The 71345-nt window shown below is 49.1% G+C and overlaps 1 protein-coding gene across 1 annotated transcript; it reads left to right on the top strand.

Moving 5' to 3' along the window:
• Nucleotides 1–7628: 7628 nt before the first annotated feature.
• LOC109283285 (mucin-2-like) lies at nucleotides 7629–51274 on the top strand. Its single transcript, XM_059732775.1, has 16 exons — nucleotides 7629–7797; nucleotides 20073–20156; nucleotides 21773–21856; nucleotides 23557–23640; nucleotides 25340–25423; nucleotides 27123–27206; nucleotides 28906–28989; nucleotides 30606–30689; nucleotides 32307–32390; nucleotides 34091–34174; nucleotides 35697–35780; nucleotides 37480–37563; nucleotides 39084–39167; nucleotides 43835–43946; nucleotides 49112–49138; nucleotides 51124–51274. Exons 1-15 carry the CDS (start codon nucleotides 7743–7745, stop codon nucleotides 49122–49124), a joined length of 1188 nt encoding a protein of 395 aa, XP_059588758.1. The 5' UTR covers nucleotides 7629–7742; the 3' UTR covers nucleotides 49125–49138; nucleotides 51124–51274.
• The last annotated feature ends 20071 nt before the right edge of the window (nucleotides 51275–71345 follow it).

The raw sequence follows: 71345 nt of genomic DNA on the forward strand, positions 1-71345 counted from the left end.
AGGTACTTGCTGATTAGCCCCCCATTCTTACCCCAGGGTATCACCTCCTCCCCACTTACGGTGTATGCCATGTCTGCTGTCTAGACCATAGAGACTGCTCCCCTCTGAACAAAATCTACTCTTTTGCTCTGACAATAGTCGTGATCTTTCAAAGCATTCTGCATGCTCTTTCTGCAATGTATATGCCCGCCAGCATTCCCCAAGGACCTCCTTTTTTCACAATAATCATGATGGTTCAAAAAAAGGTGAAGAATCTCTTCCTTCTCCTTTAGGCTTCTCTAAAATATGTGAACATAGATTCACAGATTCACAGATTCATGGAAGTTATAGTTGGAAGGGACCTCAATAGATCATCGAGTCCGACCCCCTGAATAGGCAGGAAAGTGTGCTGGGTTCAGATGACCCCGGCCAAATCCTTATCTAACCTCCTCTTGAAGACCCCCAGGGTAGGGGAGAGCACCACCTCCCTTGGGAGCCCATTCCAGATTTTGGCCTCTCTAACTGTGAAGAAGTTCTTCCTAATGTCTAGTCTAAATCTGCTCTCTGCTAGCTTATGGCCATTATTTCTTGTAACCCCCAGGGGTGCCTTGGTGAGTAGAGCCTCACCAACTCCCTTCTGCATCCCCGTGATGAATTTATAGGCAGCCACAAGGTCACCTCTCAACCTTCTCTTGCGGAGGCTGCAGAGGTCTAGATGCCCCAGTCTCTCCTCGTAGGGCTTGGCCTGCAAGCCCTTAATCATATGAGTGGCCCTTCTCTGGACCCACTCCAGGTTATCCATATCCCTCTTAAAGTGTGGTGCCCAAAACTGCACACAGTACTCCAGCTGTGGTCTGACCAGCCCCCGACAGAGGGTAAGTATCACCTCCTTGGTTCTGTTTGTCATGCATCTGCTGATGCACGATAAAGTGCAGTTAGCTTTGCTGATGACTTGTCAAACTGACGACTCATGTTCATCTTGGAGTCCACTAGGACTCCGAGATCCCTTTCCACTTCTGTACAATCAGTCCTGAGTTTCTTATTCACACACCCCAAATCACTTGTTTTAAAATATGAACCCTTGTGTTTTTACACATGGTTCTCTCAGAGTTTGGTGGTGTGTTTTCGTCTGAGAAACCATGCGGTCTTTTCTTTTCTTTACCGTGTCTTTCTACTCTGTCCTTTTGGCATTCTGATCCTTGGGTGTTTTGTTCATCAGGCTGAGCAGGTCTGTGGTCTGTTGATAGTGCTTTTAGAGGTCTCCACCCTGGGCCCCCTCCCTCTGGTGTTTCTGTGAACTGAGTCTCTGAAGCAGAGCTCTGAAGCACAGCTTCCTTCGTATACAGACTACAAGTCTGAAAGAGGCCCCATACTTTAAAAACTTCTTAGCAAAATGTTGCCCCCACATCCACACAGCCCAAACTAGGTGTAAACAGAGAGTATAAATGTGTTTCAAGGTCATGCTTGAGCCACACATAGTTTCAAAAGCTTGTTTTCAGAAAATGAATGCCAAACACACCCACACACACCCACACACACACACTCCCACCAACCCAGAACCAGAGTTTCAAAAGATTTATTTAAAAAAATAAATGTCTAAGCTACTGTTCACACACATGGTACAAGTCCAAAAGAGACCCTATGCTTTAAAAAAACCTTAGCAAAAAGTTGCGCCCACGTCCACGCAGCTGAAATTGAATGTTAATGGACAGAAGCAGGCTCCATAGAGGTGGAATAGCACATGCTCCCAACACACACACACACACACACCCACCCATACATGTACACAATTTTAAAAACTTGATTTTAAAAAATGTCCTGTTCACTGTAGGGTAAAGACACAAAGGTATACATTTGTTCTGATTTTATATTTTGAAAGAAGGGTTTATGTTTGGGGACAAACAGTTGCAGCTGCTGTTAGGACCTAATGTATGTCTATTAAAACAACCACAAACAACCCCTCTATTTTTAAAATAATTTTTTACCGTGCTGTGGTAAAATTGGTTGTGGCAACTGGGGTTTCCCACTAGATAGGCCCTCTGTAATGAAGATCAAAAATACAAGAAGATAGTGTGCTCAAACAAGAATGGCACGTGCATATATGTACAAAATAAAAATAAGAAATATATACGTGTCTCTGGTCTAAAGCAGAGATACCATCAGGAGAAAAGTGTTTTCATAAGGAAAATTAAAGTGAGACCCTCTATTTGTGGCTCTTCTATACCATCTCTGGATATGCTGATTCGTATTTGTTCAACTTATTTTCCAAATCCGAAGATGTCAGCTGCAGCTTGTTTTAAGTCCTGACTACTGCTGCAAAGGGCAGCTAGCCATTTAAGCTAAATTTTTTTGCTGGCTTATCTTATCTTTCTAATACACTCACCAGACTGATTCGCCACAACTGACAAGGACAGGCCAGTCCTCAACTATGAGAAAGCAGCAGTGAGAATGATCTTTAAATGAGTCTTTACTTCCATTAAAATTTGTAAAATAATTGCTGCTTTTGCTAATTTTATACTATATCCTGGCTAACTCTTGTCCTAAACAGAGTTTTATAATTTCTAATGCCAATTAAACATTCAATATAGAGCACTAGACTAGGAACAGACATTCAAAAAGCCAGAGCCTGAATTGATTCATTTTGCAGGTTAGTCTAACCTGCCTATGTTGAATTGGTTTGTAACAGCACAAACATTCCCTCTGGACTGAGAAAATACAAGCACATGCCAGGAGTTGCAGGGTGGCAGAGCACGCCTCAGCTGCAGGGAAGCTGTGCTGGGAAGCACAGCCAGTCCGGGCTGACCTGGCCAGAGGGAGGTTTAATTCCCCCCTGCCCATCCCACTGGCAGGGACCTGAGCCAGCTCTGCCAGGTGCTCCCCGCTTGCTGCTGCAGTGCTGGGCCACCATGGCCCCTGAGGCAGAGGGGTCAGGAAGGAGGGTTATTCTCCCCTCTACTCCCACTGGCCCTGGGGACCGCAGCCAGGTCTGCCTGCCCCAACCGCAGGAATAAGACCCCTCCTTTCCCCTCTGCCAGAGAGGGTGAGAATAACCCTGTCCCTGCTCTGCTTGCTGCCACCCCTGCCTCCCCAGGTGCCCTGCCAGCTGGCCTCTGGCCCCATCAGGTGGGGGCTGCCTAGGGACCAGGCTTCCTGGGTCAGCTCAGAGGTGCTGGCAGGCCCTGAGCTCGGCAGCTGCCACCACTATGCCCCCTGGCCTGTGCAAAACCTGAGGCTACAGCTGCACAAGAAGCTGTGGGCTGGCCGGGGCAGCAGGCTGTTCTGCCCCCCTCACCTCCAGTTGCTGCCGCCATGGCCGTGCAGCGCCACTCTGCGGGGTGGGAAGCTTCTGCCCCAAACGTGGAGCTCTGGCTGCAGCTCCCAGATGCCTTGAAACGTGGAAAGCACCTGGGTGAAAGGCTCCAGTCTGGTGGCTGCAGCCAGAGCTCCATGCATGGGCCAGAAGCCACTGGGCTGAAGCTCCCCACCCCACCCCTGCCACCTCCCAGAGTGGCTCAGGAGTGGCAGGCATGGGAGGGGGAGTAACCGCTGCAGATGAGGGGGAACAGACCCAGTCCAGCAGGGCTGTTTTTCTCCCCTTGCCTCCAGCTGCAGCTCCTGCAGGACGTGCAGCAGCGCAGGGGCCGGGGGAGCTTCCTTCAGCCCAGCGGCTTCAACCTGTGGGTTGGGGAAAGCTGCTATGGACCACAGTGCCGGGGACGTGGGGCTTGGAGGTCTCTGGTGTAGTCTGCCACAGTTCTGCCCACCCCTCAGCACAGCCCCCCGGCAGGAAGGGGCTCGCACTCCCCGACACTATGACAGGGCCACTGCCCCCATCAAGGGCCTTACTCCCTCCCACTGCAGCAGCTGGGCATGGGTGCAGCCAGATGCTGGCAGGCAGGGCCCTGCAGGGAGGGGGCTGGCAGGGACAGAATTATTCCACTTCCCTCTGGCGCTGCACGGACAGGACATGAGGGGGCTTATTCTACCACTTGGCAGCAGCAGCAATGGTCAGGGCAGGCAGACCTGGCGACAGAAAAATTAAATTTCCATACCACCACTTGTATACATATAAAACATTAAAAAGGGTACCATATTAGCTGTGGCCTTAAAAAATAGGAGTGTATTTTTCCCTCTGATATGCTCATGCAAGCTTTATAATATCTCTGCAGCTTTATGTGTTAGGTTGAAACCAGTTATATGTTTTTGCTTGAGACTATTGAGTTTGCTGATGTGCTTTGATGAGCCATCTGTTGGTTATTTGATCTAGAGCCACTTATTCTTCAATATCAGGGTGGCTTTTGCCTGCATTAGTTAGAATGTGAGTACAATTAGTAGCAGTCACATATAGAAAGAGATGATGGGCACACTGATTTTAGTGATCCTGTTTTGAAGTCAGTCAGGGTGGGATGGGAAGGAAGATAAGTTTTAATTAAGCTTGGCAAACCTGCTTACTCTGAGACTTCTGTAGCTGACCATGAAGCAAAAGCTTTTATGGGGGGGGCCTTCAGAAAGCTGTGAAGTTATTTATTATCCAGAAAAATGCAGTTTCTAGGTTGTCAAGAGTATTTGTGCCTTTGGAGTAAATGTTCCAACATTTCAACTGAAAAAGTGACAGTACTTCAAAAACGCTGCAACAATTGATTGTAACATTTCCACGATGACTTGTTTCAGCATTGTGAAAAGTTTGATTTGTGAGGTCAAACAAAACATTTTGTTGGGACCAGAACTTAAAATGTTTTCATTTAATGATTAAAAAAACCCCAACACAAAAATGCTTATGTTAAGCTAATGTAATCTTAGCTTAAGAGAGGCTCCAGCAACAGTATGTGTAGCAGTCAAATGCACCCTTGCAAGTACCTGTGGTAAGAATTAAAACTCCCTACTTTGGCATTTGTAATCTCAGGGAACAGTTTGAACTGGGCCTAGAAAGACTGTAATCTTCCTTTTCATAAGGCAAGTAGAATATAGATTTTTTGCTCTGTGTAACAGGACACTGGATATGGCCCCTGTTATGGTCTGGACTTGCCTGCTGGACCGGAGCCCTCCTGGATACTTACTGGGAGCAAAAATGCAGGAGAAGCAGAAGGGATGCCCATGAGAAGAGTCCCGCCATCACCAGAACAACAGAACCCCAGAGAGTCCCCATAAGGAAGAGATGGGCTACAGTTTTGGTCAGCAACTAGAACCAACCAAGGTACCAAGACCAATGGTGAACACAAGACTTAGGTCCCTGATCATACCTAGCATGGTGGACTCTGGGTGCACCCAGGCTATGATAAAAGCTGAGTTGGTGCCCCCACAGCAGGGGGAAAAAGATACCATAGCTGGGATGGTATGCATGCATGGTGCTACTTATACCTATCACAGGCAACAACTAAGGCTAGCAGTAATGGGCTAAATGGAAGAGATAGCAGTGGGGCTGGCTCAGAAGTTACTATGTCCCTTGCTTCTGGGGTATGATTGGCTTGGTTTTCATGAGGTATTAGGTCCAGCCTTGGGTCAGAAGATGGCACATGATGGTGACACAACTAATAAAGGAACTCACAAGGAAGGCTTGGCTGGGGAGAAGCCCAACCCTGAAACAGAGGACCTTGATCTCTGTGATGTGGTTGGAGAGGGACGGTTCTGGGATGAGCAAGCCAGGGAACCCACCTTTCACCATGCTTATGACTCTGGAATAGCAAACCAAGATGCAGAGGTCCTATGCCTGGAGCTGATGACTACCTCTCCACATTTTGAGGTAAGAGATGGCATTTTGTATCATATAAAATGATAGTGAATTGAAGGGATGTAGGTCGCACAGGTACTAGTACCACAGAAATAAAGGTAGGCCTTACTGCACGCTGCACATATGCTCTGATGGGGGGACATCTAGGTAGAGATAAAATGGAAGACTGTTTAAAACAGTGGGTATGCTGGCCTGGTATATGTAAGCAGGTAGAACACTTGGCAGAAGCCAAGTGTGCCCAGCATGTCATCTGCCCACAGACACTGTCCTTTGTCAGGTACCGTTAATACCTATGCTAATTGTCCAAAGGCCTTTTGACAGAATGGCTTTGGATGTTGCAGGGCCTTTTCTGAAAAGCACCATGGGATATCAATTTGTGTTGGTTATTCTGCACTATGCCACTAGATATCCTGATGTGATTTCTCTGGGGTCAGTAACTGGCCGCAGAATAGTGGAGGGATTAGTCAAATGGATTTCTGAGGTGGGCATTCTCCAGGAGCTTTTAACAGACCAAGATACAACTGTTATGTCTGGTGTGCTGAAGGGTGTTTGTGAAATGCTAAAGATTAAGCAGTTGTGAACTTTCATATACCACCCACAGACGTACGGCTTGGTGGAACTTTATAATCATACCCGAAAGAATATGATTAGGACCTGCATCCAGAGTGACCCTAGGAAATGGGAGTTATGCCTGCCTCTCCTTTTGTTTGCTATACAGGAGGTCCCACAGGCCTCAATAGGATGCCCCCCATTTGAGCTGGTATATGAGCACCGCCCTACAGGACTCTTAGATATAGTATGTGAGGGCTGGAGGGAGTTGGAACCGGTGCGTGTGCAAGGACCATGACAAAGTTATGATACCATTTAGAATAGGTGCAACAGCATGCCAGGGACAACCTGGAATGAAGTCAAGGAAGGCAGAAGGAACATTATGATAGGCAGACAAAGGAGCGGGGGTTTGATGTGGGTGACCAGGTCTTGGTGCTCTTACCCGACAATACTAGTAAATTAGGTAGCAAGGCCCATTTAAGGTGGTCCAGAAAGTGGGTCCTGTAAATTATAAATCAAACAATAAGGGTGTAAGAAAAGGGTGCAAGTATACCATGTTAACGTGCTAAAAAATTGGGTGGAGCCAGAAGGGTGGCTGATGACTCCAACTCCTGTGACCTTGAAATTGGACTGGCTAGGGGGAGATATAGTATGAAGAGGGAAGTCAACACCCCAGTTATTGGCGAGCAGCTTATGGAGGTTCAAAGGGGTCAAGTGTGACTGTTGATAAGAGATATTGAAGATGTGTTTACTGACAAAGCAGGGAAGGCCCAAAGGATAGAATACAGAATAGTGATGCCTCCAGGTTGTTTAGCGCAGGAGCGCTGGAGGTGGATGCCAAGACATTTATATGGGCCAGTCAAAAATGAGTTAGAAGAGATAGCTAAGAAAGGAATTATTGAAGAGTCTCCCAGCCCATGGCAGAGTCTGTTAGTAATTGTTCCAAAGCCTGATGGGACCACAGAAGTATATATTGAGCCTAAAATCTATGAAATCTAAAACGACATCATTGATTATTGATAACATTTTACCTCCCTCCTTTCTTATTGTTATAACACCAAGGCATGGCGGACAAGAGAAGAGGAGAACAATGGTGACCGAGTAAGAAGGTCAAATGTCGTCAAGGGACAATCTGCTTACACTTTGGCACAGGTTAAAAATAATCACTTCTCTCATTCTTGCTCCTGCTTAAGGGAATTGTGATAATTCTGGGTCTGTTTTTCAAATGCAGACTTGTTTCACAGAGTGGGAAGGGGAAAGTTTCAAAATAGAAACTGGATAAAGCAGCAGAACACAGCCTTGGGTGCCTGTTCCAGGAGGTTGGTGGCAACCTATCAAAAGTTCAGCAGAGGCAGCCCTGGATCCTAGCTGATAATATAACGAGTGAAGAAGCGGAAGTTTTGCTGAGTTGCCCATTGAGCCTGGAAAAGGAGGTCTTTTTTACTAGGCGGAGGGCAGGAGAGAAGTAACCACAGTACTGGAAGGAATGGAAAAGGTAGTGTGTGCGGTAGTGCTGGTGAACTCCTTCCTCCTCTGCAATGGTGAGTAACTTGGGTAGGTGAAGACAAAATGCTTATCAGTTTGAGTATATGGCCATGTTCCTAGCGCAAGGATTTAAACATACACTGTAGGAAAGGGTGCCTTTTGTATGTCATTGGCATGTAACTGGCTTGGTTACACTTCAGATACAAAGGATGTAGAAAGAAGCAGCATTGCATCTCTAGAGGAAAATACAGTTGGTGTTACAGTTTATTCTGATCACCTCAGATAGAGCAAAGAGATGTTTTTGAAACTGTAACAAGCCGCACAGTATGGAGCAGCTGGTCAGAGATAATGTAATCCATTAGAACAAAGCTAGACTATTCAGCCTACTTGGGGAATTTCTGCTCTGGCCTTTTGGCGTCCAATTCCATGTTTATTCCAACACTGGAATATGTTCATTCTTTTGGATTTTAGCCATTTTTCAGAAATGTGGGGATGCACAGTTGTAACTGCAGTGCTAGTTACAACTATCCACATAACTTGCAGTGGGCCAGATTCTGATTTCTTTAATTCTAATTATATTCCATTTATTATGAGCTGTTCTATGAGCTGCCCATTGCAACATGTTCACTTGTCTAGGTCAAAGGATAAGTTATCTACAACTCATTTCTTTGAGTCATTAATTCAACTGGAAATTCCCTTTTGCTGATTGACTACCAAATCTTGAAGATCCATATAACTAAAAATAATTTAAACAGACACTTTGTTAAATATATTGCCAAATCCCTATTTAAAACTTTTACAGGTGTGATGCCTGTCAAGACAAAAAGTTCCCACAGCAAGAGCTCTGTGTAACAGCTGTTTACAGTACCAAGTAGCAATGTATAGCAGCTTAGAACGAGCAAAAAAGAAGAATTCTGTGTCCTTCTGAAAGTATATCCAAACAATGTGGCCAAACACTGCAAGTATGTGTCCTACAAAATTTTGCATCCACAGAGTACAAGACAACAAGAGTTTTACGGTCAAGTTTAACAGAACAACTAGCTTTGTATGTGTTTCTTCACCAGCCTTTCCTTCCTGTAGCCTCTTCCTGCAATATGAAGCTTTTGAAAAAGGCAGAAAAGCAACATTTAAAACAGCTATGCTGGCCAATTAGAGCAAGTAGATAAAAATAAATAGGGGATTAGAGCAGTGCCCATCTAGTTAGAAGCCACTTAATAAATGAGGAAAGTTTTCACATCACAAACCAAACTCTTCGACTCTACCTGATATTGAATATCCTCCCTGCTCTCCTACTTAAAAGAGAGCCTGCAGATTCCGCTACATTAAAGCTGACAGATATATTAAGACATTATTGTGTCAGACTTTCCCTGCTGATGAATGAGGTCTCTAGGGTTTTCAGTCAGAACCTTCAGCCAAAAAAAAATTGATTGAAAAAATTGTTTTTATAATTAGTTATTAATTCATTATTGTAACTACCGATCAATGTTAAATCTGCTTTATGTAATCAAAGGGATGTCTTTCCAGAAGAAAGGAAGTAAAGGGGTTTGTAAAGGTTCTAGCTGATTTTATGAAAAAGAAGATGGGTAGGGTGGGAACCTATAGATTCTTTAAAATATAGCCAGAAAGAACAATGCAACATTCATAAAAATGTTCCTGCCTCTCAGGTTCAAGAGACAAAAAGCATGTTATTGTTCATCAGTTGTGAGTGCGACTGATCTGTTTTCCTTAGTCTGATCGTGTTTAACGTGGGCTGCCTGAGGAGGTCACAGCATCAGTTGTGCTGAACATGCTGAAGAGTTCTTCCATGCAGTGTGAGTCCTGTCATATCCCAACACTTCTGCACTGCTACAGATGCTTTTCTTCTAGCTTCCTTCAATTATATTTGTCATCTCATAGTCCATGTCACTAAAAGATGGGGCGTCCTTTAAGCTGGTTGTCAAGGATGACTGACTGTGCTGGTGGCTTGGCAGATTTCACCTAGCAGTGCTTTCAGCTTCCTTTGGTGTTGTTGATGCTATTCTCACCACTGTGATTTTATTTCCACCCCTTGCCTCTTGCTCCCTGCAGCCATCCTGGACCTGACTGGCACCCATGCGATTGAAGGAGTGTGGAAGAGTTCCACTATCTTACCATGCATCTATGTACCCTCAGACGACTTAAATCAGAAAACAGTCGTTTGGACCATGGAGCGTGATCAGACCCATGTCACTGTTATTCAAAGAAATCTCACTGGTGACCACACTCCACTAACTCAGTATAGAGACAGGGTCATCGTGCGTGGATGACCTCTACCTGACTCAAGAAGTCTATGGGCCAACGAGAGGCAAAGCGCTGCTTGACCTGGTGCTGGCTACTGGGGAGGACCTAGTCGGCGACCTAGTGATCGATGGGAAGCTGGGTGACAGCGACCACGAGCTGATCACCTTCACCATCCGCCGAAAAGCTGGCAAGTCAGTCAGCAACACGGAAGTCCTTGACTTCAGGAAAGCCGACTTTGACAAGCTCAGGAGGCTTATCAGTGAGGCTCTAAGGGACCATGACCACGGAGAGAGGGGAGTTCAAGAAGAGTGGTTGCTCCTCAAGGGAGCGATCCTCAATGCACAAACTAAGTCTATTCCATCTCGGAGGAAAGGCAGCAAGAGGGCACAGCAGCCCCCCTGGCTCTCCAGGGACCTAGCAGACCTCCTGAGGCTAAAAAGAAAGGCCTACAAAGGATGGAGGATGGGAGTCACCTCCAAGGAGGATTATTCTGCACTGGTCCGGTCCTGTAGGGAGCTGACGAGGAAAGCCAAAGCTGCAACTGAACTCCAGCTAGCTTTGAGCATCAAGGACAATAAAAAGTCCTTTTTCAGATATGTGGGGAGCCAGAGGAAAAGCAGGGGCAACGTTGGACCCCTGCTGAACCAGATGGGGCAACTGACAACTGACACCCAGGAAAAAGCCAACCTATTAAATAGGTACTTTGCGTCAGTCTTTCATCAGTCCCATAGGACGCCCATGCCCGCTACAGGGTCGGGAAGTCCGGGTGAGAGTGATCCCCTGCCCTCCATTAATGCTGACTTCATGAAGGAACATCTTGAGAAGCTGGATACCTTCAAGTCAGCCGGCCCTGACAATCTTCACCCCAGGGTACTCAAGGAGCTGGCGAGCATCATAGCCCAGCCTCTAGCGTGGATCTTTGAAAAGTCTTGGCACTCTGGTGTAGTGCCCGAAGACTGGAAGAAGGCCAATGTGGTGCCTATCTTCAAGAAAGGGAGGAAAGTGGATCCGGCTAACTATAGGCCCATCAGCCTGACTTCTACCCCGGGGAAGATCTTAGAAAAGTTTATTAAGGAGGCCATCCTTAATGGACTGGCCAACGCCAACATCTTAAGGGATAGCCAGCACGGGTTTGTTGCGGGTAGGTCTTGCTTGACCAATCTCATTTCCTTCTACGACCAGGTGACCTATCACCTGGACAAGGGAGATGAGATTGATGTCATATATCTTGACTTCAAAAAAGCCTTCGATCTGGTGTCCCATGATCGTCTCTTGGAGAAACTGGCCAATTGTCACCTTGGGTCCTCCACGATCCACTGGCTGGAAAATTGGCTCCGGGGTCGGACCCAGAGGGTAGTAATTGATGGAAGTTACTCATCGTGGTGTCCTGTGACCAGTGGGGTCCCCCAGGGCTCTGTCTTTGGACCCATACTGTTCAACATCTTCATTAATGATGTGGACACTGGAGTCAGAAGCGGACTGGCCAAGTTCGCCGATGACACCAAACTTTGGGGCAAAGCATCCACACCAGAAGACAGGCGGATGATCCAGGCTGACCTGGACAGGCTCAGCAAGTGGGTGGACGAGAATCTGATGGTGTTCAACGCCGATAAATGCAAGGTTCTCCACCTTGGGAAGAAAAACCCGCAGCATCCTTATAGGCTCGGCAGTGCTATGTTGGCTAGCACTATGGAAGAAAGAGACTTGGGGGTCATCATTGACCACAAGATGAACATGAGCCTGCAATACGATGCTGCGGCTAGTAAAGCGACCAAAATGCTGGCTTGCATCCATAGATGCTTCTCAAGTAAATCCCGGGACGTCATTCTCCCCCTGTACTCGGCCTTAGTGAGGCTGCAGCTGGAGTACTGCGTCCAATTTTGGGCTCCACAATTCAAAAAGGATGTGGAGAAGCTTGAGAGAGTCCAGAGAAGAGCCATGCACATGATCAGAGGTCAGGGAAGCAGATCCTACGATGACAGGCTGAGAGCCCTGGGGCTCTTTAGCCTGGAAAAGCGCAGGCTCAGGGGTGATCTGATGGCCACCTACAAGTTTATCAGAGGTGACTACCAGTATCTGGGGGAACGTTTGTTCACCAGAGCGCCCCAAGTGATGACGAGGTTGAATGGTCACAAACTACTACAAGATCGTTTCAGGCTGGACATAAGGTAGAATTTCTTTACTGTCCGAGCCCCCAAGGTCTGGAACAGCCTGCCGCCGGAGGTGGTTCAAGTGCCTTCATTGAACACCTTCAAGAAGAAACTGGAAGCTTATCTTGCTGGGATCCTATGACCCCAGCTGACTTCCTGCCCTTTGGGCGGGGGGCTGGACTCGATGATCTTCTGAGGTCCCTTCCAGCCCTAATGTCTATGAAATCTATGAAATCTATGAAAAAGAAATCCCAGGCAACGTCTCTTCCAGAAGAAAGGATGTAAAGGGGCCTTTAAAGGTTGTAGTTAACTTTATGAAAAAGAAGATGGGGGTGGGGAGGTGGGGAACCTATAGGTTCCTTAAAATACAGTCAGGAAGAATAATGCAACATTCACAAAACTTCCCTGCTTCTTGGGTTCAAGAGGCAAAGAGCATGTCATTGTCCATTAGTTCCCAGTGTGACTGATATGTTTTCCTTAGTCTGGTCTTGTTTAACTTGGGCTGGCTGAAGAGGTCACAGTGCCAGTTGTCCTGAACATGCTGCAGAGTTCTTCCATGCAGTGTACATCCTGTCATATCTTGACTCTTCTGCACTGCTCCAGATGCTTTCCTCCTAGCTTCCTTCAATTATATTTGTCATTTCCTAGTCTATGCCACTAAAAGATGTGGCGTCTTTTAAGCTGCTTGTCTGACAGTGCTGGTGGCTTGGTGGGCTTCACCTGATGGTGCTTTCGGCATCCTTTGGCGTTGATGATATTCTCATCACCGTGATTTTATTTCCACCCCTTGCCTCTTGCTCCCTGCAGCCATCCTGGACCTGACTGGCACCCATGAGATTGAAGGAGTGTGGAAGAGTTCTACTATCTTACCATGCATCTATGTACCCTCAGACGACTTAAATCAGAAAACAGTCATTTGGACCATGGAGCGTGATCAGACCCGCGTCGCTGTCATTCAAAGAGATCTCAATGGTGACCACACTTCGCTAACTCGGTATAGAGGCAGGGTCACCATCCAAAAAGAAATCCTAGGCAATGTTTCCCTCCAGATTAAGAATCTTGAAATCCCAGACAGCGGGCGCTACACTTGCGAAGTCACCTGGAGAGCCCAGGATGACAGCCTGACAACAAAGGAGGTGACAACTACACTTCGAGTTGTTAAAGGTAAATATAGCGGTAAAACTTAAATGCCTTGTGAATGAGATGTGGTATTTAGTAAGAGAGCTGGCTGCACAGAAAAAATAGAGGACTATTTCTTTCACTCTGACTCGCCACATCCACAGGGTTAGGGGCAGCGTTTTATGGAGTCTCAGGGCTCTTCTTTATTGCACAAGTTCTGTCTTCTTCCAAATGGGCTTGTCTACATGTGCAAATAATCTGGGAGCAGTTTACTCTAGACTAAACTACTCAAGAGTAAACTCTCCAGGGCACATGTCTACACATGTAGGGATAAGGGAGTAGATTTGTTGTTCTTAGCAGCAGACTGTAGGCCTGTGTGAGGTGGCAGTGATCCGATCCAGCTTTGGATCCAGCCACTTCGGATGGCCATGATCCAATCTGGAGCTCTGGACCAGGTTTCTGCCCCAACCTGGCCAAAGTGGCTCCAAAGCTTTGTAGCTGCCTCGGAGATCCGGCCATAGGGTATACTGGGAGAATCAATGGAATATCTATAACTTTGTTGTTTTCTGTCTGATTTGGGTGAAACTTGCAGAGATGGTAGCCACTGCTGAGAGCATGAAACCTGCAAAGCTTCAAGAAGATAGGTGCAGGGGTTTGGGATATTTTGAAATTCGCAAATTTTTGAAAGCCAAATTCATGTCATGTCAATGTGTTACACCACATTGGGGTCAAAACTGCCAGGATGGTAGCTCTTACTGAGGCCACAAATCCTACCAAGTTTCAAGGAGATCAACGCAGGGGTTTGGGGGGGAACTGCGCCTCAAGATGTGAACAAGCAAAACTGGTGCCATGGGTGACACTGCGTGTTAAGGCGCAGCGGGGTGCCAGCTGCAGGGATGGTGGCCCCTGCTGTGACACCTGCCAGCTGTCGAGGAGATCGGTGCAGGGGGGCTCTGGGGCACTGCACCCCTAGCTGCTGATGGACAAAACTGGTGCCAAGACTGTGATTGCTTTTATTGGGTCTTTGCTCTCCTTAGCCTGGTTTTGTAGGTGCTAATTGATGCTCGTTAAGTCGTTATGAAGTAGCTAGTTCCTGTGTATTGAGCCAGTCCCTGAGTCCCTGGTCCCTGAGTGAATCATGAGTGATTGGTATCTGGTAACACAGCACCTTAGCAGCCAGGCCTGCAGCAGTGTCTCCCCTCCCTGCCCCAGGATAGACAGTCAGTCCCACAGCACCCATGGCACGAGTTTTGCTTGTCCACAGCTTGAGGCGCAATTCCCCCCCAAACCCCTGCACCGATCTCCTTGAAACATGGCAGGCTTTGTGGCCTCGGTAAGAGCTACCAGCCCTGCGGTTTTGACCCCCCTGTGTTGTAACACATAGACGTGACAGAGTTTTGCTTTCAATAATTTGGGGTGCAGGTGCCCAAAACCCCAATACCGATCGTGTTGAAACTTGGCAGGCTTTATGCTCTCTGCAGAGTCTGCCATCCCTGAAAATGTCATCCACATCGGACAAAAAACAACAAAGTTAGAGATATGTTATTGTTTCCCCATTATACCCTATGGCCGGATCTCCGAGGCGGCTCCGAAGCTCTTCGGGAAGCCGATCGAGGCAGCGCTTCGACCCGGACGTGCTGTCTTGGACCCCGAAGCGTCCGAAGCTCCTCAGGATCCGAAGCTCTGCCCAAGCCTCGCACAGCCCTAGCGGACTGGTCCCGCTCCCTGAGGTCCTGCAAGTGGCCCCTGTGGCAGCCAGGGGGAGCTCTAGGTTCCTCCTGAGTGCTAGCCCAGGGGCCAGCAAACAGCTGTCTCTTGGCAGGGCTGTGACGTTGCTCTCTGTCCCCAGGAGCTGCCTGCTGCCAGAGCCTGGATGGAAACAAGGTCCCTTTGCCCTGGCAGGAGGGAGCTCCCAGCCCCCACTCCATGATCACAAGGCCAGAGTGGGAGATCCTTATCTGCCAGGGTCAGCACTGTGGTTGTAGGGCCGGCACCCAGCCTAAGCTTCAAGCTTACAGGACCCAGGCTAGGAGATTCATATCCCAGCACCAACTCAGAGGTCATGGGCCTGAAGCTGGAGATCCCTGTCTTCCAGCATTGGTCCCATGACCGCAGAGCTGGAGCTAGGATATAAGGATCTCCCAGCGCTGGCCCCATGAGTGCAGGGCTCAAGCTGGGAGATGAGGATCTCCTGGCCCAGGTCCTGCAACCATGGGGCTCAGGCTGTGGGAAAAGGATCTCCCAGCCCTGGCCATACTACCATGGGACTTGGTCTGGGAGAATAGGATCTCTCAGCCCTGACTCTGTGATTGCAGAGAGGTGGCTGGGAGCTCCCTGCTACTGGTGCAGGGGAACATTGTCCCTCCTGGTCTCTGGTGGCAGAGTCCACCCTGGCAGCAGGCAACTCCCAGGGTAGGAAGTAATCTCCTGCCCTCTGCTGCCTGGCTAACCAGTGCACATTTGCTCCTGATCTGTTGTCTACACATGCACTACTATGCAGTTACTAATCACGAGTAAATTTGCTATTTGCACTCGTAGGTAGCAAATATACTTGCAATTAGAGCCAATTACTGTGCAATAAGTGTCTGCACGTGTGGACATGGATGCTAACTGCACAGTAATTAGCTCTATAGTGCACTAACTGGTCTCCTGTAGACACACCCAATTAGGAGGAAATAATTTAGGGAATGAATTTCATGTCTGTGACAGTGCAGGGTCCAGTCCAAAGCTCTGGGGATATGCCTTTACATAGGCAGAAGGAGAAATTGGGGAGGGTGGGGGAGCTAAGCATGTTGCAGCGCTCCCTCCCAGCAGGAAAGTCTGTGGGTGAAGGGGTGGGGAGAGGGTAAAGGACCATGGTGGGGGGAGGGAGTGGTTCTGGGACCAGGCAGGGATTTGGAGGGAGTGAAGCCGAGTTTGGCCCGGGATTGGGATTGGGATCGGGATCAGGGCTGGGGCCCGCTGTGACCATGCAGCTACCCCTTCCCCTGGGCTTGGGGTCGTTGCCCAGTGCCTGCACCCCCTGCGCAAATGAATCCTCCACCCCCTGCCCCGCGCTAACCCCAGCTGCCTCCCCGCACGAGCTCCAGCCCTGGCCCCACACTGCTCAGGGGGGCCTGAAGCAGAGCCCCCGGGACTCCTGTGCCTGCCCCACCCCACTCCCAGCCATCCCCAGGAAAAGGCCAACACAACCTTGGCCCCAGCCCACAGTGGCAGCCTGCCTTGCCCCACACAGATCCCAGGTACACACCCCCATGACTCCTGGGGTGCGTATAGCAGCAGGAGCTGTGCCCCCTGGACAAGTCATTCATGGCTCAGTCCCGTGCCCCACTGGCTGTGCAGCACCTGCCCCCCTCAGCCCCAGCCCGAGCCCCAGCCCAAGCCCCAGCCCCACTCCCTCCTCACCCCTGCTGCAGTTGCTGGAAGCCCTTGCTTGGGCTGCCTTGTGGCCCTACCGCTGCCCTGTGTTTGGTGGGGCTCAGCCCCATTAGTCCACCCTCTTCTGCCTCCTATATGGCTATGGCCACCCACCCAACTCTGGGACTGCTAGAACGCAGTGCTACTTAGGATAGCCTTTGAAGCTATCTTAATGTGTGTCCAGTGACCTAATGTTTTGATAGGAAGTATCTGGAGATGCTGGGATACAGCATTGCTCCACCTATACTCTCCAAGACAGGGGTAGGCAATTATTTTGGCTGGAGAGCCACTTAATGAGTTTTGGTGAGCTGCTGTGGGCTGCAGTGGTAGCCCCACTCCTTGACAGGTGCCCCACCCCCTGGTAGCCATCTTGGGACTGGAAGCCCTGCCCTCTAGCCCCTGTCCTTTGCCACCCTGCTCTTAACCCTGGAAGTACTCCTTTTAGGGGAGGGTTTACCATCTTGGAACCAGAAAAAAACAAATCATATACTAAAAATCAAACACCTACTAGAATGTATTTCAATTTTAGTTCACAAAATATTTTATGAACTGATTTATGTGTGGTTGTGTAGTATAGAGAGAGATGTTTACATAATAGTTCAAAAATGAAGTCTTAACTATTGTATGTGGTGGGGTGTGTGGGGTGTGATGTGTGGGTGTGTATGTATGGTGGGGTATGGGTTGTGTACATGGGTGAGTGGGTGCATGTGTAAAGTTTGTGAGGGGGTGTGGCTGTGTGGGGGGGTATAGGGTATTTTGTGGGTGGTAGGTGTGTGTGGGGAGGGTTGTGGGGTGTGAGGGAGGGTGGGAGAGTGTGGAGACCCCCCCACATATCCCTGCCACAGTGCACAGCCCCTGCCGGCAGCAGCTGCAGAAAGCAGCGGGCCCTCAAGGTGCTTGTGGCCTGCACAGGCACAGCCACCACAACTCCCTGTCACTTCCAATGGTGTCCCATGAGCTGCACATGGTGGCAGAGGATGAAGCCAGGACGCCAGCTCCATCACTCAGGGCTTCCCCCCACCTGGTACATGAATCTGGGGAGCTTCATGTGAGCCCCGCACAATAGAGGTGGGCATCTGTGAGAGCCATGAGCACTCCTGGGCCCTGCCTCCTGCTGCAGCTGTTACAAACTCCAATGGGCACTGTGATCCATAGGGGGTGAGCATGTGAGGGGTCCCCACACCTCACACCGCACAAACCTTACACACCCATACCCACACCCTGCCCACCTGAACTCCATATTTCCACCACCCTGCTGAGTGCATGCCTCAGGCTATAGGCTGCTACCAGCCCCATGCTCCCACCCAGCCGCAGCTTTGCTACCTGGTGCCTGGAGCAAGTAGTGCAGCAGTGACACGAGGAGGAGGCGCTGGTGGCTGGGGAAATTGAGCAGGTCCCCTGGCAGCTGCAGCAATGGCAGCAGTGGCCCCATCAAGAAGTTGAACACCCCGGCTGGGGCTGGAGCCCTCCCAAATAGGAGGGTGCACAGGCTGGGTGGGGTACAATTAATTGCTGGGTGCCTAATTGGATGAAATTGCCTGGCAGGTAGGGCTGCATGAAGCTTTAGGTGGTGATTTGATTTGGAGGAGATTTCGCCCAATTCAGTAACCAAATCTCCGATTCCGAATCAAATCAGAGGATCAATTTAAAGGTCCGAATTAATTTGAAGCTCTCCAAATCTTTGGCAAATATTTGGAGAGCTTCAATGATTCAGGCATTCCTCAGTGGCTGCAGCAGGGATAGCCACTCTGAGTGTGTAAGTCCTAGGGGCAGGAAAGGGGGGCTCGGAGAGGGGGAAGGGGACAATGGAGGGGACCCCTGCCAGCCCCCTGACCCCTGCTCGCTTTCCCAGCCTCCCCAACCCACGCCCACTCCCAGAGCCCACCCCTCGCTGTACTGCCTGCCCCAGCTCAGTACTTTAAAAAAAAGCCCTGGTGCTCACCAGGTGCTGCTGGGTGTGGGGCGATCCTCACTGCCTCCATCTGCCCCACACTCCATGGGCGGCTCTGCACAAGATCCTCGACCCACCCCCTGCTCCACCGGCCCCCCCCAGGGCTGCCCTGCCTACAGGGGTTCTGGCCCTTTAAGAAACAAAAAAAAACAAGACAAAAAGCCCCAGTTCCTTGTGCACCATCATGGATTTGGGGGCTCCTGCAGAGCCCACCACGTGGCGCGGGGCAGCAGGGATCAAACCCGTCAGGAGGAGCACTGAGACCTGAGGTATCTTCAGGGATTTTTTTTCCTTAAAGAGCCAGAACGGGCTTGTGCAGGGCAACCATGAGAGGACTGGGGAAGCAGGAAAGGGGTTTCAGGGGCTCAAACAGAGCCCCCCCATGCAGCATGGGGCAGTGAGGAGCAGTGGGGCGTTCCCCCTACCCAGCAGAACCAGCTGAGCCAGGGGTATTTTTTCCCCCAAGTGCTGGGACCTGGGACGAGTTTGAAGACATCAAAGGTCGCATTGAAATGCTGAGGACTGACTGAGAAGCAGGCTGCAGGCTAGAAGGGAAATACTATATTCACCATGGTTGGTTGTGGACGATGCACCAGAGGAAAAGGACTTCAAGGCGGGACTGTGATAAGTCCCCTGTAACAGCTGGGCATCTGGTTCGTGGGGCAGGTAGTCTGCAGGAAGTGACCTTTGCAGCTGTCTGTGACTCCAGCTGCCACCGCTTTCTGAGAGAGAGCTCTCCGAACACCCAACAGGGTCCTACCTAGGGGAGTCATGGTTTTGCTGAGCTGCATAGAGTTGGCCTGAAGTTCTGGAGGCCCGTGAATCCTGCTCCTGTAGCTCCTATGGCTTGGGGCAGATTGTAGTGTGGGTAGCCTTGTGGTGCTGCTTCCTGAAGTGAAACACCCAAAGGGGAGGGGAGGGAGGCCCAGTGGGAGAGGTGAAGTGAGTGCAGCTCCTCTCCAGCTTTGAGTGGCAGCAAGTGGGAAGCTTAGGTGGCCTCCAGCTTCTCTGCTCTTAGAGATAAATATAGATAAATGGAGAAGACTGAGGGACTAACAGTCAACACGGAAGTGTCATGTTGTTGCCTGCTTGTGGGCTCTTGCTGGGAGACACTTTTGGCCCTGCATATTTCCGCATCTTCACTCTGTGCCCGTGCACAGCAGGGCCACAGAATGGCAAGCCCCTTCCCACCGCCAGCCCACGTCTTTTAGTGCAACCCTGACTTGTGGTCAGTTAAAAGGGAAGCTGGCTTGGGCTCTTGCTGTAGAGCTGGATCTACCCAAGACCCAGCCCTTGCCTTTTCTGTGTCTGGGTTCATGACGTTACGGGCCATTTACATATTCCCCGAGCAGGCTTTTCATTTCCCTGACCTGTAACCTGTTATGTCTTTAAAGAAGTAGGAGCTGCTAAAAATGCATGGATCCTTCTCTTCTAGGTCTCATAGACTCCACGACCACAACCCTCAGGCCTGATCCCACGGTACCCCATACAACCATAGCCACTTCTCCAAAAGCTGGAGGTAGGGATGAGCAGGGATTACAACTGCCTGGGTGGGATGACAAGGCGAGGGTAAGCTCACAATGTGAGGATGAAAAGCATCTGGTAAATGAGAAGTATGTTTGGATCTTGAGGTCACAATCATCGAAGATAAAATTTCAAATGTTGCCAAGGGCATACAGGATTGCTGGCAGTATAGAGTCCGAGGGCTGAAAATCGTGGCCAGCATAACCAGAGGGCCCACAATTTGTACTGTTTGTGCCTGAGAGCATTGTGGTAAGGCATGGATCCTGGGATGCAGGAGTGTCAGGAGAGGATGGGCCAATTGGTCCTGGATAAATTCTAGGTTTAAGTCCCCTGGTTGCTTTGCAGCCGTAAACGCGAGCCACAAGACAGGTGTTATCAGAACCACCCCAGCACGCACTCGGAGCACCTTCAAAGCTACTAGGGCAGACGGGTTGGTAACCCTGTCAGTTAAGTGAGCAGCACTGTCTCTCCAGGGTCTGTTGCAGGGGCCTGTGCAGTAATGGGACAATGTCCTTGAGTCCTAGCACCTCAGACTGAGGCCGGGCCCTGCACCCAACTGCACCTGACTATAAATAGCATGAGGCCTGCTGCAGGCTGACAGGCTAGGGATGAAAAGAGCCTAATAGCCGAGAAGTTTGGTTTGGGTCCTGACTTCACAGTCATGGAAGACACGAGTTTGGAGAGCCTCAAAGGCACGTTGGACTGCTGAGGGCTGCCTAGGAAGCAGTGTGCAGGCTGGAGAGGAAGTGCCTGTTCATGAATGATGCATGGGAGGGAATGTAGTTGAAGAGGGGACTGGGATAAGTCCCCTGTGACAGCTGGGCATCTGGTTCGTGGGGCAGGTAGTCTGCAGGAAGTGACCTTTGCAGCTGTCTGTGACTCCAGCTGCCACCGCTTTCTGAGAGAGAGCTCTCCGAACACCCAACAGGGTCCTACCTAGGGGAGTCATGGTTTTGCTGAGCTGCATAGAGTTGGCCTGAAGTTCTGGAGGCCCGTGAATCCTGCTCCTGTAGCTCCTATGGCTTGGGGCAGATTGTAGTGTGGGTAGCCTTGTGGTGCTGCTTCCTGAAGTGAAACACCCAAAGGGGAGGGGAGGGAGGCCCAGTGGGAGAGGTGAAGTGAGTGCAGCTCCTCTCCAGCTTTGAGTGGCAGCAAGTGGGAAGCTTAGGTGGCCTCCAGCTTCTCTGCTCTTAGAGATAAATATAGATAAATGGAGAAGACTGAGGGACTAACAGTCAACACGGAAGTGTCATGTTGTTGCCTGCTTGTGGGCTCTTGCTGGGAGACACTTTTGGCCCTGCATATTTCCGCATCTTCACTCTGTGCCCGTGCACAGCAGGGCCACAGAATGGCAAGCCCCTTCCCACCGCCAGCCCACGTCTTTTAGTGCAACCCTGACTTGTGGTCAGTTAAAAGGGAAGCTGGCTTGGGCTCTTGCTGTAGAGCTGGATCTACCCAAGACCCAGCCCTTGCCTTTTCTGTGTCTGGGTTCATGACGTTACAGGCCATTTACATATTCCCCGAGCAGACTTTTCATTTCCCTGACTTGTAACCTGTTATGTCTTTAAAGAAGTAGGAGCTGCTAAAAATGCATGGATCCTTCTCTTCTAGGTCTCATAGACTCCACGACCACAACCCTCAGGACTGATCCCACGGTACCCGATACAACCATAGCCACTACTCCAAAAGCTGGAGGTAGGGATGAGCAGGGATTACAACTGCCTGGGTGGGATGACAAGGCGAGGGTAAGCTCACAATGTGAGGATGAAAAGCGTCTGGTAAATGAGAAGTATGGTTTGGATCTTGAGGTCACAATCATCGAAGATAAAATTTCAAATGTTGCCAAGGGCATACAGGATTGCTGGCAGTGTAGAGTCCGAGGGCTGAAAACCGTGGCCAGCATAACCAGAGGGCCCACAATTTGTACTGTTTGTGCCTGAGAGCATTGTGGTAAGGCATGGATCCTGGGATGCAGGAGTGTCAGGAGAGGATGGGCCAATTGGTCCTGGATAAATTCTAGGTTTAAGTCCCCTGGTTGCTTTGCAGCCGTAAACGCGAGCCACAAGACAGGTGTTATCAGAACCACCCCAGCACGCACTCGGAGCACCTTCAAAGCTACTAGGGCAGACGGGTTGGTAACCCTGTCAGTTAAGTGAGCAGCACTGTCTCTCCAGGGTCTGTTGCAGGGGCCTGTGCAGTAATGGGACAATGTCCTTGAGTCCTAGCACCTCAGACTGAGGCCGGGCCCTGCACCCAACTGCACCTGACTATAAATAGCATGAGGCCTGCTGCAGGCTGACAGGCTAGGGATGAAAAGAGCCTAATAGCCGAGAAGTTTGGTTTGGGTCCTGACTTCACAGTCATGGAAGACACGAGTTTGGAGAGCCTCAAAGGCACGTTGGACTGCTGAGGGCTGCCTAGGAAGCAGTGTGCAGGCTGGAGAGGAAGTGCCTGTTCATGAATGATGCATGGGAGGGAATGTAGTTGAAGAGGGGACTGGGATAAGTCCCCTGTGACAGCTGGGCATCTGGTTCGTGGGGCAGGTAGTCTGCAGGAAGTGACCTTTGCAGCTGTCTGTGACTCCAGCTGCCACCGCTTTCTGAGAGAGAGCTCTCCGAACACCCAACAGGGTCCTACCTAGGGGAGTCATGGTTTTGCTGAGCTGCATAGAGTTGGCCTGAAGTTCTGGAGGCCCGTGAATCCTGCTCCTGTAGCTCCTATGGCTTGGGGCAGATTGTAGTGTGGGTAGCCTTGTGGTGCTGCTTCCTGAAGTGAAACACCCAAAGGGGAGGGGAGGGAGGCCCAGTGGGAGAGGTGAAGTGAGTGCAGCTCCTCTCCAGCTTTGAGTGGCAGCAAGTGGGAAGCTTAGGTGGCCTCCAGCTTCTCTGCTCTTAGAGACATGTGACTGATGCTTGAACTCGCAGAGCTGAGCACGATGTTTGATGATTAAGATACGCTGGAAGCGTCGGGAAAAAACAACAGGGCTATAGATAAATGGAGAAGACTGAGGGACTAACAGTCAACACGGAAGTGTCATGTTGTTGCCTGCTTGTGGGCTCTTGCTGGGAGACACTTTTGGCCCTGCATATTTCCGCATCTTCACTCTGTGCCCGTGCACAGCAGGGCCACAGAATGGCAAGCCCCTTCCCACCGCCAGCCCACGTCTTTTAGTGCAACCCTGACTTGTGGTCAGTTAAAAGGGAAGCTGGCTTGGGCTCTTGCTGTAGAGCTGGATCTACCCAAGACCCAGCCCTTGCCTTTTCTGTGTCTGGGTTCATGACGTTACGGGCCATTTACATATTCCCCGAGCAGGCTTTTCATTTCCCTGACCTGTAACCTGTTATGTCTTTAAAGAAGTAGGAGCTGCTAAAAATGCATGGATCCTTCTCTTCTAGGTCTCATAGACTCCACGACCACAACCCTCAGGCCTGATCCCACGGTACCCCATACAACCATAGCCACTTCTCCAAAAGCTGGAGGTAGGGATGAGCAGGGATTACAACTGCCTGGGTGGGATGACAAGGCGAGGGTAAGCTCACAATGTGAGGATGAAAAGCATCTGGTAAATGAGAAGTATGTTTGGATCTTGAGGTCACAATCATCGAAGATAAAATTTCAAATGTTGCCAAGGGCATACAGGATTGCTGGCAGTATAGAGTCCGAGGGCTGAAAATCGTGGCCAGCATAACCAGAGGGCCCACAATTTGTACTGTTTGTGCCTGAGAGCATTGTGGTAAGGCATGGATCCTGGGATGCAGGAGTGTCAGGAGAGGATGGGCCAATTGGTCCTGGATAAATTCTAGGTTTAAGTCCCCTGGTTGCTTTGCAGCCGTAAACGCGAGCCACAAGACAGGTGTTATCAGAACCACCCCAGCACGCACTCGGAGCACCTTCAAAGCTACTAGGGCAGACGGGTTGGTAACCCTGTCAGTTAAGTGAGCAGCACTGTCTCTCCAGGGTCTGTTGCAGGGGCCTGTGCAGTAATGGGACAATGTCCTTGAGTCCTAGCACCTCAGACTGAGGCCGGGCCCTGCACCCAACTGCACCTGACTATAAATAGCATGAGGCCTGCTGCAGGCTGACAGGCTAGGGATGAAAAGAGCCTAATAGCCGAGAAGTTTGGTTTGGGTCCTGACTTCACAGTCATGGAAGACACGAGTTTGGAGAGCCTCAAAGGCACGTTGGACTGCTGAGGGCTGCCTAGGAAGCAGTGTGCAGGCTGGAGAGGAAGTGCCTGTTCATGAATGATGCATGGGAGGGAATGTAGTTGAAGAGGGGACTGGGATAAGTCCCCTGTGACAGCTGGGCATCTGGTTCGTGGGGCAGGTAGTCTGCAGGAAGTGACCTTTGCAGCTGTCTGTGACTCCAGCTGCCACCGCTTTCTGAGAGAGAGCTCTCCGAACACCCAACAGGGTCCTACCTAGGGGAGTCATGGTTTTGCTGAGCTGCATAGAGTTGGCCTGAAGTTCTGGAGGCCCGTGAATCCTGCTCCTGTAGCTCCTATGGCTTGGGGCAGATTGTAGTGTGGGTAGCCTTGTGGTGCTGCTTCCTGAAGTGAAACACCCAAAGGGGAGGGGAGGGAGGCCCAGTGGGAGAGGTGAAGTGAGTGCAGCTCCTCTCCAGCTTTGAGTGGCAGCAAGTGGGAAGCTTAGGTGGCCTCCAGCTTCTCTGCTCTTAGAGACATGTGACTGATGCTTGAACTCGCAGAGCTGAGCACGATGTTTGATGATTAAGATACGCTGGAAGCGTCGGGAAAAAACAACAGGGCTATAGATAAATGGAGAAGACTGAGGGACTAACAGTCAACACGGAAGTGTCATGTTGTTGCCTGCTTGTGGGCTCTTGCTGGGAGACACTTTTGGCCCTGCATATTTCCGCATCTTCACTCTGTGCCCGTGCACAGCAGGGCCACAGAATGGCAAGCCCCTTCCCACCGCCAGCCCACGTCTTTTAGTGCAACCCTGACTTGTGGTCAGTTAAAAGGGAAGCTGGCTTGGGCTCTTGCTGTAGAGCTGGATCTACCCAAGACCCAGCCCTTGCCTTTTCTGTGTCTGGGTTCATGACGTTACGGGCCATTTACATATTCCCCGAGCAGGCTTTTCATTTCCCTGACCTGTAACCTGTTATGTCTTTAAAGAAGTAGGAGCTGCTAAAAATGCATGGATCCTTCTCTTCTAGGTCTCATAGACTCCACGACCACAACCCTCAGGCCTGATCCCACGGTACCCCATACAACCATAGCCACTTCTCCAAAAGCTGGAGGTAGGGATGAGCAGGGATTACAACTGCCTGGGTGGGATGACAAGGCGAGGGTAAGCTCACAATGTGAGGATGAAAAGCATCTGGTAAATGAGAAGTATGTTTGGATCTTGAGGTCACAATCATCGAAGATAAAATTTCAAATGTTGCCAAGGGCATACAGGATTGCTGGCAGTGTAGAGTCCGAGGGCTGAAAACCGTGGCCAGCATAACCAGAGGGCCCACAATTTGTACTGTTTGTGCCTGAGAGCATTGTGGTAAGGCATGGATCCTGGGATGCAGGAGTGTCAGGAGAGGATGGGCCAATTGGTCCTGGATAAATTCTAGGTTTAAGTCCCCTGGTTGCTTTGCAGCCGTAAACGCGAGCCACAAGACAGGTGTTATCAGAACCACCCCAGCACGCACTCGGAGCACCTTCAAAGCTACTAGGGCAGACGGGTTGGTAACCCTGTCAGTTAAGTGAGCAGCACTGTCTCTCCAGGGTCTGTTGCAGGGGCCTGTGCAGTAATGGGACAATGTCCTTGAGTCCTAGCACCTCAGACTGAGGCCGGGCCCTGCACCCAACTGCACCTGACTATAAATAGCATGAGGCCTGCTGCAGGCTGACAGGCTAGGGATGAAAAGAGCCTAATAGCCGAGAAGTTTGGTTTGGGTCCTGACTTCACAGTCATGGAAGACACGAGTTTGGAGAGCCTCAAAGGCACGTTGGACTGCTGAGGGCTGCCTAGGAAGCAGTGTGCAGGCTGGAGAGGAAGTGCCTGTTCATGAATGATGCATGGGAGGGAATGTAGTTGAAGAGGGGACTGGGATAAGTCCCCTGTGACAGCTGGGCATCTGGTTCGTGGGGCAGGTAGTCTGCAGGAAGTGACCTTTGCAGCTGTCTGTGACTCCAGCTGCCACCGCTTTCTGAGAGAGAGCTCTCCGAACACCCAACAGGGTCCTACCTAGGGGAGTCATGGTTTTGCTGAGCTGCATAGAGTTGGCCTGAAGTTCTGGAGGCCCGTGAATCCTGCTCCTGTAGCTCCTATGGCTTGGGGCAGATTGTAGTGTGGGTAGCCTTGTGGTGCTGCTTCCTGAAGTGAAACACCCAAAGGGGAGGGGAGGGAGGCCCAGTGGGAGAGGTGAAGTGAGTGCAGCTCCTCTCCAGCTTTGAGTGGCAGCAAGTGGGAAGCTTAGGTGGCCTCCAGCTTCTCTGCTCTTAGAGACATGTGACTGATGCTTGAACTCGCAGAGCTGAGCACGATGTTTGATGATTAAGATACGCTGGAAGCGTCGGGAAAAAACAACAGGGCTATAGATAAATGGAGAAGACTGAGGGACTAACAGTCAACACGGAAGTGTCATGTTGTTGCCTGCTTGTGGGCTCTTGCTGGGAGACACTTTTGGCCCTGCATATTTCCGCATCTTCACTCTGTGCCCGTGCACAGCAGGGCCACAGAATGGCAAGCCCCTTCCCACCGCCAGCCCACGTCTTTTAGTGCAACCCTGACTTGTGGTCAGTTAAAAGGGAAGCTGGCTTGGGCTCTTGCTGTAGAGCTGGATCTACCCAAGACCCAGCCCTTGCCTTTTCTGTGTCTGGGTTCATGACGTTACGGGCCATTTACATATTCCCCGAGCAGGCTTTTCATTTCCCTGACCTGTAACCTGTTATGTCTTTAAAGAAGTAGGAGCTGCTAAAAATGCATGGATCCTTCTCTTCTAGGTCTCATAGACTCCACGACCACAACCCTCAGGCCTGATCCCACGGTACCCCATACAACCATAGCCACTTCTCCAAAAGCTGGAGGTAGGGATGAGCAGGGATTACAACTGCCTGGGTGGGATGACAAGGCGAGGGTAAGCTCACAATGTGAGGATGAAAAGCATCTGGTAAATGAGAAGTATGTTTGGATCTTGAGGTCACAATCATCGAAGATAAAATTTCAAATGTTGCCAAGGGCATACAGGATTGCTGGCAGTATAGAGTCCGAGGGCTGAAAATCGTGGCCAGCATAACCAGAGGGCCCACAATTTGTACTGTTTGTGCCTGAGAGCATTGTGGTAAGGCATGGATCCTGGGATGCAGGAGTGTCAGGAGAGGATGGGCCAATTGGTCCTGGATAAATTCTAGGTTTAAGTCCCCTGGTTGCTTTGCAGCCGTAAACGCGAGCCACAAGACAGGTGTTATCAGAACCACCCCAGCACGCACTCGGAGCACCTTCAAAGCTACTAGGGCAGACGGGTTGGTAACCCTGTCAGTTAAGTGAGCAGCACTGTCTCTCCAGGGTCTGTTGCAGGGGCCTGTGCAGTAATGGGACAATGTCCTTGAGTCCTAGCACCTCAGACTGAGGCCGGGCCCTGCACCCAACTGCACCTGACTATAAATAGCATGAGGCCTGCTGCAGGCTGACAGGCTAGGGATGAAAAGAGCCTAATAGCCGAGAAGTTTGGTTTGGGTCCTGACTTCACAGTCATGGAAGACACGAGTTTGGAGAGCCTCAAAGGCACGTTGGACTGCTGAGGGCTGCCTAGGAAGCAGTGTGCAGGCTGGAGAGGAAGTGCCTGTTCATGAATGATGCATGGGAGGGAATGTAGTTGAAGAGGGGACTGGGATAAGTCCCCTGTGACAGCTGGGCATCTGGTTCGTGGGGCAGGTAGTCTGCAGGAAGTGACCTTTGCAGCTGTCTGTGACTCCAGCTGCCACCGCTTTCTGAGAGAGAGCTCTCCGAACACCCAACAGGGTCCTACCTAGGGGAGTCATGGTTTTGCTGAGCTGCATAGAGTTGGCCTGAAGTTCTGGAGGCCCGTGAATCCTGCTCCTGTAGCTCCTATGGCTTGGGGCAGATTGTAGTGTGGGTAGCCTTGTGGTGCTGCTTCCTGAAGTGAAACACCCAAAGGGGAGGGGAGGGAGGCCCAGTGGGAGAGGTGAAGTGAGTGCAGCTCCTCTCCAGCTTTGAGTGGCAGCAAGTGGGAAGCTTAGGTGGCCTCCAGCTTCTCTGCTCTTAGAGACATGTGACTGATGCTTGAACTCGCAGAGCTGAGCACGATGTTTGATGATTAAGATACGCTGGAAGCGTCGGGAAAAAACAACAGGGCTATAGATAAATGGAGAAGACTGAGGGACTAACAGTCAACACGGAAGTGTCATGTTGTTGCCTGCTTGTGGGCTCTTGCTGGGAGACACTTTTGGCCCTGCATATTTCCGCATCTTCACTCTGTGCCCGTGCACAGCAGGGCCACAGAATGGCAAGCCCCTTCCCACCGCCAGCCCACGTCTTTTAGTGCAACCCTGACTTGTGGTCAGTTAAAAGGGAAGCTGGCTTGGGCTCTTGCTGTAGAGCTGGATCTACCCAAGACCCAGCCCTTGCCTTTTCTGTGTCTGGGTTCATGACGTTACGGGCCATTTACATATTCCCCGAGCAGGCTTTTCATTTCCCTGACCTGTAACCTGTTATGTCTTTAAAGAAGTAGGAGCTGCTAAAAATGCATGGATCCTTCTCTTCTAGGTCTCATAGACTCCACGACCACAACCCTCAGGCCTGATCCCACGGTACCCCATACAACCATAGCCACTTCTCCAAAAGCTGGAGGTAGGGATGAGCAGGGATTACAACTGCCTGGGTGGGATGACAAGGCGAGGGTAAGCTCACAATGTGAGGATGAAAAGCATCTGGTAAATGAGAAGTATGTTTGGATCTTGAGGTCACAATCATCGAAGATAAAATTTCAAATGTTGCCAAGGGCATACAGGATTGCTGGCAGTATAGAGTCCGAGGGCTGAAAATCGTGGCCAGCATAACCAGAGGGCCCACAATTTGTACTGTTTGTGCCTGAGAGCATTGTGGTAAGGCATGGATCCTGGGATGCAGGAGTGTCAGGAGAGGATGGGCCAATTGGTCCTGGATAAATTCTAGGTTTAAGTCCCCTGGTTGCTTTGCAGCCGTAAACGCGAGCCACAAGACAGGTGTTATCAGAACCACCCCAGCACGCACTCGGAGCACCTTCAAAGCTACTAGGGCAGACGGGTTGGTAACCCTGTCAGTTAAGTGAGCAGCACTGTCTCTCCAGGGTCTGTTGCAGGGGCCTGTGCAGTAATGGGACAATGTCCTTGAGTCCTAGCACCTCAGACTGAGGCCGGGCCCTGCACCCAACTGCACCTGACTATAAATAGCATGAGGCCTGCTGCAGGCTGACAGGCTAGGGATGAAAAGAGCCTAATAGCCGAGAAGTTTGGTTTGGGTCCTGACTTCACAGTCATGGAAGACACGAGTTTGGAGAGCCTCAAAGGCACGTTGGACTGCTGAGGGCTGCCTAGGAAGCAGTGTGCAGGCTGGAGAGGAAGTGCCTGTTCATGAATGATGCATGGGAGGGAATGTAGTTGAAGAGGGGACTGGGATAAGTCCCCTGTGACAGCTGGGCATCTGGTTCGTGGGGCAGGTAGTCTGCAGGAAGTGACCTTTGCAGCTGTCTGTGACTCCAGCTGCCACCGCTTTCTGAGAGAGAGCTCTCCGAACACCCAACAGGGTCCTACCTAGGGGAGTCATGGTTTTGCTGAGCTGCATAGAGTTGGCCTGAAGTTCTGGAGGCCCGTGAATCCTGCTCCTGTAGCTCCTATGGCTTGGGGCAGATTGTAGTGTGGGTAGCCTTGTGGTGCTGCTTCCTGAAGTGAAACACCCAAAGGGGAGGGGAGGGAGGCCCAGTGGGAGAGGTGAAGTGAGTGCAGCTCCTCTCCAGCTTTGAGTGGCAGCAAGTGGGAAGCTTAGGTGGCCTCCAGCTTCTCTGCTCTTAGAGATAAATATAGATAAATGGAGAAGACTGAGGGACTAACAGTCAACACGGAAGTGTCATGTTGTTGCCTGCTTGTGGGCTCTTGCTGGGAGACACTTTTGGCCCTGCATATTTCCGCATCTTCACTCTGTGCCCGTGCACAGCAGGGCCACAGAATGGCAAGCCCCTTCCCACCGCCAGCCCACGTCTTTTAGTGCAACCCTGACTTGTGGTCAGTTAAAAGGGAAGCTGGCTTGGGCTCTTGCTGTAGAGCTGGATCTACCCAAGACCCAGCCCTTGCCTTTTCTGTGTCTGGGTTCATGACGTTACAGGCCATTTACATATTCCCCGAGCAGACTTTTCATTTCCCTGACTTGTAACCTGTTATGTCTTTAAAGAAGTAGGAGCTGCTAAAAATGCATGGATCCTTCTCTTCTAGGTCTCATAGACTCCACGACCACAACCCTCAGGACTGATCCCACGGTACCCGATACAACCATAGCCACTACTCCAAAAGCTGGAGGTAGGGATGAGCAGGGATTACAACTGCCTGGGTGGGATGACAAGGCGAGGGTAAGCTCACAATGTGAGGATGAAAAGCGTCTGGTAAATGAGAAGTATGGTTTGGATCTTGAGGTCACAATCATCGAAGATAAAATTTCAAATGTTGCCAAGGGCATACAGGATTGCTGGCAGTGTAGAGTCCGAGGGCTGAAAACCGTGGCCAGCATAACCAGAGGGCCCACAATTTGTACTGTTTGTGCCTGAGAGCATTGTGGTAAGGCATGGATCCTGGGATGCAGGAGTGTCAGGAGAGGATGGGCCAATTGGTCCTGGATAAATTCTAGGTTTAAGTCCCCTGGTTGCTTTGCAGCCGTAAACGCGAGCCACAAGACAGGTGTTATCAGAACCACCCCAGCACGCACTCGGAGCACCTTCAAAGCTACTAGGGCAGACGGGTTGGTAACCCTGTCAGTTAAGTGAGCAGCACTGTCTCTCCAGGGTCTGTTGCAGGGGCCTGTGCAGTAATGGGACAATGTCCTTGAGTCCTAGCACCTCAGACTGAGGCCGGGCCCTGCACCCAACTGCACCTGACTATAAATAGCATGAGGCCTGCTGCAGGCTGACAGGCTAGGGATGAAAAGAGCCTAATAGCCGAGAAGTTTGGTTTGGGTCCTGACTTCACAGTCATGGAAGACACGAGTTTGGAGAGCCTCAAAGGCACGTTGGACTGCTGAGGGCTGCCTAGGAAGCAGTGTGCAGGCTGGAGAGGAAGTGCCTGTTCATGAATGATGCATGGGAGGGAATGTAGTTGAAGAGGGGACTGGGATAAGTCCCCTGTGACAGCTGGGCATCTGGTTCGTGGGGCAGGTAGTCTGCAGGAAGTGACCTTTGCAGCTGTCTGTGACTCCAGCTGCCACCGCTTTCTGAGAGAGAGCTCTCCGAACACCCAACAGGGTCCTACCTAGGGGAGTCATGGTTTTGCTGAGCTGCATAGAGTTGGCCTGAAGTTCTGGAGGCCCGTGAATCCTGCTCCTGTAGCTCCTATGGCTTGGGGCAGATTGTAGTGTGGGTAGCCTTGTGGTGCTGCTTCCTGAAGTGAAACACCCAAAGGGGAGGGGAGGGAGGCCCAGTGGGAGAGGTGAAGTGAGTGCAGCTCCTCTCCAGCTTTGAGTGGCAGCAAGTGGGAAGCTTAGGTGGCCTCCAGCTTCTCTGCTCTTAGAGATAAATATAGATAAATGGAGAAGACTGAGGGACTAACAGTCAACACGGAAGTGTCATGTTGTTGCCTGCTTGTGGGCACTTGCTGGGAGACACTTTTGGCCCTGCATATTTCCGCATCTTCACTCTGTGCCCGTGCACAGCAGGGCCACAGAATGGCAAGCCCCTTCCCACCGCCAGCCCACGTCTTTTAGTGCAACCCTGACTTGTGGTCAGTTAAAAGGGAAGCTGGCTTGGGCTCTTGCTGTAGAGCTGGATCTACCCAAGACCCAGCCCTTGCCTTTTCTGTGTCTGGGTTCATGACGTTACAGGCCATTTACATATTCCCCGAGCAGACTTTTCATTTCCCTGACTTGTAACCTGTTATGTCTTTAAAGAAGTAGGAGCTGCTAAAAATGCATGGATCCTTCTCTTCTAGGTCTCATAGACTCCACGACCACAACCCTCAGGACTGATCCCACGGTACCCCATACAACCATAGCCACTACTCCAAAAGCTGGAGGTAGGGATGAGCAGGGATTACAACTGCCTGGGTGGGATGACAAGGCGAGGGTAAGCTCACAATGTGAGGATGAAAAGCGTCTGGTAAATGAGAAGTATGGTTTGGATCTTGAGGTCACAATCATCGAAGATAAAATTTCAAATGTTGCCAAGGGCATACAGGATTGCTGGCAGTGTAGAGTCCGAGGGCTGAAAACCGTGGCCAGCATAACCAGAGGGCCCACAATTTGTACTGTTTGTGCCTGAGAGCATTGTGGTAAGGCATGGATCCTGGGATGCAGGAGTGTCAGGAGAGGATGGGCCAATTGGTCCTGGATAAATTCTAGGTTTAAGTCCCCTGGTTGCTTTGCAGCCGTAAACGCGAGCCACAAGACAGGTGTTATCAGAACCACCCCAGCACGCACTCGGAGCACCTTCAAAGCTACTAGGGCAGACGGGTTGGTAACCCTGTCAGTTAAGTGAGCAGCACTGTCTCTCCAGGGTCTGTTGCAGGGGCCTGTGCAGTAATGGGACAATGTCCTTGAGTCCTAGCACCTCAGACTGAGGCCGGGCCCTGCACCCAACTGCACCTGACTATAAATAGCATGAGGCCTGCTGCAGGCTGACAGGCTAGGGATGAAAAGAGCCTAAAAGCCGAGAAGTTTGGTTTGGGTCCTGACTTCACAGTCATGGAAGACACGAGTTTGGAGAGCCTCAATGGCACGTTGGACTGCTGAGGGCTGCCTAGGAAGCAGTGTGCAGGCTGGAGAGGAAGTGCCTGTTCGTGAATGATGCATGGGAGGGAAAGTAGTTGAAGAGGGGACTGGGATAAGTCCCCTGTGACAGCTGGGCATCTGGTTCGTGGGGCAGGTAGTCTGCAGGAAGTGACCTTTGCAGCTGTCTGTGACTCCAGCTGCCACCGCTTTCTGAGAGAGAGCTCTCCGAACACCCAACAGGGTCCTACCTAGGAGAGTCATGGTTTTGCTGAGCTGCATAGAGTTGGCCTGAAGTTCTGGAGGCCCGTGAATCCTGCTCCTGTAGCTCCTATGGCTTGGGGCAGATTGTAGTGTGGGTAGCCTTGTGGTGCTGCTTCCTGAAGTGAAACACCCAAAGGGGAGGGGAGGGAGGCCCAGTGGGAGAGGTGAAGTGAGTGCAGCTCCTCTCCAGCTTTGAGTGGCAGCAAGTGGGAAGCTTAGGTGGCCTCCAGCTTCTCTGCTCTTAGAGACATGTGACTGATGCTTGAACTCGCAGAGCTGAGCACGATGTTTGATGATTAAGATACGCTGGAAGCGTCGGGAAAAAACAACAGGGCTATAGATAAATGGAGAAGACTGAGGGACTAACAGTCAACACGGAAGTGTCATGTTGTTGCCTGCTTGTGGGCTCTTGCTGGGAGACACTTTTGGCCCTGCATATTTCCGCATCTTCACTCTGTGCCCGTGCACAGCAGGGCCACAGAATGGCAAGCCCCTTCCCACCGCCAGCCCACGTCTTTTAGTGCAACCCTGACTTGTGGTCAGTTAAAAGGGAAGCTGGCTTGGGCTCTTGCTGTAGAGCTGGATCTACCCAAGACCCAGCCCTTGCCTTTTCTGTGTCTGGGTTCATGACGTTACGGGCCATTTACATATTCCCCGAGCAGGCTTTTCATTTCCCTGACCTGTAACCTGTTATGTCTTTAAAGAAGTAGGAGCTGCTAAAAATGCATGGATCCTTCTCTTCTAGGTCTCATAGACTCCACGACCACAACCCTCAGGACTGATCCCACGGTACCCCATACAACCATAGCCACTTCTCCAAAAGCTGGAGGTAGGGATGAGCAGGGATTACAACTGCCTGGGTGGGATGACAAGGCGAGGGTAAGCTCACAATGTGAGGATGAAAAGCATCTGGTAAATGAGAAGTATGTTTGGATCTTGAGGTCACAATCATCGAAGATAAAATTTCAAATGTTGCCAAGGGCATACAGGATTGCTGGCAGTGTAGAGTCCGAGGGCTGAAAACCGTGGCCAGCATAACCAGAGGGCCCACAATTTGTACTGTTTGTGCCTGAGAGCATTGTGGTAAGGCATGGATCCTGGGATGCAGGAGTGTCAGGAGAGGATGGGCCCATTGGTCCTGGATAAATTCTAGGTTTAAGTCCCCTGGTTGCTTTGCGGCCGTAAACGCGAGCCACAAGACAGGTGTTATCAGAACCACCCCAGCACGCACTCGGAGCACCTTCAAAGCTACTAGGGCAGACGGGTTGGTAACCCTGTCAGTTAAGTGAGCAGCACTGTCTCTCCAGGGTCTGTTGCAGGGGCCTGTGCAGTAATGGGACAATGTCCTTGAGTCCTAGCACCTCAGAGTGAGGCCAGGCCCTGCACCCAACCGCACCTGACTATAAATAGCGCGAGGCCTGCTGCAGGCTGACAGGCTAGGGATGACAAGAGCCTGATAGTCGAGAAGTTTGGTTTGGGTCCTGACTTCACAGTCATGGAAGACACGAGTTTGGAGAGCCTCAAAGGCACGTTGGACTGCTGAGTGCTGCCTAGGAAGCAGTGTGCAGGCTGGAGAGGAAGTGCCTGTTTGTGAATGATGCATGGGAGGGAAAGTAGTTGAAGAGGGGACTGGGATAAGTCCCCTGTTACAGCTGGGCATCTGGTTCATGGAGCAGGTAGTCTGTAGGAAGGGACCTTTGCAGCTGTCTGTGACTCCAGCTGCAACCGCTTTGCTCAGAGAGAGCTCTTCCACACCAAAGAGGGACCTACCTAGGGGAGTCATGGTTTTCTTGACCTGCATAGAGTTGGCCTGAAGTTATTGAGAACCATGAATCCTGCTCCTGTAGCGCCTACGGCTTGGGACAGTTTGTCTTGTGGGTAGCCCTGTAGTGCTGCTTCCTGAAGTGAAACACCCAGAGAGTAGGGAGGAAACAAAAGGACTATATGTAAATGGGCAAGGCTGAGGGGCTAACAGTCAACACGGTAGTGTCACGTTGTTACCTGCTTGTGGGCACTTGCTGGGAGACTCTTTTGGCCCTGCATATTTCCGCATCTTCACTCTGTGCCCGTGCACAGCAGGGCCACAGAATGGCAAGCCCCTTCCCACCGCCAGCCCACGTCTTTTAGTGCAACCCTGACTTGTCGTGAGTTAAAAGGGAAGCTGGCTTTGGCTCTTGCTGTAGAGCTGGATCTACCCAAGACCCAGCCCTTGCCTTTTCTGTGTCTGGGTTCATGATGTTACGGGCCGTTTACATATTCCCCCAGCAGACTTTTCATTTCCCTGACTTGTAACCTGGTCTGTCTTTAAAGTAGTAGGAGGTGCTAAAAATGCATGGATCCTTCTCTTCTAGGTCTCAAAGAATCCACGACCACAACCCTCAGGACTGATCCCACGGTACCCCGTACAACCATAGCCACTTCTCAGAAAGCTGGAGGTAGGGATGAGCAGGGATGACAACGCCTGGGTGGGATGACAAGGCAAGGGTAGGCTCACGAGGTGGGGATGACAAGCGTCTGGTAAATGAGCAGTTTGGTTTGGATCTTGAGGTCACAGTCATCGAAGATACTATTTCAAAGATATCCAAGGACACACATTACTGCTGGCAGTCCTGAGTCTGAGGGCTGAAGACCATGGCCAGCATAACCAGAGGGCCCACAATTTGTACTGTTTGTGCCTGAGAGCTGTGTGGTAAGGCATGGATCCTGGATTGCAGGAGTGTCAGGAGAGGATGGACCCATTTTTCCTGGATTAACTCCAGTCTTATGTCCCCTGGTTGCTTTGCAGCCGTAAACTTGAGCCACAAGAGAGCTTTTGTCAGCACCAGCCCAGGGAGCACGCAGAGCACCTTCAAAGCTACTAGGGCAGACGGTTTGATAACTCTGTCAGTTAAGTGAGCAGCACTGTCTCTCCAGGGTCTGTTGCAGGGGCCTGTGCAGTAATGGGACAATGTCCTTGAGTCCTAGCACCTCAGAGTGAGGCCGGGCCCTGCACCCAACCGCACCTGACTATAAATAGCGCGAGGCCTGCTGCAGGCTGACAGGCTAGGGATGACAACAGCCTAATAGCTGAGAAGTTTGGTTTGGGTCCTGACATCCCAATCATGAAAGACATGTGTTTGGAGAGCCCCAAGGCACGTTGGACTGCTGAGGGCTGCCTGGGAAGCAGTGTGCAGGCTGGAGAGGAAGTGCCTGTTTGTGAATGATGCACAGGAGGGAAATGAGTTGAAGAGGGGACTGTGATAAGTCCCCTGTGACAGCAGGGCATGTGGTTCGTGGGGCAGGTAGTCTGTAGGAAGTGACATTTGCTGCAGTATATGACTCCAGCTGCCACCGCTTTGCTTAGAGATAGATCTTCTAACACCCAGCTGGGTCCTACCTAGGGGAGTCATGGTTTTGCTGAGCTGCATAGAGTTGGCCTGAAGTTGTAGTGGACCATGAATCCTGCTCCTGTAGCTCCTACGGCTTGGGGCAGATTGTAGTGTGGGTAGCCCTGTAGTGCAGCTTCCTGAAGTGAAACTCCCAAAGGGGAGGGGAGGGAGGCCCAGTGGGAGAGGTGAAGTGAGTGCAGCTCCTCTCCAGCTTTGAGTGGTAGCAAGTGGGAAGCTTAGGTGGCCTCCAGCTTCTCTGCTCTTAGAGGCATGCGACTGATGCTTGAACTCGCAGAGCTGAGCACGATGTTTGATGAATACAATATGCTGGAAGTTTCGGGGAAAAACAAAAGGGCTATGGGTAAATGGGCAAAACTGAGGGGCTAACGGTCAGCACAGAAGTGTCATGTTGTTTACTGCTTGTGGGCTCTTGCTGGGAGACAATTTTGTCCCCGCAGATTTCCGCATCTTCACTCTGTGCCCGTGCACAGCAGGGCCACAGAATGGCAAGCCCCTTCCCACCGCCAGCCCACGTCTTTTAGTGCAACCCTGACTTGTGGTTAGTTAAAAGGGAAGCTGGCTTGGGCTCTTGCTGTAGAGCTGGATCTACCCAAGACCCAGCCCTTGCCTTTTCTGTGTCTGGGTTCATGACGTTACGGGCCATTTACATATTCCCCCAGCAGACTTTTCATTTCCCTGACTTGTAACCTGTTATGTCTTTAAAGAAGTAGGAGCTGCTAAAAATGCATGGATCCTTCTCTTCTAGGTCTCAAAGAATCCACGACCACAACCCTCAGGCCTGATCCCATGGTACCCCGTACAACCATAGCCGCTTCTCCAAAAGCTGGAGGTAGGGATGAGCAGGGATGACAACGCCTGGGTGGGATGACAAGGCGAGGGTAGGCTCACAATGTGAGGATGAAAAGCGTCTGGTAAATGAGCAGTTTGGTTTAGATCTTGAGGTCACAATCATCAAAGATACTATTTCAAATGTTGCCAAGGGCATACAGGATTGCTGGCAGTATTGAGTCTGAGGGCTGAAAACCGTGGCCAGCATAACCAGAGGGCCCACAATTTGTACTGTTTGTGCCTGAGAGCATTGTGGTAAGGCATGGATCCTGGGATGCAGGAGTGTCAGGAGAGGATGGGCCCGTTGGTCCTGGATAAACTCTAGGGTTAAGTCCCCTGGTTGCTTTGCAGCCGTAAACGTGAATCACAAGAGAGCTGTTATCAGAACCACCCCAGCACGCACTCGGAGCACCTTCAAAGCTACTAGGGCAGACGGGTTGGTAACCCTGTCAGTTAAGTGAGCAGCACTGTCTCTCCAGGGTCTGTTGCAGGGGCCTGTGCAGTAATGGGACAATGTCCTTGAGTCCTAGCACCTCAGACTGAGGCCGGGCCCTGCACCCAACCGCACCTGACTATAAATAGCGCGAGGCCTGCTGCAGGCTGACAGGCTAGGGATGACAACAGCCTGATAGTCGAGAAGCTTGGTTTGGGTCCTGACTTCACAGTAATGGAAGACACGAGTTTGGAGAGCCCCAAAGGCATGTTGGTCTGTTGAGGGCTGCCTGGGAAGCAGTGTGCAGGCTGGAGAGGAAGTTACTGTTCGTGAATGATGCACAGGAGGGAAAGGAGTTGAAGGGGGGACTGGAATAAGTCCCCTGTGACAGCTGGGCATCTGGTTCGTGGGCAGGTAGTCTGTAGGAAGTGACCTTTGCGGCTGTCTATGACTCCTGCTGCCACCGCTTTGCTCAGAGAGAGCTCTTCCACACCAAAGAGGGTCCTACCTAGGGGAGTCATGGTTTTCTTGACCTGCATAGAGCTGGCCTGAAGTTATTGAGAACCGTGAATCCTGCTCCTGTAGCGCCTACGGCTTGGGACAGTTTGTCTTGTGGGTAGCCCTGTAGTGCTGCTTCCTGAGGTGAAACACCCAGAGAGTAGGGAGGAAACAAAAGGACTATATGTAAATGGGCAAGGCTGAGGGGCTAACAGTCAACACGGTAGTGTCACGTTGTTGCCTGCTTGTGCGCTTTTGCTGGGAGACAATTTGGCCCTGCATTTTTCCGCATCTTCACTCTGTGCCCGTGCACAGCAGGGCCACAGAATGGCAAGCCCCTTCCCACCGCCAGCCCACGTCTTTTAGTGCAACCCTGACTTGTGGTCAGTTAAAAGGGAAGCTGGCTTGGGCTCTTGCTGTAGAGCTGGATCTACCCAAGACCCAGCCCTTGCCTTTTCTGTGTCTGGGTTCATGACATTACGGGCCATTTACATATTCCCCCAGCAGACTTTTCATTTCCCTGACTTGTAACCTGGTCTGTCCTTAAAGAAGTAGGAGCTGCTAAAAATGCATGGATCCTTCTCTTCTAGATCTCAAAGAACGCACAACTAGATCACCCAAGATTGAGACCATGGCATACAGTACAACCATACCTGATCTGGAAGAATATGAAGGTAGGGATGGGTAGGGACTACAACCGCCTGGGTGGGATGACAAGGTGAGGGTAGGCTCACAAGGTTGGAATGACAAGCCTCTGGTAAATGAGCAGTTTGGTTTGGGTCCTGATGTCAGAATCATCGAAGATGCTATTTCAAAGCTAGCCAAGGGCATACAGGACTGGCCGGTATAGCCAGAGGACTCGCGATTTGTCCTGTTTTTTCCTGAGAGCTGTGTGGTAAGGCATGGATCTTGGGATGCAGGAGTGTCAGGAGAGGATGAGCCCGTTGGTCCTGGATTAACTCCAGGGTTAAGTCCACTGGTTCCTTTGCAGCCGTAAAGATGAGCCGTAAGATAGCTGTTGTCAGAACCAGCCCAGTAAGCTCTCAAGAGTGCCTTCAAAGCTTCAAGGTCAGACAGGTTTGTAACCCTGTCAGTTAAGTGATCAGCACTGTCTCTCCAGGGTCTGTTCCAGGAGCCTGTCCAGTAATGGGACAATGTCCTTGAGTCCCAGCATCTCATACTGAGGCTGGGGATTGCAGCCAACCGCACCTGAGTAGAAATTGTGCAAGGCCTGCTGCAGGCTGACAGGCTAGGGATGACAACAGCCTGATAGTCGAGAAGTTTTGTTTGGGTCCTGACATCCCAGTCGTGGAAGACACGAGTTTGGAGATGCACAAAGGCACATTGGATGCTGAGGGCTGATTGGGAAGCAATCTGCAGGCTGGACAGGAAATGTTATTTTTGTTTTGGTTTTTATGGATGTTGCACAGGAGGAAAAGGGCTTAAAGTTTTGACTGTGATGTCACCTGTGCTTCTCGTTCATGGGGCTGGTAGTCTATAGGAATTGAACCTTGCAGCTGTCTATGACTCCAGCTGCCATTGCTTTGCTCAGAGGCAGCTTTTCTAATACCCAAAGTTGGTCCTGCCTAGAGGAGCCATAAATTTCTTCAGCTTCATATAGTTTCATCTTTTCACAGTTTCATGGTTGGTAGGGTCAGAAGGGACCTGATCAGATCATCAAGTCTGACCCCCTGCCATGGCAAGAAAGAGTCCTGGTGTCAAACGACCCCGGCAAGGTATTCATCTAGCCTCCGCTTAAAGACCCCCAGGGTAGGAGCCAGCACCACTTGCCTTGGAAGTTGGTTCCAGATACTAGCCACCCTGACAGCGAAGTAGCGTCTCTGATGTCTAGCCTGAATCTACCCTCTGCCAGCTTGTGACCATTATTTCTAGTCACTCCTGGTAGCCTTCAGGGAACAGGGACTCCCCCAATGCCTGCTGGCCCCCCCGACTCGTTTGTGAATGGCCACTAGGTCTCCCCTCAGCCTTCTGTTGTGGAGGCTGAACAGGTTCAGGTCCCTCAGCCTCTCCTTGTAGGGCCTGTCCTGCTGCCCCCTGATCATGCGGGTGGCTCTCCTCTGCACCCTCTCCATGTTGTCCACATCTCTCCTGAAGTGCAGTGCCCAGAACTGGATGCAGTACTCCAACCATGGCCTGACCAGTGTCGCATAGAGGGGGAGGATCACCTCCTTTGACCTGCTTGAGATGCATCTGTGGATGCATGACAAGGTGCGGTTGGCCTTACTTACCGCATCCCCACACTGTCGGCCTATGTTCATTTTGGCATCTATAATGACACCAAGATCCTTTTCTGCCTCTGCACTGACGAGAAGGGAGTTCTCCAGCCTGTAGGTATGCTGCTGGTTCTTCCTCCCCAGGTGCAGTACCTTCCATTTGTCAGTGTTGAAACCCATCCTGTTCTCATCCACCCACCCCTGTAACCTGTCTAGGTCTGATGGCAGTTTATTCCTCCCTACTAGCTTGCCCACTTCTCCCCACATCTTAATGTCGTCTGTGAATTCAAACAGGGTGCTTTTTACCCCCTCATCCAAGTCACTGATGAAGATGTTGAACAGTGCAGGTCCGAGGACTGAGCCCTGCTGGACCCCACTGCCCACGTCCCTCCAGGTCGAATAAGACCCATCCACCACCACCCTCTGGGTGCAGCCCTCCAGACAACTAATGACCCATTTGACTGTGTAGGTCTCAACAACACAGTCCCCTAGTTTTTTAATGAGAATGGGGTGAGACACAGTGTCAAAGACCTTCCTAAAGTCCAGAAAGACTACATCCACTGCTACCCCTGCATCTAAGGATTTTGTGACCTAATCATAGAAGGCCACCAGGTTGGTCTGACAGGACCTGCCTCTAATGAACCCGTGTTGGTTGCCCCTAACTATAATCTCCCCTGCTATCCCCTCGTGGACATGCGCCAGGATAGTTCTCTCAAAAAGCTTACCCAGGATTGAGGTAAGACTGACTGGCCTATAGTTTCCTGGGTCCTCCTGATATAGCTGACCTGATGTAATGGAGGACCATCTATCCTGCTCCTGTATCTCCTATGTTAGTAGAAGGAATGGCACAGTGTAAGTGAGTCATAGCTGAAGGTCCTGTCTCTCTGTCAGGTAAGTCAACAGCTCTGGCTCTACATGGTTTGTTTTAGGGCCCTATCAACAAACTGGATGATGTCCCTGAGTCCTATAACTACTCCACAGAATGGAATCATGGTTCCCTCTGCTGCTGAATTAAGGTCTTTGGAACTGATCAGCTCATCTAATTTCTTCCTGATTTTCAGATCTGACCACAACAGTACTGGATCCCAATAGTGACCTGGGAGATTCAGGAAGGAGCAGCACAACTGCAGATAAAGGGGAAAGATTATGAGGGGCTAACAAACGTGTCCAGAGTCAGGATGGACTTTTCATCCTAACAGCTGGCAGGGGCTCCTGGTGCAAAGAAACAATCTCTTGGTATCTTATCTCAGAACTTCAGATTTGGAGATGCTGTGTGTATTGATATGCCAGTAATGTGCCCTGCCACTTCCCTCCCCCAGCATCTTATCCATGTTGCCATGTCCTGAGTCTAACATTCATTTGGAGTTTCTCATTCAAACCCGGTCAATGAAAGAAAAGCCATCTAATGTCAGCCTCATAAAGTATTGCCCTGAAACAGTAGCTTTCACTTGAACACATGTTTGTTCAAAATCCTTTTGAATCATAATGGCTCTCTGGTAGAAAAGGGATTAAATGAGTTTTCTTGGATGAATGTCATGTAGTTTGAGGGTTTGATAGAAACAGTTTGTGTGTCTGTGCTCTCAGCACAGAACCCACCCTCTCAATCAACCTGGGCTTCATTTAGACAAAGATGATGCCCATGACCTACCGTATTTACTCAAACCTATGAGTAGGTCAATTGTTTACCCAGTCAGCATGGGGGTGGGGGGAAAGCTCGATGTCTTACAATCACATACAGGGGCAAGTCCGTAAATACATTGTCTATAGTTAAACTGCTGCCCAAAGCAGCATGTGCTCAGCAATAGAACTAACTATGAAGTTGATTAACTGCAGCCAATGCTGAGCATGATTATAAAACATGACTCTCATTGGACAAACAAACTACTGGGAACCCTTTTTTTTATGACATCCTATGTGCAAGCCTAGGCCTGGAAGTCTTAGAGTTCAGATGCCTCCTAGTCTTGTCTGCTCCTCAGCCTTTTGGCTAGGGGAAATGAGTTACGTTTGATCTTTGCCAAATGACTGAGATGCTGATGGGAACCTGCCATTTGGTGCAGGGTGGGGGTGAGGGGAGGTATGTTTGAAATGCCATGTCTCAGGTCAAATCAGCCAAATCAGTTCCAAATTCTGTTGACTGAGCAGAGCTCAGTCATTCAAGTCTTTGTGCTACCTGAGGGGCTACCTGAGGGGCTGATTAGCACATGAATCCTTTGTGGGAGGCATATCTAGAGTGTGCATATGTATTAAGCACTGCTGAGCTATGGGGTCACCATGGCTTGAAATTCTGTTGTCTCTGCTGGGGCTCAGCCTAATGAACTATATGGTAAATCATGAGAATTTTGACTTTGGATTAGTATCATGCATAGTCTGTACTCTATAAAAGAAAGTAAAAGTGTTGATTAAAAGTATGTTTGTGGAGTACCCAGGTTTTTTAACTTGCATCAGTTAAAAAAAAAAAAAAAAAGATAAAATGCACCCATTCATCTGTCAGTGATTTCATACCTGCTCCTTACTTCCACATGTTCAGGAGGAACAGGCTCTCACAGTAGAGGGCAGGGAAGGGGCTTCAGGGAGAAGAAGCTGGGGTGGCAGACAGCAAGGACATGTGTCCCATCCTCCCTCCCCTTTTTCCCCAAGTATATTTTCTCTGCTGTAGCACTGGGAAAGGAACAAATTCAAGCCAAATCTCCAATTATTAGATTCTATTCCTGCACAATTATAACAAATGTATACACTTTCCATATCTAGAATCTAAATATTGAGGGAGTAATTTTATAGTCAAGGTCATCTTATATTTGAGTAAATACAGTACATGGGCCACCATGTCCCAGGCAGATCTATACCTGGGAACTCCAGCCAAGAGATAGTAGATTGGCTGAACCATCACAGCTGCTCCGAGTCATTGTCATCCTGGTGGATGGTTCTGTGTGAGGAGAGGAGGAGAAGGGACATTAACATGGACCAAATGCCTGCCTTTATGTTGAAACAAAATGTATTCAAATGGCTGTGCCAACCTCAGCCTCACCCCCTGTTCCCAAGGGAAAATGTCCACCATCGTGACTGTAGCTGCTGGTAATCTGCTCATGACCTGTGCTTTGTTAATCTAGGTGCCCGTAGGATTGGCCTGCCCCTCTATCTCTTTATCCTGATCCCTGTATTCTGTGTCGCTGTGGTCATATCTGTCATCTTCACCATCATCTTTTGCAGAAGAAAAAACAGGTAAGGTGAGTGGGGCATGCTGGGGAGATCTGGGCTACTCTGTGTGAGCAGGCTGGCTTTATACTCCCGCACTCCTGGGGAGTGGTGAGCACTCCACAGAATGCAAGTGGTTCATGTGCCAACAGCTCCCCAGCAACTTGGAGATCTGCTTAAAAAAACTCAAGATGCCTGATCAAAGCACCTTCATTAAAGTGTGTGTGAATGTCTTGTGGCAAGGTGCCTCTGGTGAAAGATAAGTTATTGTGTGAGAGGGAGACTGATCCTTTTAGATCCATGTGAGTGCACTCTCCCTCCTCCCGGAGCGGTGTCCTCCCAGCAGGGCAATAATCAACCTGGAGGTCTTAAACTATTTCTCCCTTCCTTGTATGGAGCTCCAAATTAAACATGCTGCTAAAATACCACAAATAGGACATACGAAAGGCAGTGGCAATCACTTCTTTATACTGAACACTAGGCGGCAAGCATGCTCTATGCAGCATTGTCAGGTTAACCCTAATTCCATTTTACCAGATTTCTGGTAATTACTGGGCACGTCTACATGTTGCCCTATGGCAATGTTGTTACTATGCCGTGCTTTAGCACTTCCTTTTGGAAGTACTAAAGCATGAAGCAGAACCACCTATACTACGCTGTATGCTCAGCACACAGTTATTTTTAGCAGCTACTTTGCGTAGCGGCACGTTATAACGGGGGAGTGCACTGTTACAGCGAAGTAGCTACTGGTCATGTATAGACACCCATGGATTCTATGTTGCTGTAGCATGTTACTAAGGCAATGTAGCAACACATGAAGATGTACCCACTGAGTCTCCATTGCTTTGCCACCTGCCTCGTTCCAGTGGTATGAATATACTTCTTTCATTGTGTGCCCCAGAGACATTTTGTAGATCACTAACACAGTTCCCTTCTTTAAGCAGTGGCTTCCAGTTGGCATTGTGGGAAACTGGCTGACCTGCTCAACCGGGCTTTAAACTAAGCCCACAGGGGGTTGTGGGGATTACCGCCACTGCAAGCCCACTGGGCAACCTTTCTAAATCCAGCAGGCTAAGGCACTTAAGGGAACCCATCCTTACCCTAGCCCTGGATCGATCAGTGGGAAAGGCAAGAGCCCCCAATGGGACACTTGCCTGCCTGTACACCAGTGCCAGGAGCTTGGGGAATAAACCGGAGGAACTGGTCCTACTGCTAAACAAGAATGAGTACGACTTCATAGGGATAACGGAGACCTGGTGAGACTCCATCTATGACTGGGCCACAGGTGTAGATGGCTATACCCTGTACAGGCGAAATTGTGTTGACAAAAGGGGTGGGAGTGTAGCTCTCTATGTGAAGGACAGCTACACATCCCTGCAAATTGACATTGGCACCCAGGAAGGACAACTGGAGTCCCTCTGGGTTAAAATATGTAGGGAACGTGGCACAGGGAAAATCATAGTAGGAGTCTACTACAGATCTCCTAACCAGAAACAAGAGCACGACCAGGAATTCACCAGGGAACTGGCTGAGGGTGCATGGTCGTCATGGGAGACTTTAACTACCTGGACATCTCATGGGAAGAACACTTGGCCAAATCCGATTGGTCACAAAGCTTCCTCATGTGCGTGGATGAGCACTACCTGACAAAAGAAATCTATGGACTGACAAGAGGTATAGCATTGCTGGATCTGGTACTGGCCAAGGGGGTTGACCTAGTCAGTGGCCTAAGAATCAATGGGAAGCTGAGTGATAGTGACCACGAGATGATCACCTTTACTATCCATCGCAAAGCTGGCAAGTCAGTCAGCAATATAGAAGTCCTCAACTTCAGGAAAGCTGACTTTGACAAGCTCAGGAGGCTCGTTGTCGAGGCCCTAAGGGACCACGACTCAACAGGAAGAGGAGTCCAAGAGGAGTGGTTGCTCCTCAAGGGAGCAATCCTGACAGCATAAGGGATGGCCATCCCATCTTGGAGGAAGGGGAGCAAAAGGGCACAGCAGCCCCCTTGGCTCAGCAGGGAACTTGAGGACCTCCTACACCTCCAAAGAGAGACTTATAAAGGCTGGAAGGCTGGAATTATCACTAAGGAGGAGTTTTCAGCACTGGTCCATACTTCCAGGGAGCGGATCAGGAAAGCCAAGGCAGCAACCAAGCTCCATCTGCCTTCACATATCAAGGATAACAAAAAGTCCTTTTTCAAATATGTAGGAAGTCAGAAAAAAATTAGGGGTAACATTGAACCCCTGCTGAACCAAGTGGGACAGCAGATAACCGACACCCAGGAAAAGGCCAATCTGCTTAATGGGTACTTCATGTTGCTCTTTCATCAGTCCAATGGGACTGCCCTGCCTAGCAAGACGTGGGATGGCCAGGGTGAGGGTGTATTTATACCCAGCATCGGTGTTGATATAGTAAAGGATCACCTTGAGAGGCTGGACACCTTCAAGTCAGCTGGACCTGACAGATTACACCCTAGGGTACTCAAGGAACTGGCAGGTGTCATAGCCCAACCATTGGCAAAAATATTCGAAAACTCATGGTGCTTAAGTGAAGTACCTGAAGACTGGAAGAAGGCCAATGTGGTACGCATCTTCAAGAAAGGGCATAAAGTAGATCATGGGAGTTACAGCCCAATCTGCTGGACCTCAGTCCCCGGTAAAATTCTGGAGAAAATTATCAAAACCCTTCTAAATAAGCTGGCTGAAGGCAGCATCCTGAGTGACAGCCAGAATGAGTTTGTTGTGGGTAGGTCTTGCCTGACCATTCTCATCTCCTTCTATGACCAGGTGACTTATCACCTGGACAAGGGAAAAGAGATTGATGTCATATATCTGGACTTTAAAAAAGTATTTGATCTGGTGTCCCACGACCTCCTCATGGAAAAATTGGCCAACTGTGGCCTTGGCTACACCACAGTCTGACGGCTGGGAAACTGACTCCAAGGTCGGACCCAGAGAATAGTGTTCGATGGTAACAAATCATTATGGTACGCCATGACCAGTGTCATCCCCCAAGGCTCTGTCCTTAAACCGGTTCTCTTCAACAGCTTTATCAATGATGTGGACATTGGTGTCAGAAGCGGACTGGCTAAGTTCGCCAATGACACTAAACTTTGGGGCATAGCATCCACACCTGAGGACAGGCTAGTGATCCAGGCTGACTTGGATAAACTTAGTAAGTGGGCTGATACAAACCTGATGATGTTTAAAACCGATAAATGCAAGGTATTATACCTCAGGGGAAAAAAAAAACCACAGCATACTTATAGGCTTGGCAGTGCTACACTTGCTAGCAACAGTGCTGAAAGAGCCCTGGGGGTCATGACTGACCACAAGATGATCATGAGCCACCAATGCAATGTCTCAGCTGGTAAAGCAAACCAAACTCTGGCTTGCATCCATAGATGCTTCTCAAGTAAATCTCAGGATGTCATCCTCCCACTGTACTTGGCCTTGGTGAGGCCACAGCTAGTGTACTGCATTCAGTTCTGGGCTCTGCAATTCAAGAAGGATGTCGAGAAGCTTGAGAGAGTCCATAGGAGAGCCACGCATGTGATCAGAGGGCAAGAGAACAGGCCTTATGAAGTGAGGCTGAGCGCCATGGGACTCTTCAGCCTGGAAAATCACAGGCTCAGGGGGGACCTGTTGGCTGCCTATAAGGGGTACATAAGGGGTGTACATAAGGATCTGGGAGAATGCCTGTTCACCAGAGCGCCCCAAGGAAAATTAGGACCAACGGTCATGAACTCCTCCAAGACCATTTGAGGCTGGACATAAGAAAAAATGTCTTTACTGTCCGAGCCCTCAAGAGCTGGAATAGACTCTCTCCAGAAGTGGTGCAGGCACCTACTCTGGACTCATTCAAGAAACATTTGGATGTTTATCTTGCTGGGGTCCTTTGACCCTAGCCGACTTCCTGCCCCTGGGGCAGGGGGCTGGACTTGATGATCTTTGAGGTCCCTTCCAGCCCTAATGTCTATGAATCTATGAACTGTTCCTTTAAGCAGCTTTGTACATGAGCCAGTTGCAGGCTGTTTCATTATCCAGAGGCTTGTAGTATGCAGTGCTGATCAGTTAGAGATCTCTCAGATTCCAATGTCCTGAATAACACAGAGATCTCCTTAGCACCGTTCCCATTGAGTGATTCACAGGTGAGCCCAGCTCAGCAGGGGTACTTCTGGCAAAGTGTATGGGACTTTCATATCATTTCTATGATATGATTCTATGATTTGATGGACCTTGAGTGTCTTAATAAAGCCATTCCCTCCTTCTGGGAGACAAAGTGGCTATGAGCAGGGCAGGTTGAATCTTGGCACCAGTAGCCTTACCTAGTGTTTCATGGATTTGAAGGCCAGAAAGAGTCCGTTATGATTAACATCTTAATTTAGCCTGATTTCAGGCTGATACCTGGTTGGGAATTTTCTAATGAAATCAGAACTGAATCTCTCTGCAGAATGTCCATGCCATTCTTCAACAAGAAAGGTTTCTCAGGTCCAGGATGAGATCCTGGTCAAAACGTAAGGAAGAGAGAGAGCAGCCCCCAGAATGCAAAGTGGAACAGCTCCAATAGGAGGGAGTCAGTGAGCCTCACTTAATTTTCACAACAATAAACGGATATATTGCTGGCTTGGATTTCATTCTGCTTTCAAACAACAAATGCATCTAAGTCATAGACATTTGCTCCGAAGAAACTACTAACTTTCATTTTGAATTAAATATTAAGTGTTAACAGAGAGAATTTCAGTGTTTCCTTGTTGGCTGACACAATACAACCAGTCCCAAGAAAAAGATTTCAAGGTTGAGTTTGGTAAAGGGTAGCTCAATGCCAGACACTTCTGATGGAGAACCAAACATTAAAAAATGTAAGTTGCAGGGTGTGGCACTGTAATGGTCTGAGCACAAAGCTGGGTTACTAATCCCAGCACAACTGTAAATTTTGTTAATTTACTTAGCTACTTTGTGCTTTGGCTTGCCCATCTGTAGTACGGATATGACAGTTCTTGCCTACTTTACCATGTCCTTCAGTGGAGTCATTAATTAACATCAGTACAGTGCTATGTCAGTGCCAACTATTATTATTTTGGCTTCTTTTAGTGCTCATTTTATTCAAAATTAAAAAAAACCCCTCTTTGTTTCTGTTAGGAGGAAATACAAAATATTGACATTTGTCTTTTGACTCTTCTTTTTTAGGTCAGGCCTCTAATGTCACATAGCGAGGTATGATTCTTCATTTATTATGCTGAAAAGACTGGTCTGCTTATGATATTGAAATGTGGCAGAAAAACTATTTCCTAAGGGTGGAAAATTGTTTGTGGGGGAAAGAGTTTGAATACCTTAATGATGCATCTGATTGGCAGCAATAAGGGTTAGGGTTCTCAATCTTTTTAGACTTGAGGCACCTCTTGTTCACCTCAAGGCACCCCTCAGGAAATGCTAGGTCTTAGTTTTTACTGTTTTTTTGGCTACAGAAAGAAACAGAGCAATTCACTGTTGCAAAGATCTCAAAAAGGCCACCACAGGTCAGAATGTTTTTAACACCATGGGTTCCTGTGTGAAATCTCTGGATCTATTACTTACACACCTAACCATGCTAACATTGTGTATCCCTGTGGCATTTTTGAAAGGATCTCAAAGCACCTCAAAGCATCCTGGTTGAGAATCATTGGTACTGGGGTTAATAACAGTAGTGTTCTTGAATTATATCTTACAATAACAAAACTGAAGATGGAAAAGCATTGTTCTCTACTTTGTTTCCAGCGTTTTGTCCAGAATCCAAAAAAGAGGAATTTCCTTCTCTTTCCCTCAGACAAAATTCCAGTGAAATGAGTCTTGCATTTTCTGACATTGCTCCAAAGCTGTCTCTTGCTGAATTTCCTTATTCTGAGTATAACATCCTGGAATGTCATAATGCTGCATTTGAATCCAAATTCTCTACTTTTCCTTTTTCAAATTCACCTGTGCACAAAATAGAAATGCGAATGTGAAGATCCTGAGAGAGACCTAATTATCCAACTCCTTATCTTAACAGAGTTTATATTACAATGTGCTATTTGGCTGATAAAGTTGGTACGTGGTATGTTAAAGGAAGACCAATTTCTTAGAAATTTCATGTTGAGTTGCACTTCTGAAATATATCACACACAGAATTGTGTGAGCTGCATTTGGGCTATTGATTTCCAGTTACATGCTTTATTTTCCAAAAGTCCTCTTTTTTTTTTTTTTCGGTAGCATAATTCAATCAACACTGAAACCAGAGAACCAGAATTTGGTCTCACCTCCTATAAAGCCAGAATTGCTTCAGGTGTGGCTGAGAATAGGATCTGGCCCAGGATTTTGCAGCTGGGCAATGTTGAGTCTCTTCTGGTTCCTTCTTCTCATTAATGTCTGCTACTACTCATTAATGAAGTACAATGACCATGAAATGATACACATCCACCAAATCCCCCTCTGTCCCAGTGGGCATGTCTACATGTGTATTTACGCCATCTTAAATTTGCTGGAATTTAAACAGGAATAGGCCAGCATCTACACGTGCAGGTGTTAAAGCACATTAACACTGTGTGGGGACTAACCTGGGACTAAAGTTAGTCCCAAGTCACTCCGTACATACAGTGTTACTGCGCAGTAAGACATCTAATCAGGTGTAACTAATCAGGTGTAAATTTGATACCTGCATGATGCTGGTATCAAATTTATGCTCAGGTCAGCATAATTCACCATATTTATTGTGCGGTATGGGAGTGCACATGTAGACATGTGCCTGTACTGCGCAGTAATTTTAGTTATTATGCAGTAAATGTACAGGTGTAGATGAGCCCAGTGAGTATGAGACCTTTGGGAATGTAAAGGATCTGATTATGAACTAGAGGATCTTCATTACAGAGCGAATAGTTCTCTGAAGGTATCAGTTTGAAGACTAGGCTTCAGATATTGTATTCTAGCAGGTCCTTCATCAGGGAAACCCCTGCTTTCTGCCCACCTTTCCTCTAATAAATATGGTAACTTCAGAAATTTATTTACTCAAGGAAAACTGCATCTCTCTCTGGTTCTCCATCAAATGAACTCTGAGGAAACTTGCAGAGAAAGTTCCTTGTCTCAATTTTCTGGTGTAAAATGTGCAGAAATGATTTAAGAGTTGATAAGAAAGTTCTCTTTTCCTTGAGCCAAATATCCTGCTAAATAATTGAATTCTCTTTTATTAGCAAGAGACAAGTTGAAGAAAGAAGTTGAAAGCAAGGTAAAAACAAGAATCACTTTGCACTGAAGACCCCAGAAGAAGATGGTTGAACTCCATGTAAATACATTGCATTGTAATCCATACCTTGTCTCATTACAAGAGATCCTGTTTTTGTGCTATTGTAATGTTTGTCTGCTTTTTAAGTCCAGTTACATTAATCTAATATGGGATTTGCTCCTGGTGAGAGCCTTCTCCTTGCCACAGATTATCTGCTATTTTAAATTAAGCTTTTTTTTTTAAGTCTGTGGCTGAGACTGTTCAGATCTGCCAAGGCCATTTTTTTTTTCAGTCCTAGATTTGCTCTTAGGTTTTAATAAGCAACATTTTTTCATAAGGAAATATCTATCTTTTACACTTTTTAACATGCCAACCACTGCTCCTTGCCATGCATCTTGAGTTTTCCATTGTGCCTCAAGCTAGCTTCCTATGGATGTTTGTGAGACATCTCATCTCATGTCACTTGCACAGAATACGCATCCGGGTCACTTGTCCTCATTCAGTGGAAATTCTGCCAGTCCAGGCAGAGCTGTGAGAAATTCAGCAAGAGCCTTTGCTTGAACCAAGAACATAGTTTCCCGAGGGCCTTGTATCTCCCTCTCCTTCTGTTGTTACAAAGACCGATATCAGTCTTGGTTCTCTTAGAACAAAGCAGAAGGAGCTGCATGTTGATTTTCATTAAATTAAATATAGCCTCAAGTCTTCTATCTTCTGTGCATAACAGCCTCTCATTCAGATTTCACTCATGTGTTGATTCTGCCTGCTGAAGGGTGCTTTTTATAGTCAGATTTGAAGACCTTGGTCCCTGCTTGATAACATCCATCCCAAAGCCCCTTCCTAAGGATTATATGTTGATATTTTCTCTTGTAGAGGTAATACATTGAGTACATTTTGTGTAGCCTCAAAATTCTGCTAAATGAATTATTCCAGTACTCTTGTACCTGTTTCATCTTTCATATTTTGGATCTTTTAAACTGTTGCTTTAGGCCAGGGGTAGGCAAAGTCTGACCGATGGGCCAGATCAGGCCTATGGCAGACTCCATTTCCCAGCAGCCTCTCCCTGTATTGCTGCGGCTGGTTTCCACGGAGACCCCAGCAATAGTGGGGCTGTGACAGCGCAGAGCCAGGGTTTCCATGGAGACCAGCCCTGGCGGCACTGACAGCTGGGCAGGGAGCTGCTCCAGGGCTGGGATCTTGTGGCGGTGACAGTGTGGTCCTGGGTCAAGGAGAGCTGTGATCCGCTGCCTGCACATCCTGGGCCAGGGGCATTCAGGCAGCGGATCACGGCTCTGCCCCAGCTCTGGACCATGTTGTCACCACTGCAAGATCCCAGCCCTGGCCCCAGAGCAGCTCCCTGCCCAGTTGTGTGCCCTACCAGTGCTGTTAGGGCCAGTCTCCATGGAAACCCTGGCCCTGCACTGTCACACCACCACCACTGCTGGGGTCTCCATGGAAATTGGTCGTAGCAACACCAGTTTCCAGCACCAGGGGTGCTGGGAAATGGAGTCTTGTCGCCAGCCAGATCCACCATTTTGCCCACCCGTTTTAGACACATGCAAGGCCCCATTTTTAGGAAGAACTGAATGGTCCAAAACTCTCCTTGGGCTTTAAAAACTTGATTTTTTTTTTCTGGTTCTGAAAGCTTTTCCTTTTCAATGCCTCAATTTGGCCAGGAAGAGTACAACAGCACAGACCAGAGTCTCCCAGTACCATTTAAAACCATTTCCAAACCACACCAGGCAGGACATACCTGACCTTGTGACCCTTCCAATCTGAACAAAAGTGATCTGACCAGTTGCATTTCTTACTACTGATTTTTTTCTGAGGTTATCCCATTGTGAATTTAACTTATTACATTACCAGTGCCAAGTTTATCTTACCATAAGATGTCTCAGACGAAGCTCCTCTCGTGTTTGTTTTTCTCTAGGTTTCATTTCTCTTTCTTAGGAACGTGCTTAAAAAGCTGGAACTAAAAAGCCAGGATTAAAAATAGACACAGAAAATGCTGATGGTGTTTTATTAGTTTATGAGGTCTTGTATAAACTTCCTGGAACCAGCTTTGGACAGAGCAAGGGTGGAAACACAAGCTGGCGTCATTAAATTCCAGGTTTATAAAAAAACAGTGCTATGTTTGTCAGATCTTTGATTATTATGCATGTTTGAGGAGGAATATCAAGCCCACCTGATTGCAAGGAAAATCATTAACATCTCTAGAGCAGGGACAGGCAAAATACGGGCCACAGATTGGATCCAGCCCACCATGCAATTTTATCCAGCCTACGGGTACCTACCAATTAATTGTACCCTGCCAGCCCATGCACCTCACTCCCACCTTTATGTGCAAAAGGGCCCAGCCTAGCCAGCGCACAACTTCCAGGCAGGGCTACTACTGCAGCTGCCAGGGGACCTGCTTGGCTTCCCCAGTGTCCAGCGGCTCCTCCTCATTGCCTTGCTGCAGCACTCTGAGCAGCAGGTAGGGAAGCAGTCTGGTGGAGGAGAGCATCTGGGCAGGGGCAGGGTGCATGGGGGTGGGGCTGGTGGGAGCATAGAGCCCACATCCAGGGGAGTTGGTGGGAACATGGAACTCAGGTGAGCAGGGTATGGATGTGAGGGAGGGTGGGGGTGTGTGAACACCCCCTGACACACTCTCCCCACATGGCACACAGCTCCACCAGCGACAGCAGCAGGCCCTTGGGGTGCTCATGGCCTGTGCAGATTGCACATGCGTGGTGTGCATGTCCAGCCAATTCCAGGAGCTGCATGTGGCTGCAGGGAGCACAGCCAGGCTGGTCTGCCTCTATCAGGCAGCTGCCAGCACTCGCGCACCACTGTGGGGAAGCCCCACGCAATGGAGTTGGGTACCTTCCCTGCTCCCTGCCAACATGTGCAGCTGCCAGGAAGTAGGAGATGGGGCTTCCCACCACTTCTGGCCATGCAATAGAGGCAGGATGGCCTGGCTGTGCTCCTTGCCACCACGTGCAGCTCCTGGAAGTGGCTGGAGATGCATGCTACCAGGCAGCAGTACCTGCATGGACCACAAGCACCCCAAGGGCCTGCCACCTACTGCTTCTGCAGCCAGCAGCAGGGGCTGTGTGCCATGGAGGTATGCGGGGAGGTCCACACATCCTCCCACCCTCCCTCACACCCCACAAACCCCACGCATCCACACCCTGCCCCACAACACCCCCACATATACACATACCTCCACAACATACTGTACACCCCCCCACACAGCCACACCCCCTCACAAACCCCACACACACACACCCAACCACACACACACACAATATACAAAAGTAAGATTTTATTTTGTCTCATTATGCAATCACCTTTATATACACCATGCAAACACAAATCATGACAAAAATATTTGTCATGCTAGGTGAAAGCTAGCTGCTTTCAAGTTGGCAAAGCCAGATGTGATACACCCTTGGGTACTGAAGGAATTGACTGAGGTTATTTTGGAGCCATTGACTATCCTCTTTGAAAACTCATGGAGGTTGGGTGAAGATCTGGAGGACTGGGAAAGGGTAAATTTAGTGCCTACCTTTAAGAAGGGGAAAAAGGAGAATCCAGGGGACTACAGACCAATCAGCCTGACCAGTATACCTGGAAAGATCATGGAGCCAGGTCCCAAAAGAATCCTTGGTGAAGCACCTGAGGGAGAACAAGGTGATCAGGAACAGCCAGCATGAATTCACTAAGAAATTCATCCCTTACCAACCTGCTTTCCTTCTGTGATAAGGTGACAGGCTCTGTGAATGGGAGGAAAACAGTGGATGTGATATGCCTTGACTTTAGCAAGGCTTTTGACACTGTCTTTAACAACATTCTCATTAAGAAGCTAAGGAAATACAGACTAGACAAAAGTACTGTAAGGTGGATGCATAACTGGTTGAATAATCACACTCAACAAGTAGTCATTGATGGCTCAATGTCTAGATGGAAGGGGGAAACATTAAGTGGGGATCCCCAGGGATCTATCCTGGGTCTCGTATTGTTTAATATCTTCATTAACGATTTGGATGATGGGATTGAGTGTATGCTTAGCAAATTTGTGGATGACACCAAGTTGGATGGAGTTGTAGATGATTCAGAGAGTAAGGCTGGGATCCAGAGTGACTTGAATAGACTGGAGAAATGGTCCACAGTCAATTGCAAGAGATTCAATGAGGACAAGTAACAAGTCCTGCACTTGGGACAGAATAGTTGCATGCACAAATACAGATTGGTGGAATGATTGGCTAGGCTGCAATACTGCAGAGAAGGACCTGGGGATAGACCATAAGCTGAATATGAACCAACAGTGTGTTCTTGATGCAAAAAAAGGCAACAGCATCCTGGGTTGTATTTACAGGAGTGTCACTTGCAGATCAAGATAAGTGATTCTTCTGCTCTATTCTTCACCAGTAAGACCTTATCTGTGTCCAGTTTTGAGACCCATACTTCAAGAAAGACATGGACAGTTTGGAAAGAGTCCAGCACAGGGCAAGAAAAATGATCAGGGGCCTGGGAAGTGAGACATAAGGAAGGGTTGAAAGAATTAGGGCTATTTAGTCTGGAGAAGAGGAGACTGGCAGGGGGGAGGGATTTGATAATAGTCATCAAATACCTAAAGGCAATTATAAAGAGGATGGAGATGGGATTTTCTCTGTGTCTGTAGGGGACAGGACTAGGAGCAATGGCCTCAAGCTGCAGGACGGGAAATTTAAGTTGGAGATTAGGAAGAGGCTTCTGACTATCAGGGTGGTCACATGCTGGAACAGCTGTCTAGAATAACTGTGGACTCTCCATCCTTGGAAGTTTTCAAGTGTAGGTTAGACAAACACTTGGTTGGGATGGTTTAGTCAGGGATAATCAGAGGTGGATAATTAGTGCAGCTGCACCCTTTTTTGGGCTGGATCACAAACATAAAAATGCTTTAAAGTCCTCAAAGCATGTGAGAACCCCAGCCACTCTTCCCCTCTGCTTTCAAAAGAGCATCTCCTTCCCCTTGCCTTTCTCCCCTCCCCTGCCTGCCAGTGCTTCTTCTGCCACTCTCCTGGGAGAAGAGGAAGCTCTAAAGTCACTCTTGCCAACTCCTGCTTTGCTGCATGGGTGCTAGGCTCAGCTAGGAACAGTGACTGCAGTGACTGGGGGGGCAGAGGTTCCAGATGCAAGGAGGGACCCTCCCCACTAGGGCTGTGCAAAATTTTGCCGGCTGTTTCATTTTGATGCTGTTTCTACTTGTTTCGAGCTTCAAACAGTGAAATCAAAACAAAACGAAGGGCTTCGAAACCACCTCAAAACAAAATGAGGGCAGTTGAAACGTTTCAAAAGTTTTGAAATGTTTCAGGTTTTGAAGCTGAAGCTGAGCTTGCCTGCAGGGAAACAGAAAGTAAGGAGAGGGAGGAGGAAGCGGGGGGAACAACTGCTCTGATATTGACTGTGACAGTCTGGCTGCCTGAGATGCTGCTGGTGCTACTGTGCTGCTTACTAAGTTATTACCTGTTGTCGTTTAGAGTGGTGGACTGGACTGAGGCTGTAGGGGAGTAGAAGACCTCATTGGGGCACACTACCATGTTGTGTAGAGGCCCCGGCACCAGTGAAGATGTACCTTAACACACACACACACACACACACACACACACAGAAGTCACACGTCATGAGTTTTGCTTGTCAGCAGCTTGAGGTGCAGTTTTCCAGAAACCCCTGTACCTCTCTCCTTGAAACCTGGCAGGCTTCATGGCCTCAGCGGGGGATACCATCCCTGCTGTTTTCACCTCCCTGTGCCTTCACACTGACAAGTGACATGAGTTTTGCTTTCAAGACTTTGAGGTGCAGTTTCTCAAAAACCCCTGCACCTATCTCACTGAAACTTGGCAAGCTTCATGCCCTCAAAATGGGCTACAACATTCTTGGTTTTCATCCAAATCAGGCAAGAAATGATAAAGCTATAGGCAGTTTTGTGCTTCCCCATTATAGCCTATGGATGAAATGTTGAAACAGCGTCGAAACAGGGAAATAGTCTCGATGAATTGAAACAGGACAATGCTTCAAAATTAAATGAAACTTAAAATGAAACCCTAGCCCATTGAAATGGCAAAATGGAAGTTGAAACAAAACGGTACTCTTTCCCCATGTATTGCAACTGCCACCGTTCTCAGCTGAGCTCAGCCCCATGCAGGCTGACTGGAGCCCCCAGCCAGCTTTGAAGCTTCCACTGCTGCCAGGTCAGTCAGGAAAGAGTAGCATCAAGTAGGAAAGGGGGAGGGGAGGGAAGAAGAGAGGACATGTTTTTGATCATGGAGGGGAAGAGTGGGTGGGATTCTCACATGCTATGGGAGCTTTAAAGCACCAGGGGGTGGATGGGAGGAGGCTGGGAGGCAGGTGCAGCCACCTCTGCAGTGTGAGTAGCTGCTCCCAAACCTCTGTTGCCAAATCCACCCTTAGGGATGATCCTGCTTTGGACAGGGTCCTAGACTAGATGACCTTATTTGGTCCCTGCCAGCCCTATTTTCTTATGATCCTATGAACCTTCGGCTTTGGACCACGACCCATACTTCAGAACAAGAGACATGCTCGGGTGGGATGGGCTTCACCCCTTCCCCAAAGGTAAGCATGTGTTCTCTTTCAGGTTGGCTGATCTCCTCTGGCGGGCTTTAAACTAGGCTTATCTGGGGAAGGGCAGGATGAGGACAGAGGGAGCCATGGAGCACCGAACCAAGAGACACCCACAAGAACAGCCCAGCCAAGACAGGCGATGAGCACAAGAAATACCCAGGTAAGAGACAGGGGCCCAGATAGTCCTGGGATTAGGGGGCAGTGCATACACCTTCAGGAGGCCTTAAATGCCTCTACACTAATGCTCATAGTATGGGGAACAAGCAGGAGGAACTTGCCCTCCTGCTACCTAACACAAACCCAGACATAGTGGGGCTCACTGAAACTTGGTGTGATCCAACGCACGACTGGGTGGTAAATGTCAAGGGCTATAGGCTGTATAGGAGGGATAGAACGGGGAGGAAAGGTGGGGGTGTGGCGCTCTACGTCAAAGAGCAATACACATCCTCAACAAACAGCACTGGGTCAGAGGAGGGGCAGACTGAAGTGCTCTGGGTCAGAATACAAAGGGGGGAGGGGGACTCAATGGTGGAGGTCTACGACAGACCACCCAACCAGGGGGAAGAGCTGGATCGGGAATTCTCAGGTCAGCTCGCAGAGGCAGTTAAGTCAAGGGATGTGGTCATCATGGGTGACCTAAACTATCGGACATCTCTGGGAAGAGCAGTCAGCCAGGTCTGACTGCTCACATAGGTTCCTAGCTGAGATACAGGACCTCCATCTAACCCAGGAGAGGCATAGTCCCACTAGGGTAAATGCCTTGTTGAACCTGGTCCTGGCCCCAGGCGATGACCTGGTGGGAGGACTGTGGGTTCTTGACCACCTGGGCAATAGCGATCATCGCCTACTAGCATTCACCATTCAGCGCAGGGTGTCAAAGGCCTGCAGCAAGGCAGCAGCCCTGGACTCAGGAGGGTGGATTTCAATGAGGTAAGGAGGCTAGTCAGGGAGGCACTGAAGTCCCAGAGGGGAGAGGAGTAAGGAGTCCAAGAAGAACAGTGATTCCTTAAGGAGACGATCCTCCAAGCCCAAAGGGTGACAATCTCAAGGTGGATCAAAGGGGGCAAGAGTGCTCAAAAGCTCCCATGGCTCACCAAAAGCATCCAGGAATGTGTCAAAGCTAAAAAGGAGCTGTACACCCAATGGAAGGGAAGGGCCATCACCAAGGAGGGTTATACCTCCATTGTTCAAGATTGTAGTGGGGCTATTAGGAAGGCTAAGGTAGAGACAGAACTGGGACTAGCGACCTGGATCAAAGATAACAAGAAGTCCTTTTTTAAATACATAGGGGGTAAAAAGAAGGTATTGGGTGACATGGGGCCTCTGCAGGACATGCTAGGAAATCTGGTGGTTGCACCAGATGACAAAGCTAACCTCTTTAACAATTTCTTTGCCTCCATTTTTTTTGAGCAGGGCCTGGGTCTTCCCTGCCACCGGGATCCCCAACAGACCCAGGGGAAATGCAGCCAGGCCCAAGGTCAGTGAAGACCTAGTCAGGGAACTTCTGGTGGGACTAGACATGTTCAAATCAGCAGATCTCCACCCCAGAGTGATGAGGGAATTGGTAGAGGTCATTGTGGGATCACTGGCACAGCTTTACGAGCACCCATGGTGCTCTGGTCAGGTGCCAGAAGACTGGAAAAGGGACAACATGGTCCCCATTTTCAAAAAAGGGAGGAAGGAGGACCCAGGAAACTATAGGCCTGTTAGTCTTACCTTGGTCCTGGGGAAGCTCTTTGAGAAAATTATCCAAGACCACATCTGTGAGGGACAAGCAAGGGAGATTATGCTTAGAGGCAACCAACATAGGTCCATTAGAGGCAGGTCCTGTCAGACCAACCTGGTGGCCTTCTACGACCAGGTCACAAAATCCTTGGACGCAGGTGTTGCGGTGGACATAGTCTTTCTGGACTTTAGGAAGGCCTTCGACACTGTCTCTCACCCCATTCTCATTAAAAAATTAGGCGACTGTGGTGTCGATGCCTACATAGTCAGATGGGTTGCAAATTGGTCAGAGGGCCACACCCACAGAGTGGTGGTGGACGGGTCATGTTTGACCTGGCAGGATGTGGGCAGTGGGTTTCCCCAGGGCTCGGTCCTCAAGCCTGCACTGTTCAACATCTTCATCAGTGACTTGGACAAAGGGGTGAAAAGCACCTTGTTCAGATTTGCAGATGACACCAAGACCTGGAGAGAAGTGTGCACACTGGAGGAGAGGGACAGGTTGCAAGTAGATCTGAACAGGTTACAAGGGTGGGCAGATGAGAACAGGATGGGTTTCAATACTGACAAGTGCAAGGTGTTGCACCTGGGGAGGAAGAACCAGCAGCATACCTACAGGCTGGGGAACTCTCTTCTCATCAGCACAGAGGCAAAAAGGGATCTTGGAGTCATTATTGATTGCAAGATGAACATGAATGTGAGGATGCGGTCAGGAAGGCTAACCACACCTTGTCATGCATCCACAGATGCATCATGAGCAGGTCCAAGGAGGTGATCCTCCCCCTCTATGTGACACTGGTCAGGCCGCAGTTGGAGTACTGCATCCTGTTCTAAGCGCTGCACTTCAGGAAGGATGAAACCTATACTTTCTGTTTGAGGGGAAGTATCAGTTCATCTCATTGAAAGGGACAGCATTAAAGTCTCCAGGAAACATTACCGAACATCTGCTGAAGATGCAGGTATGATTGAGGTGCTAAGGCTATTCTGGCATGTGATATTTGAAGAGGAGGTCATTGCTCATCAGTACCACTGGAAAAAAAAGATGGTAGATCTGTTCCTAGCCGTCATGGAATCTGACAAAAAGAATCTATCGTGGTTGTTGGGGATCCATGAGTAGTTAAAAGCTAGTGTTTTGGGAAGGTATTTTGCATTAGTTTTCCAATTGTGTACAATGAGGAAGGGTAATTATGACTTATTTGCATAGATGATGGTATTCATAGATTCATAGATGTTAGGGTCAGAAGGGACCTCAATAGATCATCAAGTCCGACCCCCTGCATAGGCAGGAAAGAGTGCTGGGTCTAGATGACCCCAGCTAGATGCCTATCTAACCTCCTCTTGAAGACCCCCAGGGTAGGGGAGAGCACCACCTCCCTTGGGAGCCCATTCTAGACTTTGGCCACTCTAACTGTGAAGAAGTTCTTCCTAATGTCCAATCTAAATCTGCTCTCTGCTAGCTTGTGGCCATTATTTCTTGTAACCCCTGGGGGCGCCTTGGTGAATAGAACCTCACCAATTCCCTTCTGTGCCCCCATGATGAAAGTATAGGCAGTCACAAGGTCGCCTTTCAACCTTCTCTTGCAGAGGCTGAAGAGGTCCAGGGGCCCCAGTCTCTCCTCATAGGGCTTGGTCTGCAAGCCCTTAACCATACGAGTGGCCCTTCTCTGGACCCTCTCCAGGTTATCCACATCCCTCTTGAAGTGCAGCACCCAAAACTGCACGCAGTACTCCAACTGCGGTCTGACCAGCCCCCGATAGAGGGGAAGTATCACCTCCTTGGTTCTGTTCGTCATGCATCTGCTGATGCACGCTAAAGTGCCATTAGCTTTCCTGATGGCTTCATCACACTGATGACTCATGTTCATCTTGGAGTCCACTAGGACTCCAAGATCCCTTTCCGCTTCCATGCCACCAAGCAGGTCATTTCCTAGGCAGTAGGTATGCTGGACATTTTTCCTCCCTAGGTGCAGCACTTTGCATTTCTCCTTGTTGAACTGCATTCTGTTGTTTTCTGCCCACTTGTCCAACCTGTCCAGGTCTGCTTGTAGGTGTTCCCTGCCCTCCGGTGTGTCCACTTTTCCCCACAGTTTTATGTCATCCGCAAACTTGGACAGAGTACACTTCACTTCCTCGTCCAAGTCGCTGATGAAGACATTGAAGAGTATCAGTCCAAGGACCGAACCCTGTGGGACCCCACTGCCCACACCTTTCCAGGTCAATACCGACCCATCCACTATGACTCTCTGGGTACGACCCTCTACCCAATTTGCCACCCACCGGACTGTGTAGTCATCCAAGTCACAGCCTCTTAACTTGTTCACCAGTATGGGGTGGGATACCGTATCGAAGGCCTTCCTGAAGTTTAAGTAAATGACGTCAATCCCTACTCCTGCATCCAGGTGTTTTGTAACCTGGTCATAAAAAGAGACTAGATTAGTCAGGCATGATCTACCTGCTACTAACCCATGCTGGTTTCCCCTCAGCATAATTTTTCCTGCCGGAAAAATTCCTATTGTTGCCCTGTGGGGTCAGGCCAACTCTCAGGATCTCAATATTTCGCTGTTAGACAGCAGGGTGTGACACAATTGCACATATGCAAACACACATATCAATTAGGTGCCTACACACACACACACACTACAAGCTCAGACACATATAGCATATACGTCCAAACCTGCCTAGGCACATGCATACCTATAACCAATTCAAGCACATACACTATACACCCCAAAAGTTAGACACAGATCACTAATTTGTATATCATGCACAATGCCATATATACACACACACACATATATATATATATACACACACACACACTTACCAATTCACACACATACAACCCACCTACACATACACACAGGTAAGTTCCTAACTTGGATGGTACAGTGTGTATGTGTGCTTGGGGTACCTGGGATACTTGGGGGAAGGTTCAGGTGAGAGAGAAAGTTAAAGTGTAGGGAGTAAAAGTTGCCAGAACTGGGATTAGAACCGGTGGACTACAGAGAAGCTGTTTGAGGAACTGAAGCTTGGGTTTACTTAAGGTAGACTGAGGATGGAAACTGAGGCAGACAGCTGAGATATTGGGGGCAGATAAGTGGTGGCAAGGAGGAGACAGCCAGGAAAGAAACTGAAGCAGAAACCTGGTTGCTCAGGGGAAAAAGGAAAAGGCAGTGGGAATAAGAAAGTGGCAAAGAAACAGGGGGTTTGGAGGCAGAGAGGAGCTCAGGACCGGTGTTGGAGGTGGCAGTGATCCAGAAGCAGGGGAGGGAGAAATGACACAAAAGTTAGAGGGGCGAGGAGCAGAGATTGGAGCAGGACCAAACCAGAGTAAAGCAAAACCCAACATAGGGGTCCAAATAACAGTTTTATTACACAGATAACACACTACACAGCCCCATGAAGTTATTGGTTCACACACACACACACACACACACACACACAAGCACTCACAATGGCAGCAGAAGAAAGAGACTCAGTGGAAGGGCTGGAGTCCAGGTAGGGAAGAGAAGCAGAGTCCAAGTCCTTGGTTGAAGAGGGGTGGGGGGTAATAGCTACCTATCCAGGCTGGAAATGGGTCCTTGTCCAGTAGGTGTTGTCCAGAGGGGGGGTCGCCAGCAGGGCCTCTGGGTGGATAGGTGGTGTGGCATGGTGCTGGTCCAGATGGAGAAGGTGTCCCACTGCGTCTGTCTTCACTGCCCCTTTTTATAGGGGCAGAGCTTGTGTGATCCTAGTGATAGGAGGCATGCCCAGGCAAGGGTCAGCCCCTGGTGTACTGAGCATGTGAGCTCCATGCAGGGATGTGCAGTTTCAGGTGTCTGTAATGGTGGGGTACAATAGTAGAGTTGCTGGTTCTGCAGGGTCTTTTGTCTTTCAAATGTTGGGTTCTTGTCTCTCTTCCTGGGTGAGGTCCATGGTTCCTGGGTGAATCAATGCGAGGTGATGACCCAGTCGTTACAGGCCATTCAGTAGAGGCCTGTTACCATTGTATTTCAATCATTCCCAATCATTCTCATTCATCCGGGAACCAATTTACATGGGAGGGGTATGTGACTCATACAGTTGCAACACAGGGGATGCCCAGGCAGAGGACATAAGATGGAGACTTGACATACAAAATGGAAACTTAACATTACTTTTGTTCACTTACAAACAGAGGCCTAAACCATATAATATCCATATGAAACAATACAAATCAATACGAAAATTATAATAATACAATATACAAAAGTAAGAATCAATACAAAAGTAATAATAATACAATATAAAACAGTGGATATCCAAAACCAAAAATTTGCTACCAAAATAAAAATGTTAAAGCTTATCCTAAGTCTGAGCTCACTTATGCTTTTCTATAGGGAATAGAGAGGGAGAGAAAGAAAAGCCAGAAGGGAAGGAAATGCATATCTATCATATATATATAAAATATGTATTAAAAAAGAAAAACTGGGGTTTTTGCTATAGTGTTATAATCAAAATAATACATTGCATTGATATTACAAAATGCAATTATACTGCAAGGTTTTTCAGAGGGCAACTTAAGTCACGACGAGGCAACGTATTTACTGATATTTCTGAGGTGTCAAAAGCTTACAGGAAGTTGTTGCATCCTCCTAGACGGGCAATTCTAGCTGGGGTTAAAGTTTCTGGAGTCAGGCTGTTGTAGTTCTCGCAGGGGAGCTCCATCTCAGAAACAGCAGTGGTGTCCAGTTCAGAGATGGAGACAAAGAAATTAACAAAATACCTGGGACGAGTGGAAATGGAGAGAGAGATCAAAGGGAAACTGAAAGCGTTACCAGAGCTGCTGATCAGAAACTGCTGAATAACACTTGCTGCTCCAAAAAGGTGTAGAAAGGTGCAGGCTTATTTGCAGATCAGGATTAGTGGGTGGAGCCCACCAGACCAAAAGGCCTATTCCTCAAGTGAGAGTGCATCCTGGTGTGACAGTCCTGGAAAACGAAAGCCTTTCAATAGGCAGAAAAGTTGCAGCACAGCCAGTGACACAGCTAGGTATCTTCTAAAGTCTCCCCTGGAGACTTTAATGCTTTCACTTTCAATGAGATGGGCTTGATCTGACCCAGTGACTCAGAAAAGAGATTCCATAGCCTGGGCTACACTCAGGCCCTGATCTCCAAGCAGCTGTTTCCCTGTTATTACTCCCCTTAAGGCCTGGATCATTTCTACCACTTTCTTTTTTATCTTTGCTTTTAAAGAAATGTCTAAGCTTTTGCACTAAAAAATGAGGCGTCTGCTAGAGAAATGGGGCAATCAGAGGCATTGTCACATGTAGCCTTTTTTGTTGCCTAATGGTTTCCTTTTCTTTCAGCATATACATTACCCTCACAAAATGTATTTCCTACAATTGAGGGGAAGTGGTGATTAGCAAACCTAGAGTGATCACCAGCACTAAGAGGCTATGGTCTTATTAGTGTAATTCCCTTTACCTCCCCAAAACATTTGTCTTCCAAATATGTGTTAACATTGCTGGGGAAAAGCATCAATATTCACCTACCACACTTGCCATAAATCAGTGTAGTTCCACTAATCTCAAGGGCAAATAGGTGTGTGCTGAAGGACAAGAGTTGCCTGTTGATGTTGTGATCATATTGCCTGCTTCCTCCTCTCCAAATCCATTGAGTTATGATAATTTCTACCGGCTGATGATTTTGCTCTATATGGGCGTGTGCCCAGTACTGGATAACAAGAAACTACAAGTTATGGTGTAGCAGAAAGCCCCCTTTTCCTCTTGCCTGCATTTGCTCTCGCCTCTTTGGATATGTTTCTCTTCTTCTACCTTTTCTTCCTTCCTCTTTCTTTCAGTATAAGATAAGGAATTGTGTTTTAAAGTTTGTATGTGTGTATTTTGTATCTCCCCTTGTATTTTGGTATTTTTATCTATTTGTGTGCCATGGCATTACTCTTGTAGCTTATATTTTATACTTCTCACCTTTTGTCTGTGTTTAGTTTCAGAAGTAAGTTATACATTGTAACAACGTTAACAAGGGAAGGAATCAAACTGCCGCTTCCCTGTATCAGGCAGGCCCCTGAAAGAGTGAATGAATCAGTGATTGAATGCGTAACACAGTAGCAGACAGCATTAACACCTAGGGAAACCGCAGATCAACCAATGGAAGAAATCAATAGGAGACAATGTAGCAACCGGGAATTCTCTAAACTTCAGTGATCAAGGGCTAGAAGCCCTGGTCTGAGTTAATCACCTCTGGGGACCAACTGTTGGGCTGAATATCTCCAAATTGACTGCTCCCAGAGCCCTATTCAAAATTCATCAACAGACTCCCAAACCTGCACATACGTGCAGACAACCCCTGGGGCTGACAGATGCCATCCAGTAGCCACCGAGGGGGAAGTCCCATGAGAGCCAACAACCCCTGGATTGGGCAAACCTGAAAACTGGGGAGTCACCAAAGTCTGCCAAAGACAGATAAATAGCAGTGAAAAGTGACCCTCAGCAGCACACTCTTGATCTCCAACTTGACCAGCACCCAACCTGTCCAGCCAGAAGGACCAGCTGGCAATCCCCTTCTGGAGGATAACACCACGCTGAAAGAAGCCTCAACTGGCCATCAACGGCAGACTCCAATGCCTGTGGGATAGGTATACCTGACTCTTGTAGCTAGCTATTGTGTGTGTGCATGTGTGTGTGTGGAGGAGACAAGCCCCAAGGTTTATGATTTGACTTCATTACAGTGTTTCAATCTGCCTAATAAACCAGAATTTTAAGAATCCTGAGTTGGACATTTGTAGCCAACAATGGTTCCGATCATAGTATAGCACCAGAATATTTTCACTATGAGAAAGAAAGGAGAGCCACTTTGGACCTTGTCCAGAATTTTCATAGATTTCATAGACATTAGTGTCATGACCCAAAGGGTATGATTTTGTGTGTGCTTCGGCACTGCAGAATTATTTCCTGCCACGAGGAGCTTTCTTTGCATGGTGCAATTCTCAGTTGCATAGAGAAAACCCCGGTGCAAAGGAGTTCCCGCCATTCTCATGCAATTTGTGTCCCACTATTGGCTGTTTCTAAATTATTCCCACGTGGCGGCTAGTGATTGGCTTGCTAGCTGTATAAGAGGCTTGAGCGGTTTCCGCCCAAGTTGGAGGACTCCACAACCATCTCGTGGAGGAGGAGAACGAGGACTTCACATCTCGTGAAGAACTCTAAGCGCGCTGTGGAGCTTAACGAACCCAGCGTGTGCCTTAAGAAGGATACAGGGGCCTGATCAACCTCTAGCCTCTCCCTGTCACCGCCTGATCCCTCAACGTACCCTTCCCTGTGCGCTCAGTCCACGGAGCCTAGCAAACTTCGTGTGTGTGTGTATCCAGAGCTCTCTCCGGGTTTAAGAGGCTCGAGTTTTCTACGGGTCTTGTTCGTGCGAGTTTTCTTTTCGTTTGTAACTGCAACTTAAGCAAAGTTTCTCCTGGCTGCACCACGATCATCTACAGTGTAAGTAAAATAATCTTTAATCAACCGCTACGCATCCGTGCCTAATTCTAGTCCGCTGTGCCAAATTCCCCGACCCACGTGCCAGGGCTACTGGCCACAGCCCGCCGCTCATCCCCGAAAGCCTCGGACTGCTCCCGGCCCGCACAATTAGGACTGGAAGGGACCTCGCGAGATCATCAGGTCCAGCCCCCTGCCCAAGGGGCAGGAAGTCAGCTGGGACCAGATCACCCCAGAAAGATAAGTATCCAAGCGTTTCATAAAGGTATCCAGAGTAGGTGCTTGCACCACTTCTGAGTGGTGTCTATTCCAGACTCTGGAGACTCAGACAGTAAAGAAGTTTTTCCTTATCTCCAGTCTAAAATGGTCTTCCAGCAGTTTATGACTGTTAGACCTTGTCTTTCCATGGGGTGCCCTGAACCTTCAATTCTCCAGGCTAAAAAGTCCCATGCCTCTCAGCCTCTCCTCATAAGGCTCTCTCTCCTGACCTCTAATCATGCACATGGCTCTCCTCTGGACTCTCTCAAGCTTCTCCACATCCTTTCTAAACTGTGGAGCCCAGCATTGGATGCAGTACTCCAGCTGTGGCCCCACTAAGGCTGAGTATAGTGGGAAGATGACTTCTTGGGTCTTGCTTGAGATGCATTGGTAGATGCATGCCAGAGTTTAATTTGCTTTGCCAGCTGCAGCATCACGTTGGTGACTTGAAGGGAAGCTGGGTGACAGTGACCATGAGCTGATCAGCACCATCTGCCATAAAGCTGGCAAGTCAGTCAGTAATACAGAACTCCTTGACTTCAGGAAAGCTGACTTTGACAAGCTAAGGAGACTTGTCAGTGAGGCCCTAAAGGGCCACAACCCAAAGGGAAGGGGAGGTCAGGACGAGTGTTTGCTCCTCAAGGAAGCAATCCTGGATGCAAAGTCCATCCCGTGTCAGAGGAAAGGCAGCAAAAGGGCACAGCAGCCCCCTTAGCTCTCCAGGGAACTGGCAGACCTCCTGCACCTTAAAAGGAAGACCTACAAAGGATGGAGGACTGGAACCACCACCAGGAAGGAATATTCTGCACTGGTCTGGACCTACAGAGAGCAAACAAGGAAAGCCAAGGCTGCGATGGAACTCCAGCTAGCTACAAATTTCAAGGACAATAGGACAAACTGTGAACTGTGGCCATTGGCTGGGAATGGCATGTCAGGTATGACATACTTTGCAAAATCCATCTTCAGTTCCTGGATCACAGGTTTTATGCCTGTCTTCCACATAGTCCTTCACTTAGAAACTGGAGCAGTAAACTACAGCAACTATATTTGTACCTGTCAATAAAAGCGAACAGAATTGTTCTGACATCTACCAAGAAGACCCATGTTATTTTGACTTTCTGCCCAGTCGCATAGGGAGGACTATGTTAAGTGTTATTGTTGTGGCTACTTCCATTAGTTTCTTCATGAAGCTGCTGAAGTTCTTCACTATAATTGATTATGTTTGTTCTTTGAAGGTTGTTTAGCTTGCTCAGGAAGTTGTCCCAGTAGAATTGTTCCTTGTGAATAATATTTCCTGCAAAAGTTATGAGGGTTTTTTCAGTGTACAGGTGTTCAGTAGCTGCTTTCTACCACCAGTTTCATACTCTTCCTCATCCAATTTTTAATGGCATGTAGAAACTGAGCTTCTCCTTAGAGAGGTCCCTTGCAGTTACTCACTAAGGTACTGAATAGTTTCCAAGTGAACTTACTCTGTGGGGGTGCTTGTACACGTGATGATGTCATGCTGTACCCATGACAAATATCTCCCTTTGTGATGCTTAATGGTGTCACACATTACACATATCCGAGTTGTGAGGATTTTAGATGAGTTTGCATCATTACAAACTAAGCTCCATCCCAATGTAGTTAAGTTTGCAATGATTAGGCCTGTGCAAATAGGAAACTATTCAATTCGGATTCAGATTCAGCCAATTCAGATGCCAGCAATTCGATTCAGAGCTCCAAATTGGTTTCCCACTTCGATTTGACCAAATCAGCTCAGAAGCTTTGGAGCCAATTCAGAGATTCAGCAATAGTGTATAACGGGAAATCAATGAAATATCTATAACACTGTTGTTTTTTGTCTGATTTGGATGAAACTTGCAGATATGGTAGCCTCTGCTGAGAGCATGAAGCTTACCAAGTTTCAAGGAGATAGGTACAGAGGTTCAGTGGCAACTGTACCCCAAATTCTTGAAAGCAAAACTCATGTCACATGTATGTCTTACACCACAGGGGGATGAAAACTGCAGAGATGGTGGCCCCTGCTGAGGCCACAAAACCTGCCAAGTTTCAAGGAGATAGGTGCAGGGGTTTGTGGGAAACTTCACTTCAAGCTGCTGACAGACAAAAACACGTGACATAGATAATCGTGTGTGTGTTAAGGTGCACTGGGGTGAAAACTGCAGTGATGGTAGCCCCTGCAGAGACCACAAAGCCTGCCAGGTTTCAAGGAGATAGGTTCAGGGGTTCAGGGGAAACTGTACCTCAAGCTGAGGACAAGCAAAACTCGTGACATGGGTGACCCTGCGTGTGTTAAGGCGCAGCAGGGTGAAAGCTGCAGATCTGCTAGGCTGTGCTGCGGCCAAGAAGCCTGCCAGCTGCCAAGGAGATTGGTGCAGAGGGGTGCTGGTGCCCTGCACTTCTAGCTGCTGACAGGCAAAGCTTGTGACATGGGTGCTTGTGCAACTGACTGTCTCTGTCAGCAGAAGCAGTTCAGCTCTGTATTGATTATTTCCTCTCCTTAGTCTGTGGTTGTGTAGGTGTTAATCCTTGTTCATTAACTCATTAAGTCATTATCTAGTAGCTACTAGCTAGCTACTATGTATTGAGCTGGTCCCTGAGTGAATCATGATTGATTGGTTACAAAGTAGCCTAGCAGCCTGGCCTGCAGTAGCTTCAATGCCCTCATGCCCCAAGACAGACACAGTTGCACAAGCACCCATGACACGAGTTCTGCCCATCGGCAGCCAGAGGTGCAGAGCCCCAGAACCCCCTGCACCTATCTCCTTGACAGCTGGCTGGCAGCAGCAGCTGTCACCCTGCTGCACCTTAACACACACAGTGTCACCCATGTCACAAGTTTTGCTTGTCTGCAGCTTGAGGTGCAGTTTCCCCCCAAACCCCTGCACCTATCTACCTGAAACTTGGCAGGATTTGTGGCCTCCACAGGGGCTAGCATCTCTGTAGTTTTGACCCCACTGTGGCTTAACACATACACGTGACCTGAGTTTTGCTTTCAAGAATTTGGGGTGCAGTTTCTCCCAAACCCCTGCTCCTGTCTCCTTAAAACTGGGAAGGCTTTGTGGCCTCATTGAGAGCTACCATCCCGCAGATTTCACCCCACTGTAACTTAACACACACACGTGACATGAGTTTATCTTTCAGAAATTTGGGGTGCTGTTTCCCAGAAATCCCTGCACCTATCACCTTGAAACTTATCAGACTTCATGCTCTTGGAAGATGCTACCATCCCTGCAAGTTTCATCTGAATGAGCCAAAAGACAACAGTTACAGATATTTCATCAATTCCCCATTATACCCTATGGCCAAATCGCCAAATCTTTTCCAAATCGATTCGGAAGCTCTGAATTAATTCGGAAAGCCTAAAGCTTCCCACAGTTCAATTCAGATTTGTAGATTCAGGCTCCAAATCATCCGAATCATCTCCGAATCCAAATCATGATCCGAAGCTTTGCATAGCCCTAGCAACGATGCATTGCAGCTATGAGTCAGCTCATCCCCCAGCTATGGGAGAGGTGGACAGGATCCTCAGAAATAGAAGTATTGGGCCCCTTGCTGAAGGCAGAAGTGGTGAGGGGCCCGATCCTTTTTATTTTTGGCGGAGCCTGCCCACGGCTGGGAGGCGAGCTGCTGGTGGGTTGAGCAGCCCTGAGCTGTGGGGGGCCCCAGTCCTTCCCTCTACAGTGGTGGCACCCCCCAGGGCTGCCCAGGGGGGCTGCTAGTGGGCCAGATGCTGCCCCAGCTTGAAGGCAGCACCTGGCCTGATCCAACTCTTCCCTGGGGACGTCACCAGTGTGGAGGGAAGGACCAGGGCTCCCCGCAGCTCAGGGGCCACTTGGCCCACTGGCAACTTTCCCTCCAGCCATGGGCAGGCTCCACCAGCAAAAAAAAAAAGGTCGGGCTTCTCAATGTAACGTGATAGAAAAATAAAACCTCTAAATTGAAACAGTGGGTTTCAATTAAAACCCCAGCATTTCAATTTAGGGGGCATAGATGACTAAACCCCTGTCACATGTACAAGTGCCCTGGGACATGAGGAACTTCAATCAGCCTAAAAAAATCACATTTTAGAATTAAAAATTGTGGTGGGAGAAATTACACAGTAGAGAGGCTGGGGGTCACTTCTTCTGTAGTGTAAT

This window comes from Alligator mississippiensis, chromosome 8, assembly GCF_030867095.1.
Source record: "Alligator mississippiensis isolate rAllMis1 chromosome 8, rAllMis1, whole genome shotgun sequence".
NCBI lineage: Eukaryota > Metazoa > Chordata > Crocodylia > Alligatoridae > Alligator > Alligator mississippiensis.

Excerpts from the sequence above, each read along its gene's own strand:
- LOC109283285 (XM_059732775.1), top strand. The coding sequence starts at position 7,743 with ATGGAAAAGGTAGTGTGTGCGGTAGTGCTGGTGAACTCCTTCCTCCTC. Across the intron at positions 7,798-20,072 it reads CTCCTTCCTCCTCTGCAATG|GTCTCATAGACTCCACGACC; the intron begins GTGAGTAACTTG and ends CTTCTCTTCTAG. Across the intron at positions 32,391-34,090 it reads CACTACTCCAAAAGCTGGAG|GTCTCATAGACTCCACGACC; the intron begins GTAGGGATGAGC and ends CTTCTCTTCTAG.